Source organism: Corythoichthys intestinalis, chromosome 20 (assembly GCF_030265065.1).
Source record: "Corythoichthys intestinalis isolate RoL2023-P3 chromosome 20, ASM3026506v1, whole genome shotgun sequence".
Taxonomy (NCBI): domain Eukaryota; kingdom Metazoa; phylum Chordata; class Actinopteri; order Syngnathiformes; family Syngnathidae; genus Corythoichthys; species Corythoichthys intestinalis.
This window is the reverse complement of record NC_080414.1, coordinates 34,040,872-34,112,960: the sequence shown is the minus strand read 5'-3', so window position 1 is coordinate 34,112,960 and position 72,089 is coordinate 34,040,872. Positions and strand designations below refer to the sequence as shown.

At 38.7% G+C, this 72,089-nt stretch overlaps 1 protein-coding gene across 3 annotated transcripts; it reads right to left on the bottom strand.

Annotated features, from left to right (window-relative positions):
* Nucleotides 1-41,448: 41,448 nt before the first annotated feature.
* Nucleotides 41,449-71,124, bottom strand: rnpc3 (RNA-binding region (RNP1, RRM) containing 3). 3 transcript variants are annotated; one of them, XM_057824715.1, is made up of 16 exons: nt 71,017-71,124; nt 70,314-70,470; nt 70,089-70,136; nt 69,752-69,861; nt 69,544-69,633; nt 65,263-65,374; nt 64,664-64,732; nt 64,369-64,511; nt 58,773-58,898; nt 58,323-58,453; nt 48,889-49,071; nt 48,710-48,804; nt 48,481-48,539; nt 44,790-44,922; nt 43,473-43,550; nt 41,449-41,848 (listed from the first exon to the last, which is right to left on the bottom strand). In XM_057824715.1, the coding sequence occupies exons 2-15, from the start codon at nt 70,464-70,466 to the stop codon at nt 43,482-43,484; spliced, it is 1,521 nt and encodes a 506-aa protein (XP_057680698.1). In that variant the 5' UTR covers nt 70,467-70,470; nt 71,017-71,124; the 3' UTR covers nt 41,449-41,848; nt 43,473-43,481. The 3 variants fall into 3 exon arrangements, with proteins under 3 accessions (XP_057680698.1, XP_057680699.1, XP_057680700.1); XM_057824716.1 differs by lacking the exon at nt 71,017-71,124 and adding an exon at nt 70,843-71,000; XM_057824717.1 differs by having other exon boundaries at nt 41,584-41,597.
* Between the last annotated feature and the right edge of the window lie 965 nt (nt 71,125-72,089).

The following is a 72,089-nucleotide window of genomic DNA, read 5'->3' as shown; positions in this document are numbered from 1 at the left end:
GTCAGTGTTTCTAAATGCTAAAGAGTTGCACTTTTGAACTAATTCATTATTTTTTCAAGCATTTCATCTGTGTTTGTTCTATATGATAAAATGTCTGAGTGAGTGCTTGTCCGAGACTGGTGATTTCATACTTTTTGCTAAGGGTTGTATGATCGAAGGTTTTGAACAGGCGTGATACTGGTGTGTGGCCACAACGTACATATCTGATGTTGCTCACAGTGGTCCTCAGGTAATTTTGTGGGTCTGAAGAAACATTAGAGGGAACATTGCTTGCAATACCATGTCCCAATTTCACAGAAAAGGTTGCTAACAATGCTTCTAGATGAAAAGACAGGAACTAGTAGTGCTACGTGTGGTCTGACCTTGAGGGAGAGGGGGACAATTCTGTGGCCACTCAGGGAGAGCGATGGATGAGTTTAGAGAGAGAGAGAAAGATGACGTGTAGCACTGAAGCGGTTTCATACCTAGCCGCACATGGCGAGTGCCGCTGGGGCAGTCATCTGAAACTGACGTGACCCCTTTATGCAGACGAGAACCTACCCTTTGACACAAACAAGGGAACAGCAGTGTACATGTACATGTTTCTCAGTGGACAGGACAATAGGTAGAGGGCTATGAAAATTTAAGCAAAGGAATTCAACAGAAAGCAAAAAAAAATTCCACATGAGAGTGTCATTAGAAAACTAGAAAAAACACTGAATGCATGTTTATACAGTACAAATTAAACCAAACTACATTTTAGTTGCATTTTGAGTAAAATAGAAAACTTGAGCTATCTTACCAAGGCATGTCTTTTTTGTTTTGGTATTTTGTGCTACATAAACAGCCCAGTTTTACCTAAAGATCTTTCTTCCAGCTGTGAATTCTTTCTTTAACAGTCCCCATCAAAGGAGGGATTGTGGTAGAGACCTCAAGCGGCCTCAGAGAAGCGTCACAGTAAGCAGGGGTGTCAAAGACTTGTCACTGCTATGTGGTTGAGAAGTATGAAAAATACCCTCTCTGGGGACGAAGGTGGTGAAGAAAGAGTGTTTTTATATGTGTGTGTTGGCCTTGACTCACTGCAGCCTGTTGCATCAACCCTTGTCAATCCTCCAGACAATAGGTCTCCATCTACACAGCAGACAGTTTTCGCCTTCAAGGTTGATGGCTGTATTTTTCATCTTGACAAATCATGCCAGGAGGAGATCAGAATCGCTGCCTTCATAACTGAATGCTGACAGCTTCATTTTATTCACGCTAAAAGTTATATGGCGGATGATTATTTGATGGATTATTAGGAGGAGATGTTCTATTAAAAGCCTTCTTTTTACGTTCAGAGTAAGACAAAAGCAACTATCGGGCTACTGTACACTTTCTTTGGAACCCATCCCAGCTGACTTTGGGCAAGAGACCGGCAGGACTGGGGGGTGGAGTGGCTCGGGAGTCATTGAAAGACCGATCCACCTAATGGACGATGTTGAAAGTAATTCAGCCAGCAAAACAAGTACCCGTAACTATACCTTGATCATCATCAATCATATAGTAAACAATAACCTGAACCCTTAATTAGCCTAGAGTAAAATAATTGCAACAGTGTACATATGCAGAGATCAAGGCGGGGGTTGGGGGGAACATATCCCCCCTGGTGGCCGAAAATGTCATTGCATGTAATTGACTTTCCTATATAGGCATTTAAAATTCAGACTTTTCCGGTAAAATGTTGTCTACAAAAGTTGTAAAGCAATAAAACAAACAACAAAAACCAATGAAATGAACAAAAAAAAAAAAAAAAAAAAAGATTCTTTTAGTGCTGTCAAATATATCGCGTTTACGGGCGTAATTCATGTTTTTAATTAATCATGTTATAATTTTTGATGCATTTAACGCATGCGCGGAATGACCTGCTCATGCATTGCCTCAAACAAATTACATAACACCCTTTTTTGCGCACTGAGAGCTAAAAGGCAAAGAAAGTGAGTGGACACAGGTGTTCATTGGACCACGCCGTTTATTGGCAATTCCTTCACAGCAAACATAAGTATCATTTAGTGAAAGCACAACAAAAATACTATTAAATGATAGTCACAAAAAGAAAAGCACTTCAATCTGTATTAATGAGGCCCTATTCTCACACAGTTAAACAACAATGTAAAGAACAGGCATTCCCAGTCAAAATAGCTATGCAAAATATGCATAAAACATATTCAGACTTTGATCAAACTCTATTCAAACATTTTGTTTAACTAAACAAAGACACTGGATGGCAATATTTAGTCATTATATACAAACTATCAGAGGTCTCGTTCGTTGTGAAGCCAGCACTCAAATGGACGTGAATCATAATAGACCCAGTCTGAAGAAAAAAAAAAAGAAAAAAAAAAAGGCGCTACGGTGTCAAGGGACAAAACACACTCATTGGCTAGATTTGTAAGTAATTAAAAACACACTCATTTGCTAGATTTTTAAGTAATTTAAAACTCGCCATTGACACCTTGTGGTGTATTTTAATCACTACCTTCCGTAATTAAAGACACTGGGAAAGAACGGCAGGGAGCCCATGTGACGTCACCGCTCGGCGACATCAACAATTGCACGCTAATAGTTTATTTTTTGATTGAAAATTTTACAAATTTTATTGAAACGAAATCATTAAGAGGAGTTTTGATATAAAATTACTATAACTTGAACTAACATTTAAGTCTTTCAATCCGTGGAGCCTGGATCCCTTTAACAGAAAAAATGTTAATGATGTTAATGCCATCTTGTGGATAAGTTTGTTATAATAAACAAATACAGTACTTATGTACAGTATGTTGAATGTATATATCTGTCTTCTGTCTCATCTTTCCATTCCAACAGTAATTTACAGAAAAATATGGCATATTTTAGAGATGGTTTGAATTGCGATTAATAACGATTAATTAATTTTTAAGCAGTGATTAACTTGATTAAAAAAGTTAATCGTTTGACAGCCCTAATATTTTTATAATGGGTCAAATTATTTTTCGAACACATCATGTGACTAGCACCTTAGAGGCGGCCATTTGCTTTGCTTAGCCAAAACTACCTGATGACAGATTCTGGCTGGAATATTCAGTCAAAATGTGTATTTCTTCACTAGGTAAGACAGAAAAATGCACACACACACACACACACACAGCTGGGATGCTAGATTGTACGAGCATGGGCTAAGCTACTGTCCGTGCATATATTTTGTAAGTTAATTTTATTGCTGACTCTGCGTTTCGGGGTCATCAACATGTTTTACCACCCCTGCCACAAAAGTCAAAATCCGTCTATGACAGTGTAGTTATTTCAACAGGTCATTGATACAATAAACTATAAAGGCCATTTCACACTAGCGTCAGCCCAGTGTGAAGAGCGGTCTACGGCAAGCACAAAATGGAAGAAACCACATAGCCTGACGTAGACGCTGTCAGGCAGGGCCGTTCCTGACCAATTTGGTGCCCTAGGCAACATATTTAGTGGCACCCCCCCCCCTCCCTTTTTTTCGCCACATATATTTAAAAACTCACACTGAAAAAGCACATTGTCTCATTGTAATTTATTATATAAAAAATAGAACGAACAAGTGCAGAAATTAAAAGAAAAATGCTGTAATAACTATTCAAAAGCACCAATGAAAACACTTAAAAAAGAAATGCATTAAATAAATTACAATTGTTATTACAATATGATTAAACCCCAACCCCCCAAACCTATATAAAGACACACAGAACACTTTAAAATGCAACTTTTTTTTCACCTTGACTTATAACCTTACTCACCTTGTCTTCACTGATGCAAAAGCATCTATTGCACTTTCATATGACAGTTGTTTTCAGGGTCCCCCCAGGATTGATAAATCTAAATTCAAGAGTTTTAAGACCTTTTTTAATGCTATTTCAACTGAAAATTAATACTTTTCTCGCACCCATTATTTAGATCATATTGAATCATATTAAATAAATAAAGCACTGAACATCAAATTGAACCTCAATTTCTAAGTGTGTTTGACAAAAGAATGCACATATATTGAAAATACAATTAAAACACATTTAAAGTAACATTATAAAGTCTGTCAGATTTTTTTCCAAACACACACACGCACACAATAATTATGGACAAAAAGAGGAGGAGGACAGGACTCTTCAAAAACTTAGCGAGAAAGAACCCTGTCCCGGCCCGACGTAATAATTGACATTTTAATTTTGGTCCAGCCATCCTCTGTAACAGGCTAGCTGCTAGTGCACCTGCCAAGACTGACACGGATGCACCAAGGACCCAAATGCTCGATAGTTGTGTTCAAACAAAATGTTTATTCTCCAATTAGTAGAGTTCAAAAAATGTTAACAAAAATTCACAGCAACAGCTGGACATCAATCAACAAAAATTCACAGCAACAGCTGGACATCAATAACTGAGTTACTTCTTCAAGAAACAAAAGGCATGGGTTCAAAAACATGAATCGTGATCAAAAAAGGGCTTACACAAGGATGTGGCATAGGACGTGGCAGGATAGCAGACAAACCGACACTGGGCAAGGTTACAAGCAGGCTATTTATACAGAGGATCCCAGGTGGACAGAATCAACCTGATTGGCAAGCGCAGGAAGTAAAGCTAACTCAAATGAGGCACGCCACTACCAAAATAAAAGAAATCTGACATGATCCAACACAAAACATTAACAAGACTGCCGAGACGTGACAGTACCCCCCCTCCTAGGGGCGGCTCCAGACGACCCACGAGACCGCTGTGCCTCAAAGTCTTTGATAAGGTCCTTGTCCTCAACGAAACTCTCAGGAATCCAAGACCTCTCCTCCGGGCCGTACCCCTCCCAGTCAACCAGAAACTGTCGACCACGCCCACGTTTCCTCACATCCAGAAGCCGCCGGACCGTGTAGACAAGACCCCCATCCAGCAAGCGAGGTGGTGGCTTGACAGGTGGGACGAGGGAACTCTCCTTAACCGGCTTAATCCTGGAGACGTGGAAGGTGGGGTGAACCCGGAGGGACCTGGGAAGACTGAGTCGCACAGAGACTGGGTTAATTACTTTGGCAATCGGGTAAGGACCCACGAATCGAGGTGCCAACTTCCTGGAAGCCACCCGTAGGGGCAGGTCCTTGGCACACAACCAGACTCTTTGCCCAGCCTTGTAGTCTGGAGCGTGACACCGACGACGATCGGCTACCCTCTTCATTCGCGCCGCGCTGCGGGTGAGAACCTTACGTGTCGCAGCCCAGACCCGATGGCAGCGTCGAACGAGGGCATGAGCTGACGGAACCGCCACTGCCCTTTCCCCCTCTGGAAACAGAGGAGGCTGGTAGCCGTAAGCACACTGGAAGAGAGACAGTCCCGTTGCTGCGGTCGGAAGGGTGTTGTGGGCAAACTCCACCCAGGTAAGGCGAGTGCTCCACGAGGCAGGGTTCTGGGTTACGAGACACCGCAGGCTTGTCTCCAATTCTTGGTTGAGCCGTTCCGTCTGGCCATTGGACTGTGGGTGATATCCTGAAGAAAGGCTCGCAGAAGCATCAATGAGGGAGCAGAATTCTTTCCAGAAGCGTGAAATGAATTGTGGGCCACGGTCTGACACTATGTCCTTTGGGAACCCATGAATACGAAAAACATGATTCATCATGATCTCGGCCGTCTGTTTGGCCGATGGTAACTTGGGCAAAGCAATGAAATGTACCATTTTAGAGAAATGATCCACCACCGTCAGAACGGCAGTGTTACCTTGGGAAGACGGGAGTCCGGTAACGAAGTCCAGGGAGATATCTGACCAGGGTCTGGTGGGGATGGGAAGTGGATGCAGGAGTCCCCTAGGCGCTCTGGTGGAAGACTTGTTTCGACAACAAATAGTGCAGGCTGCCACATATTCCCCCACCTCTTTTTCCATGGATGGCCACCAGAATCTCTGTTTGATGACGTACATCGTGCGCTTCACCCCCGGATGACACATAAGTAGAGACGTGTGAGCCCAATGAATGACCTTCGACCTCACACTCTCAGGCACAAACAGACGATCCGACGGGCAGCCGCTGGGGGTAGGACACCCACTGTTGGCCTGCTTGACTATGGACTCGATCTGCCATGTAACGGCCCCAACCACACGATTCAACGGCAGGATGTGCTCAGGCTCTTTAGAATCGTCTGTAAGTGGAAACAGTCTAGACAAAGCATCAGGTTTAGCATTCTTGGAACCGGGTCGATAAGACAGTATGAAGTTGAATCTGTTAAAAAACAATGTCCACCTGGCCTGACGTGCACTCAGCCTCTTAGCTTTTCTAATGTACTCTAAGTTTTTGTGGTCAGTCCAAACAATGAATGGGTGTTCAGCGCCCTCTAACCAGTGTCTCCATTCTTCTAGAGCCGCTTTAACAGCAAGGAGCTCGCGGTCCCCAACGTCATAGTTGCGCTCAGCTGACGTGAATTTGCGTGACAAAAAGGCACATGGATGAAGCCTCTCTGTGCCGGCAGAGCGTTGAGACAGAATGGCCCCTAAACCCTCGTTGGATGCATCTACTTCGACAATGAACTGGCGCTGTGGATCTGGAACAGTGAGGATAGGAGCAGAGGTGAACAACCCCTTAAGCCCCTTAAACCTGCATATGAAATGCTGACAACACATCCCGATTGGTCACCATATCTCTTCTTGGGTTATTCTGAGGTCAAGCGCACCACATCGGAGCGTTATGAGAGGTTGGAAAGGCGAAGAGTGCACGCTGAAACTTCTGTTTGCTGTGCTCTTACAAACACGAGCCCAAGTGTTGTTGTGAAAAGTCAAAAAATATGAATACCAAAACATGACTCGAACAACTTCTTGACAAACTGTAACTGCTTGTTGTTTACTTCAGGTCTTCATAATAAACAGGTGTAATAATTACAAAGTCAGGTGACTTAATTTTGTTATTCTATTTGGAGTATGCATTGACAATTTTTGGACAGTGTTGTAGACAAGAATTGGGATTGATAAACTGCAATAGATTTCTTTCAAGTAATGCAATTTCTCCAATACGATATTTGAATTGACAGTTTAAAATCTTTAAATTAGTGCAAACAAGGCCCACCCTCTGACGGGGGCAGCAAATATTATATAATAAATTATAAGTAATACACAAATACAAGATTACAATAAACGTGTCTTTGTCAAAGCAGTTTAAAACACTTTTTACTGGCCTTGGGTAAATTGCCAGACAGAATAAATATGTGCTTTAAAGTTCTTACATTTCCATTTTAAGTATTGCAAGTACTAGTCTCCAACACAGTATTTGAACTGACAGTTTAAAATCCTTTTAGTACAAAAATGCCCACACTCTGGCAGGGGGCAGCAAATATAATAATACATAATACATTATAAAAAGCTATATACTATATAAATACAAGATCACAACAAAACCTGTATTTTTCAAAGCAGTTAAAAAACATCCAGTGGCCTTAGGTAAATAATGGTGTATAAATATGTACTTTACAGTTCTTGCATTTCTATTTTCGATATTGCAACTTTTCCAACACTATTTGGATTGACAGGGGTCCCCAACCTATTCCACAAAGGCCCACTGTGGGTGCAGGATTTCATTCCTACCAAACAAGATGACAACACTTTTCCCCCAATCTGGTGTTTTACAAGTGCAATCAGTTGACTGCAGTCAGGTGTGGCTTGTTTTAACAGAAGCCTCATTGGTTCAACTGTCTCGGCTGGAACAAAAACGAGGACCCAAAGTGGGCCTTGAGGACTGGGTTGGAGACCCCTGGTCTAAAGTCTACATTAGTGCAAATAAGAATATTATAAATTAAAAATAATAATAGAATATATAAATTCAACATTACAATGAAACGTGTCTTTGTCAAAGTGGTTAAAAAAAACAAAACACTTCACTGGCCTTAGTTAAATAGCCAGGCAGAATAAATATGTGCATTAAAGTTCTTGAATTTTCCCAAGTTAAAGCCCGCAGATTTTCGACAAGAAGGGCAGACCCAGATGGCGTCTGCTGCAGGGGCTTGTTTGAGTCCGACACAGGACAAATGGAACCACTCCATTGAACAAATTTTCTTTGTCAAATGATCCAAGAAGAGAGATGGTGACCAATAGGGATGTGTTGTCAGCAGGTTTACCTAGGAACACAACAGGTAGGTGAGTCGTAGTAGGCGAGCATTGCTACCGAGGCAGGTTTACACAACGGTGTAAAAAAACTAAAACGTATTGAAACCAAAAGTGGATAAATCGTTCAACTTACAAGAGTAGAGATGGCAGGAACACACTCTCATTCCAGCAGAAATATGATCATAAGAAATGCTTTTCCGACGAACCGCTGCAATCCAGCCATCCGTCGTACCTTCGTGATCCGATATTTGGTCTTCCATGCAGGAAAACGGTGAAAAGTGAGTCCATTTTTCCTAACCCCTTTTTTTTGTCGTAGGAGACGCTGTTGCACCCGGTAATGCAACAATAAGCACCCATATTTTCTTTCTAAAACACCGAAGGAGTTAGCTTAGCACTACCACACGTTACAATCCGCATTGAGTCTGTCGGACCGGAAGTGAATCATATTACCAGCATGGAGGCGCGTCCAAACAATGACGTAGTACGTCCCATTCCCTATCCAGCCATCCGTCGTACCTTCGTGATCCGATATTTGGTCTTCCATGCAGGAAAACGGTGAAAAGTGAGTCCATTTTTCCTAACCCCTTTTTTTTGTCGTAGGAGACGCTGTTGCACCCGGTAACGCAACAATAAGCACCCATATTTTCTTTCTAAAACACCGAAGGAGTTAGCTTAGCACTACCACACGTTACAATCCGCATTGAGTCTGCCGGACCGGAAGTGAATCATATTACCAGCATGGAGGCGCGTCCAAACAATGACGTAGTACGTCCCATTCCCTATTGCCACAACACGACAGCAAATGGCTTGTAGCATGAATGCAAACTGCCACAAAACGACAGCAAATAGCTCGTAGCACAACAGCAAACGGCTCACAGCACAGCAGCAAAATCACGCAACACAACGGCAAGAGGATGACCCGGAAGTTAAAAAAAAAAAAAAAAAAGGACGACACTTTATACACTTTATATGTGCTTTGTGACCATCTATACGGACCTCCATGAAGTTGCCCCCCCCCACATCTGACGCAAATTTATATAAAAATGATGTCAATCGTTTGTGCTGCAACGGTTTTGTTGATACAGTATTATGCTTTTATAGAAATATTAATTTCGAGTGGTAACGTTACTCGTAGCTTTTCCTCAGTTTAGCTCCCGCGGCTAATGGAGCGTACCAACTCTCTCAATAACAGAGGGGTGTCCTAATAACTAGCGCGAGCATAACACAAATTCGGGTCCATTTTGCAGTAAACTGGGGGGCTTGAGATATTGATTTCAAGTGATGACGTCCCTCTAAGCCCCCCAATTTACTGCAAAATAATACTGTGACTTTTCCTATTTCAAGGAGTAGGGGGCATTATAATAGCTGTGTAAAGAGTTTTACTAGTTTCAATTAGAAAGTGAATAGTATTTATTGTTGTCCGTGAACTACATTTCCACACAAACGCACATCGAGGAACCATTTAGCTTAGTAAGAATAGGTGTGGGAGTCCTTCTTTGAGCGTTCCAGAGTTCATGAAACGCATTCATCAAGGTTTCATCAGCCATAATTTGCATATATCCGGTACAGTAAAAATGCATAGTTTTGCATTTGTGTGTAGTCAGAGAGGTACGCAACTAATATTTACCAACCTTGGCCAGATTTTGTAAAGAATTGTGGATTTAAAGTACCACAAATATGAGAACTGTAACCTGATGAAGGTATACATGTAGGATCTTTAGTTAATTTTTTAAAATATTGGTGCAGCCAAAAAGGCATAGTTTTGAGTAATGGAGATGTCAGAGAGGTCTTCTAATAATAATCACCGACCTTGGCCATAATTTATTCAGATTTGTGGATTTACAGTGCCCCAAAAATGAGAGCCGTAACCTACCAACCGACAAAACGACCCATTGCTAACGGGAATCACATAATATTGTACTGATGTGACTGTGCAAATAATGCAAGTGTAGATGGAGTGGTATTAAGATAGGAAACTTTATTTCCTTATTAAATGATGACAATGTTGGCGATATATATTTTAGAGTGTATTTTCATGAGTTGGGAACATGCAAGCACACGAAAGTGAACTGCCTTGTCGCTCGGTCAGAAATTTCGGAATGCATTTACCGTAATGCTTGGATTACGCGGGTGCGCTAATATTAGGGTCCAGTCAATTGACCACTTTTTTGTGTGCCGTTCTCAGAAGAGGCTTCCTCCTGGGGTGACAGCCATGCACACCAATTTGATGTAGAGTGGGCATATGGTCTCAGCACTAACAGGCTGACCCCCCACCTCTTCAATTTCTGCAGAAATGCTGACAGCACTCCTGTAATGAGTCACAAGACATTTTGGAGGGAAAATCACAAGCAGTACTAAATTTGGACATTTAGGGATGTACATAGTTTCTGTGTGGTTTACTCACTTTTGTTGCCAGATATTAATGGCTATATTTTGAGTTATTTTGAGGGGGAAATATATGAACTCTATTATATGAGCTGCAAACAGACTACTTTTCATTGTGTCACAATGTTATTTTGTCAGTGTTATCCCATGAAAAAATATACTTAAATATCTGCAGAAATGTGAGGGGTGTACTCACTTTTGTGATACACTGTATGTCCCTGCCGTCCCTATGCAATCCTACACCCTTGCTCAAACAGCAGTTAGAGTTAAAGTTAAGTGTACTTAAATAGCATATTACAGTACATAGAGTTCCATTTGCTGTTTTGCATGCAAAGGTGGATAGTCGGCAAGTCTCTGCTGACTCAATGACGACAAACTTCCCAACGCTCACTTACATTAACATCACAAAAAGTGTTCACACGGATGTTCGAGGCTTGCAAGTTGCCAAGCGTCAGTGGAGTAGTTTAAAACAAGCAACCCATACTCCAGAGCAGGGGAAAATGTGTTCATGAGTGTAATGAATCTGACAGTCTGGTGGCAGGAGAACTATATTTGTCTGACTGAACTGTGCAAACATTGTGTGTTTTGTGGAGGAGGTACTTGATTCAATTTTGGTGAAGATCTCGACAAATTGAGAGTCACCTTTACTGTCATCTTGTAGCGGTGTCAAATCAGTGTTTGTGAGTTAACTAAAGAGTTAAGTAGGCCTGTCGTGATAACAAATTTTAGTGTGCGATAATTATTCTCATAAATTATTGCGATATGTGATATTATTGCGCCCCCCCCCCCATTTTTTTAAAAACCAATTTAGAATAACAGGGTGAGAATTCAGTATATATTAATAGATCAAGTACACCCATTTAAATATTTACTCTTAAATTCAAAAATACTTTTTAAGAAATCACAACTAAAAACAATAGACCATGCCTCTTAAGTAAAAAAATAACAATATTGATACCGCACAAAAACACAATAAATAAAATGTGTTTAAAAAAAAAAAAAAAATGCACTTCATAACTTTAGCATTTAGGAAAATGAAAACTTTTCTCGTCATAGCTTCTGCGATGGTGTTCCACAGGGATGCAACGATACAGTTAAGTCATGGTTCGGTACGATTTTTGATACGGGGGACACAATTTTCGATCCGATTCAGTACATTTAATGCTCTGTAAAAAAAGATAAAAATTACATTTTTTTGGGGGGTTGTTTTTTTTTTTTTTTTTTTTTTTTTGCTAACGAGCAAAAATTAAATTGCCATCATATAAACATGCATTTTAGTGCATAATAGTTATGTGCTTACTTCTTACTGATCTGAAAAACATTTGTAAATTACTGTTTGTAAAGTGAGACAGGGCACACTGTTGATTGCTACAGCACTATTAGCAGCTAGTTTTACTACATGAGCAAGACATCCTATTTGTGGTCCGAATCCATCTGTGTTGCGTACTGAATTAACAATATTTGCAACATTATCTATAGTCACTGGTATGGATTGATTTGGCCTTCTTAACTTCCATTCAGTCATGAGTCATGACCGTTTAGAATTCATCGATGTAGTACATGGACTTCGTGTCCCATAATCACTCTGGGCTCACGTAGCCAATGGCATGGGACATAGCACATCTAGTTTGCCATTTCATGGTATCTAGTGCAGTGCTTCTCAATTATTTTCTGTTACGCCCCCCCAAGGAAGAAGTAAATGTTTCGCGCCCCCCCAAAACTATGCCGCCACTGTAAATAGTATCATTTATTACTATTATAAGTACGCCTCTGCCTCACATTGTATCCTTTATTCTATAAGAAAAAAAAATAACAGATCAATTTATAAAGTATAACTTTATTAACATTGTTTTGTTTGTAACAGAAAAGACTTAACACGCATCAATTTGCCTGAATTAAAAAAAAAAAAAAAAAAGTCACATCCAACCTGTAAAAATACACTCAAAGTACATTTTTGACCATTTGATACTGAAAAATAAAATCAGTAAATACTAACAAATTCAAATTGATTAGAAACATTAACTCATGAGGACAATATGCCCAAAAATTTGACCGAAAAAAACAAAACTGAATAGAAGAAGAAGAAAAAAAGTGTCTTTGGACAGTTTTTATTTTCGCTGCTCCCAGTATCACCTCCAGTTTGCAATAATGTGGGGTTATATTGCACTGAGCATGCTAACAGTGCTCACTGGTTTACTGATATAACACTGACAAAGCGAATGATTGCAAAGATTGTTGGCAATATTCGGCACGTTTTCACTGAAAAACAACCAAGCAGCTTATCAATGAGATTGGGGTCTAATGTCTTTAAGTGGCGTCTTAATTGATTTGGCTTCCGGCTGTCCGCTATAATCATTTTTAGACACAGTAAACAGTGGTCTTTCCTCGTCTACCACTGTATTAAAAGTCAAAGTCAAAAGCCAAAAGCCAAACGGTCCGAAAAAAGCGCATTCTCGGCGGCCGAGGGAGAACCGTAGGTGAGGGCGGTCGTCGTGACGATCCCAAGCCGAAAGTGGCACTTTTCGGGCAGACACGTCAGAACCGGAGAAGACAGTGGGTCACTGCGTGAGACGGCTTTCGAAAACGGCGCAGTTCTCCAGCTCCTCATTCATGAGTCTCTTCCGTGTGCTCTTGCTTACTTCAAAAATACTGCACGCACTTTGAAAATGAGAGCGCCACTGCCACCCACTGAGTGGATGTGCAAGTACACTTTATTCTAGTATGGCAAAAAAAAAAAAAAATTAAAAAGCATGTTCCCCGAGGTCACACGCGCCACCCCTGGTATCGCTCTGCGCCCCCATGGGGGGGCGCGCCCCACTATTTGAGAAGTACTGATCTAGTGTGTGCGCGCATTAAGAAAGTTAGCAAGCACCGCTGAATCACGTCTGCTCATTACTACACATCACCAGCGTATGAATATCGACTTTCATAATAAAGACGAGTTTGAAGCAGCCGTTCGTTGTCAAAGCGAGGTTGTTCGTAGCAGCCAAGTCGGTAACAATGTTTTGGCGGACTTAGTTGTAAATATCCGGCGTTGTGCCGAAAAATAGCCGCCCCGCGTGAAATGTCACTCCTGATGGGAGCGCCCACATGTCAACAACACCGGCGCGCCATAGATGGCCCACAGTCATTCCGGAGGACTGACGCGGCCGGTATACGATGAACAATAGGATATAATGGGAACGATTGGCTCCGGCGCTAGTTTTTGCCGGACCTGGAACGAAGATGCATTTTGCGCAGTTGGTAACGAGGAATCCGAACTTTTAACAGCACGTCTGCCGCACGCGCGCACGCACGTGCACGCAAGGCGATAAATCGCAGCGGAAAAATTACCGCCTTCATTTTTATTTATCGCGCGATAAATGGAATTATTGCATATTGCGACAGGCTTAAAGTTAAGGCCGAATTATGCTTCCGCATCAGACCTGCGCCGTCAAGGAAGACTCGATTTATGACCCTGCGCTGTAGCCTCTCTGGCTCCTTCCTTTTTTTCTGACTTCGCATCGCGTCAACGCATGTGACGTGGTGGAAATGGACTATGATTGGTCCGCTCAGACTATTGTTTCCGGTTCAGCGCGAAATCACCGCCATTCTCAAATTATTTATGATAAATTATTTTTCCACACGCAAAAATGGACCAAGCCGACGAGAGTGTCAACAAAGAACAAGTACTACAACTTCTACAATGTCTCGTCAAGACATTGTGAAGATTGCCAAATGGCAAGCAATTCGTGGGAGGAGATTGCTGAAAATAAGGGGCTGGAGGTCAGCCATTGATTGAATAAAAAAAATGGAAGAACCACCGAGACAAGTACAGTATGTGTGTGTTCGGAATCGAATGGCTTTACGAAACGGTGACCCAGTCGACCAAAAACTGCCAGCTTTTTATAACTTTATGTCATATTTTTGGTTGGTGCACTTCATCATTTATTGTGCACATGAGTCTGTGACTTATTTACGTGTCACACTTCAAGTATATGAAGAATAAAGCACAGGTTTGGTGTCAAAAGAGTTGTATTAATGTTTAATTTTCAACAACAGACAGTTCACACATGATACATCGTCACTGATTGGGAGTACCTCGGTGCTTTTATGATATGTTAGCATCAAGGCTTCGAACACAGTTTGGGAAGTTCCATAGCCACCAAAAATCTGCCATGGCTTCCCACTGACTGGCTGTAGGACACGGCAAAGAAATCGGACCAGAGGGCTTTGCAGACCTCGGACAAAATGCTGGACGCAGTGCTCGATGCCAGTTTGAAGCTAGCTGCTACAGCTAGCTGGTTTCCACCCGAGGCTACAACTCTATGCGGCATCAAAAGCTGGACAGACCGCCTTGAAACGTCTTCTGCGTCGCCTGCGCCTCAAGATTTGTATGATCAACATTTATTCAATGTTGATGAGCTAAAGATCCACATTCAAGCGTTTCATCTTGCATTGTTTTTTTCTCCGTTAAACTAGACAAACTGAAGTCAACAAGCATGTCCCAAAACTGTACAAACATAACGCCATACCCCTCTAGTGGCTTAGAGGTTAATTACAGAGCAACGCGTTCCCTCACCGCAGAACTTTCGAATGCCAAATGACGGCGTGGTCGCTGCGCCGTCACCGCAACGCGGGAGCATAACTCAGGCTTTAGTAAGTCTCTAGACAGGCTTTATTGCAGTACCAACTACCTAACCAACAATGTTTTGTTTAAGGCAGGAGATCCTCACTGAATATCTCTATATATTGTATTCCACTAATTTTTTTCCTCTCATAATATATTTATAAATTGTCATTACATTTTATATATAGTCTTCACGGATGGGATGATTCAAATTGCCTTAAAACGAGTTTTCATTTTAAAAGTGTAATTTCATTTTAAGTCACCAAATATGGTTCCTTGTCCTAAAAAGCATGACCATTAATTAAATGTTCAAAGCTTTCACTGAAATTCAGCTAAACCACACAACAATGGAGCAGTGCAAAACCCAAGGTTCCTGATGAATGATAAAATGAATCATGCGGAGAGCCTCACTCAGCAAGTTCACTTTCTGAACCTTTTGTGGTAATCATTCTTGATATAGGATTAATATACAATTCAAATCACAGGCTCGGATGACTCATTTGTTATTAACTTTCTCACAGAATGTAAAAAATCTTTCTCGGGTCATTTGGATTCAGTGATTACTTTTGGCCTAGCAGGTGATTGCAAATTGTATTGGTATGTTTACTCACTTCATTGATTTCCTTGTTAATATTGAGGGTAGAACTCCCATGATATACTGGCCTCCTCACTCCATATCTTCTGTAAATCTTATTATTGATGGGGAAGGGTAAAAAGTGTATTATTGCTTTTTCTGAGTAGTCTTTTTTCATCAATATGATCAAGTTCTTTTCTAAATAAATAATGAGAACATACCCAGTCGAAATAACGAAAAACCCATCGGATCTAAAACAAAACAAATAAACACTAATTACTACAAATGTTTCTTATTCACAATTTACAAAGAATGTGCAAGATACAACAACACGAGGCCATGGGCAGGGGCCAAGTGTTGGCTTTCCCAATATCTTACTGCTTCCTAGAGAAAGAAATCCTTTAGTTCAGTGGTTTTACCACCGTCTTCATTCTGGGCTCACCACATCAGCAGATTTCGAAAGATGTGAATTGACTTTCAACAGAGTTAATACAGAAAAGTTTTCTAAGAGCACAATAAATTCCGTTACTCAATAGTACATAAAAAGATATTGTTAGTTTCTGGCATGTAAAAAATGTTAATGCAATCCACAAAATAACCTGCTTTATCAGAAATACAAGTTTGCACAAATCAGGCCCTACACTGCTGGCCAAAATTATTGGCACCCCTGCAATTCTGTCAGATAATGCTCAATTTCTCCCAGAAAATGATTGCAATTACAAATGCTTTGGTAGTAACATCTTCATTTATTTTGCTTGCAATGAAAAAACACACACACACAAAAAAATCATTATCATTTTACACAAAATTACTCCAAAAATGGGCTGGACAAAAGTATTACCTTACCCTTGGCCTAATACTTGGTAGCACAACAAAAAAGACAAAATAACTGCAAAGAACCGCTTCCAGTATCCTTCATTGAGTTTCTTACAATGCTCTGCTGGAATTTTAAACCATTTTTCTCTGGCCCACTGCTCCAGGTCTCTGATATTCCCATGGTGATGGCGTGCCTCAGTGGTGGAGTAGTTGTCCCCCAACCCAGAAGTTGTGGGTTCAATTCTCCACCCTGATGAACTCACCTAAGTATCCTTGAGCAAGATGCTGAACCCCGCATTGCTCCTCGTGCTGTCACCAGTGGGTAGATGGCAATGTAGCGCTATACAAGTATAACACCATATTTGAAGGGTGCCTTCTCCATACGGCAATTTTCAGATCTCTCCATAGGTGTTCTATGGGATTTAGGTCTAGACTCATTGGTGGCCACTATAGAAGTCTCCAGTGCTTTCTCTCAAACCATTTTCAAGTGCTTTTTGGGTCATTGTCCTGCTGGAAGCCCCTTGACCTCTAAGGGGGGCCCAGCTTTCTCACTCTGGGCCCTACATAATGCTTCAAAATTTGTTGGTAGTCTGCAGACTTCATAAAGCCATGCACACGGTCAAGCAGTCCAGTGCCGGAGGTAGCAAAGCAACCCCAAAATATCAGGGAACCTCCACCATGTTTGACTGAGGGACCGTGTTCTTTTCTTTGAAGGCCTGTTTTTTTTTTACCCCTAGTTTCTGTTATGATAGCTTCAAGGCTTGCCACAAGAGGGCATGCGGTGCTGGAATCACAAAAAGGTGACAAATTCGGGAACGCTATTATGTAGCTAGGAGTCAGGTTTTTGAAAGTGCCAAACTAGCTGAAATGAATTCTAACATATCACACAATACATTATGGACCATTTTACACTTTATTTAATAATTGCATACCTTGCAAGCCATAAACAGTCCAAAAATAGGGTGCAAATAGTAGTTCTCACACCGACTGCTGAGTCGGGTCCCAGTAAGGTGCTAGCTAATGATACTAGCTCATGGTAGATGGATAGCTGGGCCGAGTCTCACTTTAGAGGCGAAGGCCAGCTTGGCCATTTTAAAAGCACAACAGGGTCACTGTAACGTTTGGCATGCTGCTCAGAGTCTGTGCGTTAGTCACACAGAGTCACCCGGGGAATACTTTCTACCTCTACTGATCACTGGCCTGTACCTCCTGGCCCTGAGAAATCAACAGCCGGGATTTATGGATTTGTCTTAGATTGGCTGTCCCACATTTGTACCCCCATAAATACTTTTACAGCTTTGCTAATGCCACTGTGGGGAATAAACAAGGTTACTGTGGATGTGGGTGAGGATGAGGTTTTACAGGCACCTCAGACAAGTCACAAAACCCAAGCAGCAACTTGAATGGGTATGAACGTCTAATCTAAATTGCAGTGTGGCTTTTCAATGTAAAAGCGAATTTACAAGGCAAATCTACACAAATATTGGAAACACATTATTGCCTGAAAACAACCTAGAAAGGACAAGTATGTATGTTCAAGTGGGAAAAAAAAGAAAAGAACAGAAAGGGGAGAAGGTGGGCTAAATATGCCCGTCAGGTGATTAAGTAAAACTCTTACCTAAATTAAATGACCTTGATCTTACTATTGAAGACATTCAGGATACATTTTTGAAGCACATTACTTCCCCACAGCTTTAAATGCTACTCTTTCCGACAACTTCATTAAAATTGCAAGCTTTCAGCCAATTAAATATGCATAGTGAAGCCATCACTCTCTTCATAATGAATAAGTGCACCTTAGAATTGACACTTGCTCTCCAAGTGACTTTGACTCATAGGACTGAGGCTTGCGACGAGATAACGAAGCATAGAGTCAGTACATGGTCCTCCAAGTCTTGAAGAAAATTCAGTTAGAGACCAAACAAATATTAACCAGATATGTTGTTTACAACTTGTATTCATGTGTACAGACGTTCTACTGATCGTTCTGCTTGTCAAACTTGGCTCATTAATACCACTACAGCAATCTCTGTGAAGTTGACCCCCCATCAGACGCAAATTTATAGAAAAATTATGTCATTCGTTTGATCCGAAAATTTGTTCATTTGTGCTGCTATCGTTTTTGAGGTATTAACAATTCTTTTACAGGTCAATCTGAGGTCAACCAGCCCCTCATTTTGATTAAATAAGGCTAAAAATGGTCAATCATTTGTGCTACATTTGCGCTGGTTCCTGCCGTAAAGGATTTTGTTTGTGCTGCTATTGTTTCTGATATATTAATTTTGAGTGATGACGTGACTCACAGCCCCCAATTTAATGCAAAATGGACCCATAGGGGTGACATTCGTTTGTGCTATGTTTGCGCTAGTTGTTGGGACACCCCTGTTATTCAGAGAGTTGGTACGCTTCGTCAGCCGCGACAGAGGTGTTGCGATTGAAGTCATCGCTCAAAATTAATATCTCAAAAACGATAGCAGCACAAAAGAAAATTTTCACAGCACAAATGTAGCATAAACCATAGACTTCATAATGATATGTACAAGAAACACTCCACAGACAGTGCTCCACGCCTTCAAGTAGGGGGCCGTACCACACTCCACTTCAGTCGGTCGAAATCGGTTGCAGTTATTCTCAAACACATGCAGCGATCCAATGCCAGGTTTAGGTTGAAAAAGTACGAAAGCTGTACCACATACAAACAGGAAGGATTGTCTCAGGAGTGATTTGTTCGAGAATTCAAGGTAATTATTATAATTTTCGTACCATGCATGCGTTTTGAAACTTGAAAAAAATCAATAGGAAAAATGAACTGCTACGGTATGGCGTCATAATTCGCAATTATTTACATAAAATAAATGCTAACTGCCCAGTTCTCTGCTCTTTGAACAAAGAATTGAGACCATTTGACGTCCATACCTCTAAATAATTCAGGGATTTACACATTTATTCACAAGAATTTTCAACATAAAAAGCTCTTTGTGGTGTTAAGGCGGCGCCACGGTTGCTTAAAGACGAGCAGTACATTCGACATATTTACATAAAATAAATGCTAACTGCCCGTTTTTGTTTTTTTTTTACTTTTAACCAAGAATCGAGAATGTTTAAGTCCATATCTATAAAGAATTCAGGAAATTAAGCATTGATTCATAAGAATTTTCAACGTAAAAAGCTCTTTGTATGTGTTTCCACTCGGTCAGCTTTGACAGAGATAAGCCCCCTATTAATCGGCCTTGCGCCCAGTGTCCCGTCAATATACAGTGGGGCAAATAAGTATTTAGTCAACCACTAATTGTGCAAGTTCTCCCACTTGAAAATATTAGAGAGGCCTGTAATTGTCAACATGGTTAAACCTCAACCATGAGAGACAGAATGTGGACGAAAAAACAGAACATCACATTGTTTGATTTTTAAATAATTCATTTGCAAATCATGGTGGAAAATAAGCAGAAAAAAGTAAGTTCATATCATTTTCTATTCTTTAGAAATCAGCATTAGAAAATAGCTTAGTTTGAGCAATTTTCCTATTTCTGATGAAAAAACGAGAAAATTAACTTTTTGTATATGCATACATTTCAAACATAAGTTTGACTTTAACAAAGCTATTTTTTGCATTGGTTACATTCCAAACATCTGAATAATGTTTTCATTTTACAAAATACCATGAACAACCAGACAAATAGAGCTTTTGATAGCAAAGTAAATATTTATTCACACATGACCAGAGGAGAAAGTGGGCCAGAACGGTCAGGAACGCAGTTCCGGTCGAAGATTCAGGGCCAGAACGCAGTTCCGGCATAAGATTCAGGGCGGGACTGCTGTTCGGTATAATATTCAGGGCCGGAATGCTGTTCCGGTACACGGTGCTTTGATTCTGAAAATATGACAGCAACTGTCAAAACGCTATGTAAAAAAATAAATAAATCAATAAAATGCTAAGCTGCCACACATGCATTTCAGCTCCAAGAAGAAAACAATCTACCAACATCAGATTTACATACACAAGTGTTAACAACAAGTATGATAAAGTACTTGTGTAGCGTAATCCGTTTCCACCAATATTTATTATTGATTTTATTCCACGGACAGCACGGAGGTTTCCCCAGCTGCTGCACTTATCTGAGTCTGACTATGAGGAGTCACGTCAATGTGCGAATGCACGCAGCAAAGCAAAACGCCTGGACTCATTTATCTGTTCAATTGGCTGACATACTGACATGTGATCAGCAGAGATGCTTAGCTCTGATTGGTTCAAATGTACATGTTACAGCAAAAAAAAAAAAAAAAGCTTGTTGAATTGATGCGACAAAAAAAGGGAAATGCAACATAAAATGGATCAAATCTTTAAGAGTAACGGAAGAGTTGAGGCTTATGTATCATATTTACTTTTATTTGCTCTGATGGGGAGGTTCAGAACATCTTAGCTGTCAATGTGCACTTTGGGCTTATATTTGTTCATTTATGTTAGGCTATTTATCCATTTCCTTTTGATTTAAAAAAAAAAAAAAAAAGTCAATGTTTGCGCGATCTTCAAAATATATTCCATTTCACTCTGCGTAATATGTCATTTGTACTTTTTTCTGAATGTATGTTACGTATATCTTTATTATTAAAAAAAAAAAAGTCAATTTTTACTTTAACTTCAATTTTAATATATATCCTATGTTCTTAAGTAGTTAAAATGTTTTATTATTATTTTTTTTTTAAATTAGTATGAGGAAATGAGGGAAAATAAAAATTAGGAGACGGGGATTGGGGTTATTGCTGTTTTTGTTTTGCAAATCATTGAAAAAATACAATTTTCTTGTGAATCATATGTTCTTTAAATTACCAGCATCTGGGAAGAAAAGCAGAACAGCCCTTTCAAAGTATTCAGTGATCACCAACACATGGTTCTTGCACCATTTTAAAAGTATACACTTCATAATCTATTGACAGGGCGCGGGGCCAATTCATTGGGGGCCTATCTCCTTCAAAGCTGACCGAGTGGATACACAAAGAGCTTTTTCCGTTCAAAATTCTTGTGAATAAATTAGGGCTGTCAAAATTATCGCGTTAACGCGCGGTAATTAATTTTTTAAATTAATCACGTTAAAATATTTGACGCAATTAACGCACATGTCCCGCTCAGACAGTATTCTGCCTTTTGGTAAGTTTTACAGCAAGGTTTTTTGTGCTGTCTAACAGCGAACTCTTGTGGTCGCTTTGCGACATGGTTTATTGCTTTCTTGCCAGTTCAATATGGCTGCACGACGTCTCGGGCTGACGCCTACGTTGTAATGTTGTGCTTATATGATCCTTGGACAAGATTTGTCCGTAAGTATGGTTGTTGTAATTAATGTACATATTATGTTAGTAAGCGAAATGTTATATTTTTCGTATGAGACGCTTTTTGTTTATGTTTAGTGAACCTGTATAGCGTGCTAAGCTAACGTTGTTGCTAATGCAATGGTTGTGTACTTTTTTTTTGTAGTTTCACTACGGTCTAAAGAGGACAATGGTTTGAGGCCATTTTATTAATAAATCAGCTGAAAAAGGAAAAAGTCTGATTATTAAGGCGTCGTTCACTAGCTGTCTAGCTTTGGAAAAAGTAGACGCTTCGGAGTGAGGACAGCATAGACAGATTTAAATGACAGTAGAGTGAAATGCCCACTACAGTCCTTATGTACCGTATGTTAAATGTATATATCCATCTTGTGTCTTATCTTTCCATTCCAACAAATTATTTTACAGAATATATATATATAATTTACAGAAAAATATGGCATATTTTACAGATGGTTTGAATTGCGATTAATTGCGATTAATTACGATTAATTACGATTAATTAATTTTTAAGCTGTAATTATCTCGATTAAAAATTTTAATCGTTTGACAGCCCTAGAATAAATGCTTGTTTTATTATGTAAATATTGCGAACTTTGAGCATAGTCAATAAAGAAATTAGCGGCCGCCATATGTAAACAAATAGCTTTTCAGTTGAAAATTCTTCTGAATAAATGCGTAAGTCCCTGAATTCTTTAAAGATATGGACGTAAAATAGTCTCTGTTCTTGGTTAAAAAGCAAAAAAACCATGCAGGTTGCTTTATTTTTTATGTAAATATTGCGAACTATGAGGCAAGTCAGTAAGGAAATTAGCGGCCGCCATACGTAAACAAAAAGCTTTTTCTGTTGAAAATTCTTGTGAATAAATGCTTAAATCCCTGAATTCTTTATAGATATGGACGTAAAAGAGTCTCGATTCTTGGTTAAAAGCAGAAAAACCGTGCAGGTAGCATTTATTTTACGTAAATATTGCAAAGTATAATGCCAATGCTGTAGCGGCGAATTTCTCCCACTGATTTTTTTTACAATGTTTCAAAATGCATGCATGATACGAAAAATATAATAATTACCTTGAATCCTCGAACAATTCCTGAGACAATCCTTCCTGTTTGTGTTGTGCGATGGCTTGAGTGCGAGGCCTTAAAAAGACAGGAAAAAGTGCCGACCTGATCCAGAGGTACCTAATCTATCGATACCTTTTTCTCGTGTGCATTGCCTTACGCCACTGACAATGACATTCTCCTGTATCAACAAGCTATCCTTTACCACCATATGCCCTGTCTTGCATATATTTTATATCCTCTGGTTGTCTTTCGTCTCTCTACGACCGTTATAGGGGGTAATATATATTGCTGTTTTTGTGTAGCGATCGCAAATGCTACTTGGTGACAGCCAACAAACTTTATTTTTTTTTTTTATTAATAATAAATTTTAATTCTATTAATTTATTTACACTTCCCCCTTACTAAGGTTGTTTCTTTACAACAGAAAATGTAAAGCTGTTAAATCTAGAGCCTACCTGTAGGCATGAAAAGGCTTACTACAAAAAGACCAAGGCCAAACATGGCTAATTTATTTAAATATCCGTACTTTAGAAAAATAGGCCTACATGACTGTTGTGATATATCAATAAAAATTAAAAATTTTCAGGTCATTCATTGTCAGACAAAAGCAGCACGGCAAAACACAGAGCTAAAAAAAAAATGGCAAAAATATCAAAATGTCTTACCTCTTCGAGGCAGAATTGTCGATCTGTAGGAGCATGGCGACCTGACAAAATGTTTACAGCATATGAACGTGAGTGGCTTCACCTAGCTGGCGTTAAACTGGTCTTTTGGACGTTCGCACAAGTTGATCCATTGTTCACATTTTTTCCCCTATGAGTTTTTGGGTTTGGGAAACGTATGAAGAAAACATCCTTCATACATAGACGGTAGTAATGTCTAGAGTCGTTTGTACAAGTTCCATAGCAAATACAATTTTGAATGAAAATCTGTTTTTGAATGTGTTATAGACAGGGGTGCACATAAGTGGTCCGCATTCGCGCATGTGGACTGGACGTAGACAAACGCGCTGGCCCTCAACGGGTTCCATACGCTTTTGCGTACCGATGGCTGACCACTGTATTTGCGGCGGACACGAGAAAATAACTTCTCAAAATGTCGAAGAGGCAGGCCACACTGAGTAACTACTTCCGTGTTCCCCCACCCCCGTCAAAAGACAGACAGACAACAGAGACGTCACCGGAGCTACCGAAAAAAGGACTATTGCTGAAAAGTGGCTGCAGGAGGTACCGTGGCTAGAAGTAAATGATGCTCGCACGGAAATGCGGTACAAAATGTGCCGTGAGAATCCCAATGTCGCCGATAAGAGCAGCGCATTTTATGTAGGGTCAAAGAATTTCAGCCATCCAAACTTTGAAAAGCACGAAAAAACAAAGAGCATGTGGCAATTAAGCAAACTATCAATGTCAGACAGCACCGTCCTCGCCCTATGGACAAGTGGCGGAATAAAGGTAATGAAAACAGCGCCATGCACTGACAAACGTGTTTTTGCTCGCATTTTACAAAGCTAAACATGCACGTTCAATGAGGTCTTATGAGGAGGACATCCCACTTTTAAAAAGGCTTGGAGTTAATGTGGGAGCCGCATAATGCCCTTTATTTTGAATTGGTGCGTTTATGTTTATTTCTTTACATTTCACTTCAAAGTAATGGCAATTTTGTTGTGCCAGTTGATGTTAATCAGGCATTAATTGTTAATATAATTAATTAAAGTTAATTGGCTCTAAGTAAAGCTTGTCATAAATTTATCGCATTAGGCGGGTCGGCTCTCAAGCTCAATGAGGACCAAGTCACATCTCCAGGTCCTCCTCTGAGAACCTGGGCAAAAAAATTATGTGCACCCCTGGTTATAGAAATAACTGTGGCAAAACAGTTTTCTTTGCAATTCAGTAGTTTAAGAGGTTTGACCCCCCCCCCCACAAAAAAAAATGAAATAAATAAATAAATACAAATTCTGGTTCCGTGGCGACCTTCACTTCGGGGAGTTCCGGCAAGAAATTCTAGCCACTTTCACCCCTGCACATGACTACTGAGAGATGACGGCTTGTCGCCGAGATGACGCTGTTGTCGCAACGTCAGCCGTGTAAACTTTTCCCTCATCGTTGTTTGTCTCACAAAGATGGATTATTTTTGCGTTTCTATGGGGTCTGCTTGGCGAGCTGCTGCACTGGGGGTCTCACTCGTTTTGCGCGGTCGTCCAGCGCCTGGCCTCCCAGGCGTCCTCTCGTTGTATTGTTTGGTCGGAGCGCCACCTGGCATCATGCCGCCAGCGCTCCGACCATGCTGCCCGGCCGTTCACTGCTGTCTAATCGGGTTGCCTGGTCTTACAAAATGCGCTACTGCCCTCCAGTGGCCAGTTTTATTGCTTTAAAATGGGTTTGAAGCGTTGTTCTTTGTTTCTCAGATACAGCGGAAGCTACATATGCTTCTTATAAAAAAAATAAAAAAAATTAATGCAAAAGACGTATAAATATGTTTTTGGGACAGTAAAGCATTTAAAAACAGAACTTATTTATACGTTTCTGGGAGCAAATGAGTTAATGATACCTGGCATAAGCATTCATTAATGCCCGTGACAATGTAATTTCACAATTATTATGGTCTTATGACAGTCTTATACGCCACTGTCCAATTAAAGTGTTACCTATTAACCCAAATAAATCAACAAATAAGCCGTACTGGACTATCAACTGCAGGATTCAAAATTTAAAAACTAGCGGCTTATACAACCCCTAGCAAAAAGGAATGGAATCACCAGTCTCGGACGAGCACTCACTCAGACATTTTATTATGTAAAACAAACTCCGATAAAAAGCTTTAAAAATTATTGAATTAGTTCAAATGTGCAACTCCTTGGCATTCAGGAACACTAAAACAGGGGTGCCCATTTGCATTTGCTACCGGGCCGCACAGAAATAATAATTTAATAACGATGGCATTCTGGCTGAATTAACCCTGTGCCCCTGCTTAACACACCAATATCTCTGTCTACTCTAGATATAATACTATGGGATAGATTAAAAAATGGTCATAGAAATCCATTGATTGGACGGCTAGTAGTACATCTTGTTTGTGTATATAATATATCTATGTGCGCTTGTCCTCGATAATAACGTATTGCTAGGCCGTGGTTGCAGCACATTTGTTCTCGGAAATAATTAGCCCCCACACGAGCGAAGATGACTGAAAAACAGACGTTTTTCGAGATATTTTTACGGCGAAAAGGGCACCTGACGAGCCTAAAACCTCAAAGACCCACGAACTGCGAAGGAGTGGATTCCTGACCCGTTTGTGAATAAACCGAGTGATTTGAGCATGTCTGTGCAACAGGAAAATCAATTTGTAGAGATCGCAAATGACAGCGACCTTATTAAGCGTACATTTGAGACAACAACTCTGGATTCTGGAATAAAATAATTCTGGAATATCCTGACATCGCTACAAGAGCATTGAAAACCTTGCTATAATTTCCAACATCGTATCTTTGTGAAGCGGGCTTCTGTTTAACGACAACGCGAAGTTGTTAATGGTGAGAGCGGTGTGCAGTTGTGTGCAGCTTACATGGCAGGATGTATCTGAGGAGAACTTTTCTCCAAGTCCTTCCATGATCAAACGTAAGTTCATATTCCTTTCAAGAAAGTTTGTAGTGTTTACTTTGGAATCGCTGCATTTGCGCATTTTGCGGCTATGTTTAACGTTACGCGCATGCACAGAACCGCATCGTTGCAATTTTTGATGGGTTGTAAAATTTGTCAGAACACCGGTCCGAGAAAAAAAAGACCCAAATAACACCGGTCCGTGGTGCAAAAAAGGTTGGGGACCCCTGATCTAACCTCTTGAAGAAGGTAACGCTACACGCCAAAGATGTGGGCTGTTCACAGTCAGCTGGACCAAGTAAAAACATCATGGCAAGGTTGTTAAAGCTAAGCGTACTGGTAGACCGAGGAAGACATCCACACGTCATTACAAACAACTAAAGGCCATATGTCTTGAAAACAAGATGTACAAGAACACAAATGAAGAATAAATGGGAAGAAGCTGGAGACAAGGTATGGATCAGAACTGTGCAAAATCGCCTAAAGGAAATGGGATTTTCATACAGGAAAGCTAAAAGAAAACCATCATTGACACTTAAAAAGAAAAGAACAAGACTGCAATGGGATAAGGAGAGGCAATCATGGACTGTGAATGATTGGATGAAGGTTATTTTCAGTGATGAGTCAAGAATCTTCATTGGACAAGGGGACGATGGTGGAACTTTTGTCAGGTGCCGTTCCAGTGAGATTTACAAAGATGACTGCCTGAAGAAAACATCAAAATTCCCTCAGTCCTTGGTGATATGGGGCTGCATGTCAGGCAAAGGCACTGGGGAGATGGCTGTGGTTAAATCTTCAATAAATGCACAAGTTCACATTGAAATTTTTGACAGCTTTCTTATATCATTTCAATTGAAAATATGTTTGGGGATAATGAAATCACTTTCCAAGATGACAATGCATCATGCCAGAGCTAAAACTGTTAAAGCATTCCTTTGAGAAAGATTCATCCAGTCAATGTCATGGCCTGCAAATAGCCCAGATCTCAACCCTATTGAAAACCTGTGGTGGAAATTGAAAAAAAATGTTCCACAGCAAGGCTCTGACCTGCAAGGATGATCTGGCAACTGCAATCAAAGAGAGTTTGCACCAAATTGATGAAGAATACTGTTTTTCACTCATCAAGTCCATGCCTCAGAGACTGCAAGCTGTCATAAAAGCCAGAGGTGGTGCAACTAAATACTAGAGATGTGTTTTGATTGTTATTTCTTTGTTTGTTTCTTATGATTCCATATATTTTTCCTCAGAATGATCTCTGTAAAAGTAGCATTTACTGACCACCACAATGTTTTTTATTCATTTCTTTTAGTGTTTCTGAATGTTAAAAAGTTGCACTTTTGAATAGTTCATTATTTTTTCAAGCTTTTTATCTGAGTTTGTTCTACATAATAAAATGTCTGAGTTAGTGCTCGTCCGAGACTGGTGATTCCAAACTTAATGCTAGGGGTTGTAGTCCTGTTAATATCTCAAAAACAATAGCCGCACAAACAAAAGATGTTTTCAGCACAAATGAATGACATAATTTTTCATGGCGGTACTACAGCGTCCAATTAGTCTGAATAGTATGATCAGACATACTGTACTGTATATTGGCAAACAATACAATACAATTAGTCAAGACATACAATTTTTCCTTAGTATCCAAAAGAACTGAGATACTATAGGAAGTTGTTAAACAGAAGCAAAATGACTCGATTCAAATATTCTAATAATAAGCACACATATTCAGCAACAGAATGAAACAAAGCACACAGCATACATCTTCATCTGAGTCTACTTACAAAAGGTTAGCGTTTATCTTGCTCAAATCTTACCTGATAAATGCCTTACTAACTCAATAGTTCCACATCGGGGGTGCATATTTGTCATCGTTGGGATGACATGAAGAGTCGGCCACAGATGGGACCCCTGTCTCCCTCATGTAGGAGATATGGGCTGCAGGTCAGACCAGATGAGTGCATGTGATGGATGACCCCCATTGGCTTGGATCTTCACCAAAGAAATGTAATGTGCTAACATTTTTGTATGCTACAGAAAAGGTGCAGTGGAGTTGCTCTTTTCCTTCAAAATAAAGAGTAACACATTAATTGTAAGTTAACACTGACTTACTGCATATAAAGTAAGCCTTATTCTCTACTACAATCAAGGGCGTAGGTTTGCATAGGGACGGTAGGGACAAAACACTAGCAACTTTTCAGGATGCTCAAATTGTCCCCACCAACTTTTAAGCAACCTTATATGCATTATATAATTTGTTCAGTTATATAAGGCATTTAGATTGTCTTCCCATATGTTGTAACAATAGAATTGACCCTACCCATTATTAAGTGAATTATTTTCATTATTTTCAGACTGACATTTACCCCTTTTCACTTCCTAAATGAGCCAGTCCATGTTCTTTTCCTCAAACGCATGTTGGATTGGCTGCTGACTTGACCCCCCAACCCCCACGCACTCTCAAAATGAAGAATTACGTTACATGTCGACATGCCGCCTCCTCCGCCCGCTTCGAAGAGGAGGGATATTCCTGCAGTCGGCGTGATGTCACGATGACGTCATCTCACATAGCAACGTGTCGCCATTTTGAGAAGGGGGCACGCACCGGTAAACATCCCTGGACAAACGTCTGAAATTCGTATATTTCAGCTGTGTTTTGCGTCTTTTTTTCATAAAAACGTCTTAAACATGACTTATTATTAAATATCACGAGTCACTGCCGACAGACGCGAGGAGGCGATACAACTTAAAATTAGTGTGTATGGGTTTGCAAATCTGCCCATACAAAGTCGCAGCTGATAGCTGGATAACCAATCCAAAATAATGGCCTGCAGTGGAGTTCGGAAACATCTACAACTACCTCATAAAGTCACCCAGTAAATTGACCTTTATCAAGGGTACATAATCTGGGTGGTTCTCCATGTTGATCTTAGCACCTAGAAAAAAAAGTGACAATTTTTAATTGGAGACCACAACAATGACTTGCAATATACGTGGAATATGTACTTTGGGGAACTGAGAAAATTGGTAGTATATACGAAGTGATTATTTCTGACGTAACCGGTAATTCGCCTCCAAGCGTTATTTAGCCGTGAACCTTCGTAGTAGAACTAAATGGGGTGTCACGAGGAAAGAACGCAGTGCATGAGTCACGTCACAGCAAAATAATCAATTCCCACCAGATTGACCCATCAGAGCAGTTCACGGCAAAAGAAAAATAACACTTTGCGAGTTGTCGGTTACGGTAATAATAACTGCTGCCTAGTCTATTGAATGCTAGCAGCTAATTGGGGGAAAAAAAAAAAAAATCGATCAAAGTTTACTCACCGGTAATAAAATATCGGCTGCAAACGTAAATGTGCCTGGATTTAGGTTCCCACAGGCGAGAATGGGCCACGGAACCGTCTTCTTTTACTGTTCCTCAATTGATTGCTTTCAGCCATTTGCTTCTCCTTTTCTGCTCACGAGGAAGAATGAAGAACTGCAAATGCGGCTCCGAACTCTTCCTTGTCCTTTTAGTCTTTCCGACGGGAAAAAAAGACCGCAAATAAGACAAAAGTTCAACGCGTTTGTACTACAATGCACGACAGAGCAACTGCTTGTGACTAGTGTTTTGCCCCCTCCTCAATATGGCGACACTTTGTTGTAGCTGGTGACGTCGTTAATGCCCAGATGTCCGACTGGGAGGATTAGAAGTTTTTTTTTTTTCGGCCAGCAGCTACTGTAAGTAATGTGAAAGCCTTAGTAGGAAACTGTTTCAACAAAAATGTCCTCCTGTATATGTATTCTACTAAGGTTTACCCCCTTCTTCCCAGTTTTCATTTTTATTTTGCTTACGTGGTGTCAAAGCAGCCCAAAGGAGATTTCATTTTCTGTTGAGTTTGGCTGTGCTTGTAGACAAAAGCAGTAGTGTTTTTCCTGAAGGAAGGCTCCATTTTTATCTATTTTTGGTAGACATTTTTTAGTTGTATTAAGGCAAATGTTTATTTATTTATTTATTTTTTTTTTTTTGCATTCCTGGATAGTTAAGAGATGATTAACAATTTTGTATTTCTTTGTATGTTAATACACAAATTTGCTAATAAAAGTTCTTTAGTAGTTTTTGAAACAAAGGTTTGAATCGAACGGTGTATCACCTGAACCTATACTTATGCACTGCAAAAACCCATCTCCTCAAAATTAAAAAGAAAAAGTTAAATTCCCTTGTTTTCAGTATAAATCTCCGAGAAATGAGAAATTATCTGCCAGTGTTTCAAATAAATTTTACTCAGATTTCTTGAAACTAGAAAAATACCTAGCTGAAAATAAGCTTAACAGACTTATTTTAAGCAAAAAGCTTTTATATTTAATCTTAAAAAAAAAAAACTCGTGTGTCAAGAATGGATATTGTTCAAAACATTATTTGAAAGCATTTTTGGGGGGATTTAGGTGAAAAATGACTGATTTTTAGATTTTTGGGCTTAATAAGAACAAATGGTATTATTTACTAAAAGTAAGTGGAAGAATCTGACACATTAATCTGTTAACTAGCCTGTAAAACTCAAAACAAGATGAAGAAAATATTTCGACTAGATTTAAGAAAAAATATGTTATACTGTAAATTTTTAGTGTGAACGTTAATATATGTCAATACAGATTTATTTTGCATTAATCATTTAATTAGGTTCTTATAGGTGAAAAATGTAGCCCTGACCACCGATCACCCAGTCTGTTTGGTCAGATTAATGTCCCGTCCCCAGCAAAAAGTGTACATGAAGGTTGTGCTGTTATATCGTCCCTACCAACATTGAGACCAAACCTACGCCCATGACTACAATATATTATGCATTTGGTCCAAAACAACAAAAACTAGAAACTCCACAAAACACTGATATGTTTAACTCTGGAAATTTACCCAATGGGGCCCCAGTCATGCAGGGTTTTTTTTATGCAGAATTGATCCTGTCAGTAATTTGGTATCTTTCCTCGCGTATCCTCTTGGTTTTTACTATCTTGGGTGCTTTCATGCTAGTTTAGAAACACCCAAGAGAAAAGTTTTCACTTTTTACTGAGATATAAACATTGTGGTTTCCAGTGGTAAAGAACTCTGAACACAACTCTTAAATTGTAAATAGTCAACTTATTACATTTACAAGAGGATGTGGGTGGTAAAGGTAAGCGACATGACCTTGTTGCTTACAAGAAAGTGTTGACTGTAGCAGTCAAACTTCTGAAATAGCTGAATTTTACATTGCTTGCATATCTACAGCAATAACATATATATCCACGCACATTCACAGTGCTTTAACAAACACAGGCGCATTACTAAGGAGTTCAACACTTTATAACCAGAAGGTTAAGTTTAAAACTGCCATCTATGCACAGACAGACAAGTCAATGCTAGGTATCATCAAAAAAGAAATGTCATGATTCCCAAGGAAGCTCTTCTTTCAAAATTCAATTTCTCAAAATATTTGCAATGCAACGTTAAAACTCATTAAACCCCACGTAAAGGTGTTTTTAACACTTTGAAAAGCAAAGTGTTTGAATGATGTTCTTTAAATTACCAGCATCTGGGAAGAAAAGCAGAACAGCCCTTTCAAAGTATTCAGTGATCACCAACACATGGTTCTTGCACCATTTTAAAAGTATAGACTTCATAATCTATTGACGGGGTGCGGGGCCGATTCACTGGGGGCCTATCTCCGTCAAAACTGACCGAGTGGAAACACAAAAGAGCTTTTTCCGTTCACAATTCTTGTGAATAAATGCTTAAATGCCTGAATTCTTTATAGATAGGGAAGTAAAACAGTCTCAATTCTTGGTTAAAATCAAAAAAAAAAAAAAAAAAAAAAAAAAGGCGCAGATAGCATTTATTCTACATAAATATTGCGAACTTTGAGCCTAGTCAATAAAGAAATTAGCGACCGCCATATGTAAACAAATAGTTTTTCAGTTGAAAATTCTTCTGAATAAATGCATAGGTCCCTGAATTCTTTAAAGATATATACGCAAAATAGTCTCGGTTCTTGGTTAAAAAGCAAAAAAACCATGCAGGTAGCATTATTTTTTATGTAAATATTGCGAACTATGAGGCCAGTCAGTAAGGAAATTAGCGGCCGCAATACATAAACAAAGAGCTTTTTCTGTTGAAAATTCTTGTGAATCAATGCTTAAATCACTGAATTCTTTATAGATATGGACGTAAAAGAGTCTTGATTCTTGGTTCAAAGCAGAAAAAACGTGCAGGTAGCATTTATTTTACGCAAATATTGCAAAGTATAATGCCAATGCTGTAGCGGCGAATTTCTCCCACTGATTTTTTTCACAATGTTTCAAAATGCATGCATGATACGAAAAATATAATAATTACCTTGAATCCTCGAACAACTCCTGAGACAATCCTTCCTGTTTGTGTTGAGCGATGGCTTGAGTGCGAGGGCTTAAAAAGACGGGGAAAAGTGCCGACCTGATCCAGAGGTTCCTTATCTATCGATACCTTTTTCTCGTTTGCATTGCTTTACGCCACGGACAATGACATTCTCCTGTATCAACAAGCTATCCTTTAACACCATATGCCCTGTCTTGCATATATTTTATATCCTCTAGTTGTCTTTCGTCTCTCTACGACCGTTATAGGGGGTAATTTATATTGCTGTTTTTGTGTAGCGATTAGTGATGTGTCCTACTGTGCCGAGGCGCCGATGCGTGTGCCGAGTAAACCGGAAAAAAAATCTGCAAAGCGCGCATCGAGGCATGTGTTGATCACGCTTGTGGCCACGCCCGAAGCCTCGGAAGGCACGTTGCTATGTCCGAAGCCTCACGAAACGGGCTTCCTACGTCATCGCCAACACATGGTTTCGCGGGTGATTCGAAATAAACTGGCGCACCGAGACGACAATGAGCTGACAGGTGACACTGACACACACAACTCACATCTTCAAACCTCAATTCAATCGGATTCGTTTTGCAATGGACCCACCGTCCACAACGAAAAAGAAGAGAACATCCCCTGTCTGGGATCATTTTGAGCAGTTCTCTTATAAAAAGGTTCAAATTATAATAACCAGTGTGAATATATATTGTAAATTGTTGGGACAACACAGTGTATCCCTCGTTTTAATGTCTTTCTTCCACTTGCTGATTTTTCAAAAGGTGAAGTGTAAACTTTGTTCTAAAGAACTTTGGTATACCAAGAGAACACTTCATCTATGTTGAGGCATCGTACCCCGGCCTCATCCATCCCTTGCGAAAGACTATTTTCAAAAGAAATCCTATCTAAAAAAAGAAACCGTTTACAGCCCAAAACTTTGGAAATACCAGTTTTCCTCTATAAAAATGAATGAAAGGTGTGTCTTGTTCCTTGTTTATACTGTATGTCAATGTCTAAAATAAACCAATCATTCTTTCAAGTCGAGCCTAGATCTTGAGCTCGGGTCGGGCCCAAAATGTCAATCATTTACGTTCGGGTCGGACTTCTTCTCTCGCTAACTTTTTAAAAATATACTGTATATTTATTGTATATGGATTTTAAACTAAGGAATACTTGTTATAAAATGAATAAATTGTATAAAACAGAGAAAGGGCGCTGTCATGAGCCGCAGGAGAGCCATGCGGTGCATTGTTTGCGCACATGAACATTCTGGGGCTCTCCGCGAGTCTGCAACTCTGCATCCTTTCCTTTTCGAATTTCGATATGGATATGATATTAGTCAAACATCTTTATTATCATTTGTTTCGAGGGCCGCACCTCTTCGTGCAAAGGTGGACATCGTGAAGTTCGTGGTGTTCCTTAAAATGTTCTTATTTTGTTTGAGTTCCTTAAGGCAGGTTGTTCTTTTGTGTGTTCTTATCAGAGTCATTAAAATAATGTAATTTAAAAGTATTTTAGTTTATTTTTTGTATATGCTGCTGTTCTCTCCTTGTCAGAGAGGTGCGTCCATGAGAGCACAATATCCCACACAGAAATATATTTAACAAGCCTATCCAGCGTTATTTCGTTGTGTACATGCATTTATAATGATCAAAAAAGTATGTAGACTATTTAAACATTATGAAAAATTGCATTTTTTTCTGCCAACTCGAAGGAATTAAAATAAATGTCTGTTGCTGCATTTTGCCAAGGGAATGAAGCATGAACTATCCACCTGATTGAACAGACACACAAATATAAAAGATATAAATGTTTATTGAATATGCATTTTACAGTCTTGTTTAACTGGGAGAATTTGTTACAAAAGACAGGCTTGAATTTGTTATCATTATGCACATAGGCGTCGTCACAAATGTGATCACACAAAACACAACCATTGTCCAAGCAGTGCTCTGTCCAGGTCTGGCTGATGCATTGCATCCCCTCATTTCCTCCTTCTGGGTCCTCATAAATAAAAAAATAAAATTTCGGCTTTTTTTTCCGGCTCGGCCATGCAAGTTAAATTAATTGCTCGGGCTCGGGCTTTAATACACGCGGGTTGGGTCGGGTCGGGCTGGATTTTTTAGGCCCGATCTAGGCTCTACTTTCAAGTAACACACGCACATTCATTCACATCACAACTCCCTGCCCTTTTGACCCCATCAAATCCATGGTATAATTTTAATCACTCTGCCTGTCATGACCTTTATTTTCCACATGATGGCGCAATAGAACAAATGAAGCCTCATGATGCTTCGGCCCAGGAGCGAACCAGTTTGATGGAAACCCTCATTGCTTCATGATGCTTCAGTTTGCCATCACTGGTAGCGATCGCAAATGCTATTTGGTGACAGCCAACGAACTTTAATTTTTTTAAATTAATAATAAATCTTAATTCTATTAATTTATTTACACTTCCCCCTTACTAAGGTTGTTTCTTTACAACAGAAAATGTAAAGCTGTTAAATCTAGAGCCTACCTGTAGGCATGAAAAGACTTACTTAAAAAAGACCAAGGCCAAACATGGCTAATTTATTTAAATATCCGTACTTTAGAAAAATAGGCCTACATGACTGTTGTGATATATAAATAAAAATTAAATTTTTTCAGGTCATTCATTGTCAGACAAAAGCAGCACAGTAAAACGCCGAGCAAAAAAATTAGCAAAAATATCAAAATGGCTTACCTCTTCGAGGCAGGATTGTCGATCTGTAGGAGCATGGCGACCTGACAAAATGTTTACAGCATATGAAGGTGAGTGGCTTCACCTAGCTTGCGTTAAACTGGTCTTTTGGACGTTCGTACAAGTTGATCCATTGTTCACATTTTTTCCCCTTTGAGTTTTTGGGTTTGGGAAACGTATGAAGAAAACATCCTTCATACATGGACGGTAGTAATGACTAGAGTAGTTTGTACAAGTTCCATAGCAGCAGTGTTCACTCGGCATGTTTTTTTTTTTTTTTTTTTTTTTAAGCTAACCGGCAGAAAAAAACAGTACTTGCATTGGTTGTATGCGAGCGCCCTTCTATGTTGACCCCCTTCCGGTTTACGATGGCAACGTCACGCAGCCTTGCGGTCTAAAAATAGCATTCGTGCAGTGTGCTATTCAAACAGACTGGACGTCTATCACCGTCCATGGCAGCCAATGCCAGTCAACGAGTTAATTTGGGGGTATTTGACGTCATTTCCTGTTGATTACCGTATTTTTCGGACTATAGGTCGCACCTGAGTATAAGTCGTGCCAGCCATAAAATGCCCAACGAAGAGGAATAAAAACATATACTGGACTGTCTCAGAAAATTAGAATACACAATATTCTAATTTTTTGAGACAGTCCTGTGTATATATACAGGACTGTCTCAGGAAATTAGAATACACAATATTCTAATTTCCTGACTGTCTCAGTTAATTTGGGGGGTATTTGACGTCATTTCCTGTTGATTACCGTATTTTTCGGACTATAGGTCGCACCTGAGTATAAGTCGTGCCAGCCATAAAATGCCCAACGAAGAGGAATAAAAACATAACATCCTGTATATATACACAGGACTGTCTCAAAAAATTAGAATATTGTGTATTCTAATTTTCTGAGACAGTCCAGTATAACTCCCAACGGAGTATAAGTCACATTTTTGGGGGAAATTTACTTGATAAAATCCAACACATAGAACAGATATGCCATTTTAAAAGGCACTTTAAAATAAAAATACAATAGTGAACAACATGCTGACTAAGTGTACAGTATGATAATGTTACATGATGCATGAACAACAAAATGCGAATGTGGCCGGTATGTTAACGTAACATAGCTATTAAGAGTTATCTATTCAGAGTTATTCAGATAACTATAGTATAAAGAACATGCTAACAAGTTTACCAAACCATCAGTGTCACTCCAAAACATCAAAATAAAATGTGAAATGATATAATAATGTGTTAATAATTTCACATATAAGTCGCTCCAGAGTATAAGTCGCACCCCCACCCAAACTATGAAAAAAACTGTGACTTATAGTCCGAAAAATAAGGTAATTCCTTTTCCTTTTGAGGTATTTACGGGTCTTTTCCTGTTGATTTGGGGGTATTTACAGGTCACTTTCTGTTAATTTCGGTTTACTAAAAAGAAAATGACTCAAGAATATCATTCCAAATGAATAGGAAGTGACTCAAAATTAATAGAAAGTAACCTGTAAATGCCCTAAAACAAAAGACTGAAAGAATGCTCTAGTTTCAGTGCCAGTGACTGCGCTAGACGTCCAATAATGTCAAAATGAATCGGATGTCTAGAAGCCAGTGAGCTAACACCATTCTAATGGAAGATTTTGGTAGCAACCCTGGCATTAAACGCATCTTCTGGAAATTTAATACTAACTGTAATTTTCCATTAAATTTAAGACAATTTAAAGCTCTGCTGAAGGGCTTTTCGGATTTCGATGTAATTTTACATATATAAACTTTGCACGAGTTCGTGAAAAACAACCATGTCATTTTTAACACGTAACTGCGAGTATAATTTGCGTTTTTTTTTTTTTAGGTTTTGTCAACTCCGTTATTAGTCCCTTCCCAAACCTGGAAATGTGATGTTAATTCCTCAATGCAACAGAAGACTGTCCACAGCGAGCATAGCAGCAACAACGATATCAGTGATATTTCCACCAAAAGTAACCATTCAGGATCGCTCTTTCGTGACGCTTGCACATACTCAAAGCAAAAGGAAATCTATGCAGCACAAAAAATAAAATTCAACAGCAAAATAGCATCACTAAGACTACTGTCGGCGCCGCAGTGATATGTCAGTGCAACACTTCTATTGGTGTGTTAGATACAGCAACGCAACACTCCTGTTGGTGAGTTCGATACAGCAATGCAACGCTCGCATTGGTGGGTTACAATACCACGATTGTATATACAGTGGGGCAAATAAGTATTTAGTCAAACCACTAATTGTTATTTGCAAATCATGGTGGAAAATAAGTATTTGGTCAATACCAAAAGTTCATCTCGATACTTTGTTATGTACCCTTTGTTGGCAATAACGGAGGCCAAACATTTTCTGTAACTCTTCACAAGTTTTTCACACACTGTTGCTGGTATTTTGGCCCATTCCTCCATGCAGATCTCCTCTAGAGCAGTGATGTTTTGGGGTTGTCATTGGGCAACTTTCAACTCCCTCCACAGATTTTCTATGGGGTTGAGATCTGGAGACTGGGTAGGCCACTCCAGGACCTTGAAATGCTTCTTATGAAGCCACTCCTTTGTTGCCCTGGCTGTGTGTTTGGGATCATTGTCATGTTGAAAGACAGCAATGTCTCATCTTCAATGCCCTTGCTGATGGAAGGAGGTTTTCACTCAAAATCTCTCCAACATGGCCCCATTCATTCTTTCCTTTACAGTCCCTTTGCAGAAAAACAGCCCCAAAGCATGATGTTTCCACCCCCATGCTTCACAGTGGGTATGGTGTTCTTCGGATGCAATTCAGTATTCTTTCTCCTCCAAACACGAGAACCTGTGTTTCTACCAAAAAGTTCTATTTTGGTTTCAACTGACCATAATACATTCTCCTAGTCCTCTTCTGGATCATCCGAATGCTCTCTAGCGAACCGCAGACGGGCCTGGACGTGTACTTTCTTCAGCAGGGGGACACGTCTGGCAGTGCAGGATTTGAGTCCCTGGCGGCGCATTGTGTTACTGACAATGCCTTTGTTACTGTGGTCCCAGCTCTCTGTAGGGCATTCACTAGTTCCCCCTGTGTGGTTCTGGGATTTTTGCTCACCGTTCTTGTTATCATTTTGACCCCAAGGGGGGAGATCTTGCATGGAGCCCCAGATTGAGGGAGATTATCAGTGGTCTTGTATGTCTTCCGTTTCCTAATAATTGCTCCCACAGTTGATTTTTTTACATCAAATGTTTTACCTATTGCAGATCCAGTCTTCCCAGCCTGGTGCAGGTCTACAATTTTGTCTCTGGTGTCCTTCGACAGCTCTTTGGTCTTGGCCATAGTGGAGTTTGGAGTGTGACTGACTGAGATTGTGGACAGGTGTCTTTTATACCGATAATGAGTTAAAACAGGTGCCATTAATACAGGTAACGAGTGGAGCCTCGTTAGAAGAAGTTAGACCTCTTTGACAGCCAGACATCTTGCTTGTTTGTCGGTGATCAAATACCTATTTTCCACTCTAATTTGGAAATAAATTCTTTAAAAATCAAACAATGTGATTTTTTTTTTTTTTTTCCCACACATTCTTTCTCTCATGGTTGAGGTTTACCTATGTTGACGATTACAGGCCTCTCTCATCTTTTCAAGTAGGAGAACTTGCACAATTGGTGGTTGACTAAATACTTATTTGCCCCACTGTAGCTGTGAGGTGCGCAGAAGAATAAAGAGTGAGAAGTGAGCTAGATTTCTGTGCTGGTATACTGAAGCAGCATTCCACTGCTAATCTCTGCAAGCACTACAGTATTAATTAATTTTAGAATTTATAAAATCTAGTTACCGTAATTTTCTGACTATAAGCCGCTACTATTTTCCTTCATTTTGTATCCTGCTGCTTACGGTCCAGTGTGGCTTATTTTTTGATTTATTTGTGTGAGTAGGGAACACTTTATTTGACAGTGGCGTCATAAGACCGTCATAATTATGACATGACATAATCATGGGCAATACTGAATGCTTACGACAGATAAGCGATAAGTGTCCTCTGGCAAATTATGTCACTCACTCCATTCATGTCCAGCTTGTATCTTTCACATCCATTAAATTGTGAGATAATTTGCTGGATAACACCAAATACCATAACTAGCAATTAATGACAAAACTGGAACAGTAACTGAAGACATAATTAGCACAGAACATGAATTTTGATTGTTATCTACATCTGTAGCGTGGCAATGCATGCTAGGAGGCATGATGGACACCAAGTGTTGACAGCAGGTGGCAGCAGAGGTTTACAGTCTCCCACAAGGGAGCAGAGATGGCCAAATGGAGCTTCTGGAAGCAATGGTGTTTAATTCGGTTTTATGACAGTCATATGATGCCGCTGTCAAATTAAGTGTTACGGTTTAATATCTTTTGGTGTAAATATCCCATAACACAGTGAGGACAGTTGCGACTTTATAGTCCAGCGCGGTTTATGTATGAACAAATGCCGTTTTCGTGCCAAATTTGGAGGGTGGCCAGGTGTGTAGTCAGGTGTGCCTCATAGTGTGAAAATGTTGGTATTAGACCAACTTAATTGTTTTCTGTACCATTTTGCAAAGTAGCTCATTGAACAGCAGGTGTCTAGCCAATAATAAGATACAATTCACTTACGCTACACAGGCAAACAGAGCATTGATAGTGTTGTGCACATGGGTGCAGGTTAGCTAGCTAACAACAGTGCAGCGGAGTTAAAGAGACGCAAATGCTAACACCTTATCATGGCAAAAGGAACGGGCAGCGATACTACACTCATCAAGCCATAGTAAAAAAATAAAAAATAAGTGGTTCTTTTAAGATGGAATGACTGTCGGGTTTGTGCAAATAGAAGAACAAGCAGTGAAATTGAGTGAGATGTTTTTTTTGTTTTTTTTTAAACTTGTCCTGTATAGCTGCTTAGACACGGAGAAAATGATTCTTGAGTGTCCTTATTGTCTGAACAGTTTTAATGAGGGAGTTTGATATACTCCCATTGTGGTTGTTCATTATGTTTTTTTAATAACTCATGTTTTATTTATTAACTCACCCATGCAACAACTGGACCCTACCCAGGCCTAAGCAGGACTCTTCCTTTGGTTAAAGCAGGACTCTCAGATATAGCATAGTACAAATCTCATAAAGAACAAGATTTTTGTCTTTTTCATCTTAAATGGGCCAAATCAATTGTATTAAAAGTAAACTAATGAAAATTGCTGCTGTAATTTCATTATTTCAATAGCCATTTAGCTATGACCCAAAGTTTTGAACAGGCGTAATACTGGTGTGTGGTCACAGCGTACACGTCTGATGTTGCTCACAGTGGTCCTCAGGGAGCGTGTGTGTCTGCTCAGATACACAGAAAATTAGAGGGAACACTGCACGGCACCTTCTTTCAAAATTCAAGTTCTCAAAATACCGACAATAACACATTAAAACGAAGTTAAGCCCACGTAAAGGTGTTCCCAACTTTTTGAAAAGCAAAGTGTTTGTATGATATTGTTCTTTGCATCTGGGAAGAAGAACACAACAGCCCTTTCATAGACTTTCAGTGGTCACCAACAGCTAAAGTGGCATGGCACCTTATCACAAAGAGGGCAATCTCAAACTTTAATTCATCTTTGACTGACATGCACCCAGTACACTTCTACTATTACTTGCCCACAGAGGACGAAAAAAACAATTTGATTTCCAAATCCTCTGATATGACAGCTGCCGAGAGTGAAAGTTCACTCTCTGAGGTTTGCTTGCTGTAATAACAGGTAGGGCGAGGCAGGATTTTCAAGGTAAACTAAAGCGGCTGCAGCAATTTCCCACTGACTTCACTCTATTTGGTTTGTTCGTAGTGTTTTTCCCCTCCCTTTTTTCCGCAGTCTTTTTTCTTTTCTCCAAGCTACGGCTGCCAACATCTGACTGTCTTGATACTTTCCCAATCTTTGGATGTCTGGAGTTTCAGAAGGAAAATTACCAATATTGTGTTGATATGTGTCTGTGTGTCTGTGTAAAAAAAGAGACATGACCTCATTTTAATTAAAAAAAAACATATTTTATTAGTAAATAAAAGATGAAGACAACCTCGGATGATCACCTGAAATTCAGCCAGACAAGGTAGAAAACACTGTCAAAAACCATTTTAGCAACATCTTGTTTATAATACTCAATTCACTGAATTCAGATAGAGAAAACAATAGCACTCTGCCCTTGTAAATCTAGATCAATGTGCTTCAAAGGTCATATTCTATTGGTGACACAAATAGAACTGCCCTTTTTTTCTACAAAGGATATGTTCAAATAAGGATACAAATGGTTCTGCTGGCCCACAAATTCAAGCCTTGGCATCTTGAATGAATAAAGTATAAACAGAAATTGAAAAGAAAGCATCACAATTCAGAAGAATGGATCAAAAATGTACTTCGTGACATTTATGACAGCCTGTTTTTTGTTTTTTTCTTTTAATTTACTACTGGGTTGCATTCTTATTGTGGAGATGAAACCTGATTTTAACTTATGTTAGTTTGTCCCATTGTATATCACAAACCTACACTAACAATGTAATCAATAAAAATAAAGTCGTTTGCTGATGTATTCATTCTAGAGGTCGACCAATAACTGGACTTTTTTTCCAACATCTGCCAATTACCTAAAAAAAAAAAAAAAAAAAAAAAAAAAAAAAATTTAAATGGCCAATAGATAAAAAAACAATTTTGATCAGGCATCTGTGTGGACAACTGCGGTCGCCGCTGACTGACGGTCGGACCCCGAAAGGACCCTGCACCAGCTTGAAGGCAGGCTGCTACAGGAAGCTTGAGGGCTTTTTGGTTTTGTAAATATTATAAGATTTTCTTTTTTTATCTTCCCGGACAGAATATGCAATGTTGCTTACTGTTTACTGAGTGATCCTTACACTCTAAATAAAACTCATAGCATTAGTGTAGCATTCGCGTTAGCATGGCGAGCATCCTCTCTCACTTGTTTACATCTCGTTGTTATGTCTTGGTGGGTTTAATTTAATGATAATAATGTAAAGTGGTACCTCGAAATACGATCACTTCGACACATGATCTTTTCGACATCCGAGGTAAAATTTGAAATGCCATTTGTTTCTATACCCGACAACATGCTCGAAATACGATGATTTATGACAGCGCCACAGTTTCTGCCATTTGTAATAGTACCATCAGTATTTATTAAGGGTTTAGTGTAGGTTTTCAGACTGTGGAACAAATTAATGGAATTATAATGTATTCTTATGGGAACATCCTGCTCGACATATGACCATTTTGACTTACAAACAAGGTCCTGAAACGAATGAACTGCGTATGTAGACGTACCACTGTTCGGTTCTTGCTGAGTGTGTATAATCATAAAAAAAAAAAAGAAGTGATGTGTTCATTGATTTGGTAGCACTATACCGAATTAATCCTTTATAGTCACAGGTCATCATTGTAAATTTGAATTTTTTGAATTAATTTTTAAAATACTGCCTCTTATAATCTATGTTATTTAAAAGAAAAAGTATATAGGCATAGGCATTTGAAAATCCCATATCGGTCGACCTCTAATTCATACAATCACACAAATTAGTTCATTGCTTGACATTGGTAACTGTGAAACATGTCGATGCTATTGTAAATCAAGGATGAGATAGAATCACAAAATATATGTGTTATAATTTCCTCCACAAATATTATTATCTGAATTATAGTTACAATAAATATAAACAGTATATCACTACTCTGTAGCAGTCAACATATTCTGATAATTACATGCTTTGGCTGCCACTTTTGCCATAGTGGATCGCGAATAATTGAGGCGTATAGGACATTTAACGCAAGTCAACAAATTGAGGGAATAAGGTTAAAACTAAATGGGGGGGAAGCATCTTAAAACAATATTTTCATGAATACTTAACAGGAAAAAAAATAAATGTCTAAATTTAAGAGTTTTTAGGAAGAGTACTCACCTGTAAGTGTTATCGTTGCTTTGCTTTTTTCTTGGCATCGCTATTGTCTTGTTTTGGCCTGGCTGACCGAGCAAATTGCTGGAATTATCTGTTAAGGGCACTAACAATAAAAGGAACATTCATATTTAAACTCACATTATGTACCACTACTGATTTATGGTTAACATTCATGAATAATGTTTGTTAATCTCTTTGTGCCCTGCGATTGGTTAGTAACCAGTTCAGGATGTACCCCGCTTTCTGTCCATAGCTAACTGGCTACAGCACCCCAATGAGGACACCTCCGTGAGGTTTAACCCCCCCCCCCCCCCCCCAATCGAACACAAATTTATATAAAAATTATGTCAATAGTTTGTGCTCGTTTGTGCTGTAAAAAGTTTTCGTTTGTGCTGTTATCATTTGTGAGTTATTTCAATTCTTTTATAGGTCAATCTGAGGTCAACCAGCCCCACACTTTGATTAAAAATGGCTAAAAATAGTGCCATTCATTAATGCTATGTTTGTGCTGTAAAGAAAATTGGTTATGCTGCTATCATTTCATAGATATTGAGACATTAATTTCGAGTGATGACATCACTTGTAGCTTTCTGTATCCAACTCCCGCGGCTAATGGAGCGTTACCAAATCTCTCAAAAACAGAGGGGTGTCCCAACAGCTAGCGCAAACGTAGCACAAACCAATGGCAACCCTTCGGGTCCACCTTGCAGTAAATGAGGGGCTTGAGATTTTAATTTCGAGCAATGACGTGACATGAGCCCCCCCATTTACTGCAAAATGGACCCGAAGGGGTGCCATTTGTTTGTGCTAGTTGTTGGGAGACCCCTCTATTATTTAAAGAGTTGGTGCGCTCCATCAGCCGTGACAGAGAGGCTATGATTGACATCTTCACTCGAAATTAAGACCTCAATGGCGAATGGCACCATTGTAGTTTTGTTCCGCCGTAGATTAGGGGCTGTTGACGTCATCACTCAAACTCAATATCTCAACGATACCAGAACAAATGAAAATTTTTCCAGCACAAACGAAGCATAAATGATTGACACCATATTTAGCAATTTTTGATTAAAATGGGCTGGTTGACCTCGCATTGACCAAAAAAAGAATTGAAAATTTCTCAAAAAGGATAGCAGCACAAACAAAACTTTTTTTTACAGCACAAACAATCATAAAATGTAGCACAAACGACTGACATCATTTTTTTTTACAATTTGCATCTGATGGGGTGGGCAACTTCACGGAGGTCATGAAGACTAGAATTGTATAGATCAGAAATGAATAAATAAAGTTGATAAAGAAAGCATGTAACAAAAAGGATACAACCACGAGGGGTTTGTCAAAGAGAACATAGCCGTTGGTTTCCCGCAAGGCTTTTTCAGCACTCTGCTCACTGGAAAGTCCAACGAAAGCCTGCCCTTTCATCCGACCCTCCTTCATTAACACCACGTCAAACCTGGCGAAGGAACGGAAACCATGGGACCATTGTTAGCACTTTTAATTGCTGTACACACATCTGCGTCCTCTACTACAAAAAAAGCATGCATTAAAAAAAGCAACCTGGGAGGCCTGGGAAAAGGAGAAAAGTGTGGTTGGATCTTTAACTACAGATTTTTTTTTATGGCACTGCAGTAAGGCCTGAAAATATGGATGTTGGGAATGGAAAAGCTTTACATTTTCTTCTATTAAAAACAGCCTGCTGTATCGCAAACGATACTCATGAGAGCCCTCAGACTGAGATGGGATACCTTCAATTGCAAACAGAATGATGTTATTAAAATTGTGATCGCAGTTACTAGTATCGCATGTTTAAACCTCTCTATTTTTCCAAAATGTCTACATTGGATCACCTAACAGCATTAGACTCTTAAGTATTAGCACTATACCACACAGACAGTATTTTGTAATGTGTATTTTGTCTCGGAACATCACACTCTATTTAAGTTGTGACTTATTGTGAATACTTACTTACTGATGAAAATGACTTATAATGCTACGCAGTGCCATTTTCGTAAACAATGACGATAACGAAAATATTTCGGCGACGAACAATTTTTTCATGACGATGACGAGCTAAAAACGTGGCTTGGGAGAGGAGGACATAACAAGACGAATGTCAGTTGTCTGATGAGACAACTACGGACAAAAATGCGACATCGTTTCTGTCATATGTTCACAATGCGTGACATTTTCATATTGTACGTGAAGTCAACTGCTTGCATCGTGTCATTGTTTAGGTCGTGTCACTCATGTTAAGAAGTGCTGTGCCTCTCCCTCCTCACCGGAGTTTACTATGTGCCCCAAGCTAGGCTGTGCTTAGTCTTGCTTGTTTGGAAACATGCTAAGATTTGTTTTCTTATCTCATGGCAAGAGAGAATATGCAATCATAGACTACACCATCAGTTGACAAGACAACTCCAACAGACTTTGCGCCATGCCATCCCGCTGGGGGCCGGATTTAGGTGGAAATAGGACGAAGGTTTTACTTCATACAAGCAAGCAGGAGTGTCTCAACAGTGATTTGGTCAAGGATTCAAGGTAATTATTATATTTTTTGCACCATGCATGCACTTTGAAACAGTGTGAATACAATATGAAATGAATGGGAAAAAATTAGCTTGAAATATTTACGTAAAATTAATGGTAACTGCCAGGTTTTTTGCTTTTAACCAAGAGTCTTGTCTGTTTTACCATCATATCTATAGAAATTCCGCGATTTAAGCATTTATTTGGAAGAATTTTCAACTTAAAAAGCTCTTTGTTCCGTGACGGCTGCCATGTTGGATTAAACAATACAGTAACTTTGGCTTGAAATATTTACGTAAAATGAACAATAACTGTTCGTCTCTTGCTTTTAACCAATAATCTAGACTGTTTTACATTCATATCTATAGAAATTCTGTGATTTAAGCATTTATTTGCAAGAATTTTCTACTTAAAAAGCTCTTTGTTCCTTGACGGCCGCCACGTTGAATTTTGCATCTACACAATAGCAAAATTCAACCTAAATAAGTTGTCATTGTCCACATAAACAAAATGCTAATTTGCTTTTGTTGAGGACAATTAAGATGATTCTGAATGCTTTCCTCAAGTATTATGTTTCTGATGTGAAAACTTAGTGATTTATTAGCTGCTGAAAACTTGCAGTAAATTAAAAAAAAAAAAAAAGTTGCTATTTTGGGCAAAAACATATATTACAGTAGTAGTACAGGCTCTTGATCCAGAAAATAGAGGTGATTATCTCTGCATTTGGTGATTTTTGTGCATCTAGCGTAAAATTTGAGAATCTTATAGCCAAGTTTTTATATACTTGTATTAAAAAAATAATTAATCAGGATTTTATTAGGGAACGCCTTTGAATTTTTTGACCTTGCTTCTCATAGAGACTCATATATGCCCAAGGGAGCATGTATGTTTTAGGTCGCTAGCGGCTTTGGTTCTGAAAATATTTGAATTTCACATTTTTGCCCCCTACGCATCAGCCCCCAGTCCCGTGTCCTGTCAACTGATAGTGAAGTCTATGATGCAATGTTGCCTTAGCTTTTAGTGCTTTAAGCGTTAGCATAGCATTCGCGTTAGCATTAACTTCAGAATGGCACGCGTCCTCTTAAAACAGTGGCCACTCTAAAGCCGCGCTACTTGGCTTTTCTGGTCAGTAAGTCTGGAGGATGTTAACCGCTCAGACATTTTATTTTTTTAACATACAGTTCGATGATGAACTAGATGAACACGAAAACATTTTGAAATGACTAAAATATGACGAAGACTAAGACCAAGACAAAAATGTAAAGGGCTGCAAAAACAACACTGATGCTATGCAAACCAGACCAAAATGTGTGCAAGGTAAGGATGTCCCGATCGCATATTTTGCACCCGAGTCAGTCACTTGATTTTGAGAATCTGCTGATACCAAGTCCCAATCAGATATCGAAAAAAAGTTTTTTTTTTAAATATATATTTGAACAGAAGTTCCAAAAACATTTCAGTAATGTACTGTTTACAGTACTTCTTCTTCCACTTTTTCTGGGACTGTTGCGGAGTATTGACTACTAGGATTTTGGAACTCACTAACAACCCAGGAACACAGACTCTCTCCCCTTTTTCAATCCAGACTCAAAACCCACCTGTTCAGACTTGCTTATCCACAACAATGATCATTTTTTGTCTAATTTGTTTTCAAATACTTATTATTTTTTTTTTTTTGTTATCTAAAATTAATTTAATTGTTACTGTTTTTATTTTTGTTTAATATTTTAAATCTGTCCTAAATGTTCTATACTCTTAATTTCCCTTATTTATATTTTAAAGTTTTTTCACCTTATATCTGTCAATGTTTTTAATATGATTGTACGGTGACTTTGAGTGCCATAAAGGCGCCTTCAAACAAAATGTATTATTATTATTGTAATTATAAAACATTTATTTTTGTTTCTACTGGCAATGCCATTTTATTTTTGGATAATTTTGTTACATTTTAGCCCTTTAAAAATGTATACATTTAAAAAAGTAGTAATAATAAAACCCTATCCTTTTTACCTGATTCCGATCCTCTGAACAATGGCCCGATTTCCGATTAGGGGATCGGATCGGGGGGCATCCCTAGTGCAAAGTTGTATCGTTTTTTATTTATTTATCCTATTTTTTTTTTTATTTGGCCAGGATCAGAATGAGAGATCTTCAAGAGTGAACACAACCCAAAAGTGTAGCACTTATCTAACAAAAGCTCAGTCTGAGGTGCTAGATGGAATATTCATTTAAAAGTACTGCAGATGTACAAACAATTAAAAAAAAAAATCCCTCCTGATCTATGTGTCAGGTTGGATCCTTTTTTAATAAAGTAGCACAGTGAGCATACATTACCAGAATCTCTGGAGAGAAAATGACAAATTGCTTAAGTCAGAAATAGCTGATGAATAAGCGCTGGTGTAAATAAGAGATTGTTGCGAGACTTTTTGTTGAATCACTCCTTAAAACTGTACTAATTTGTCTCTGACAGGTAAAAAAGGACACTTACATGTTTCTTTCAACTTCTGATGAAGCATCAATGTATCTTCCATAGATGTACTTTAGGTCCTGGAAGACAAATAAAAAAACAAATAATACACCTAAGCTACTCTGATGTAGCAGAGATAATTATGGGATTGTTTTACTTTGACATTCAACAATGCCGCAATATGATGACTCAAGCAATAAACACCAAACAGGACAACCACAAGTGGGTCAAGTGCCAGAAAAGGACCTACTTTCTCTTCCACTTGTTTTGCGATATTCTTCACATATAGCCTGCAGGTCGGCTCACCTGGCTCGTAATTCTTAAACACAGACATCCTTTTTATCTCTGTTTCAGGAAGAAAAAAGTGATTTGGGGTCATATTTGAGTGGGTGTTCGAGGATATGTGTGTTTTGTCGTCTCTGTGTTTACCGTCTCTTGACAGACGTCCTTTCTCAAGCTCTTTTCTGGAGATGACATCAGAGGGGAGATCCTCCTCTTCATCACTGTGCTTCTCACATTGCTGAGATGACTGGATATTAGGGTAGATCTTTCCAAATCCTTCTGTGTTGTTGTTGAGGGTAACTTCTCGAGCATACATTTTTGAAGGATAAACTGGAAAAAAAACTCAAGTCATTATATTGATGCTGACTACTAGCTTGATTTTTTTTTTCTTTTTGCTTACCCTAACAAAATAAACGGAACCTCTCTAAAAACTGTAAACATAAAAATGGGAAAACTGGAAATCCTGGAGATGCCAATACAAAGTAGTGCTGCACAATAAATCGTTTGAACATCGCTATCGCAATGTAAGCATGTAAAATAGTCCCATCGCAGGACGTCCGTTTGGTTATTGTTTTAATGTAAACTTTTGTTTTTCTTCATTCAAAGCAGCAATTGTGTAGAGACATGGCTTTCTCGATCCCTTTTAATTTACACCAATCTTCATCATTTACAGATAAACCCCCATAGCCTGGATTAAACGGTATTATATGAATACTAGGGATGTCCCGATCGCATGTTTTTGCACTCGAGTCTGAGTCACTTGACTTTGAGAATCTGCCAATACCGAGTCCCAATCTAATACAGAGAAAAAGAAAAAAAAAAAAAAATGTTTGTTTTTGCTTTGACGCTCATGCTGCGCTGAGAACAACCTCTCACTGACACAATGAATGAGTTGCTACAGCACACTTCAGACTGTGTACCAAGCTGAATGATGATTAAGACATTTGGGCCTTTTATTATAGAGCTACCGAGGCATCTCTGGCCAAAGCTACAAACCTCAATCATCGTTAACTTTAAGTACCAAACGCTAGCTGCACTGATGACCAAGAAAAACAGTTTGGTTGCACTGCTTAGCAAGAGGGAGGGTGAGCGGCTGTACAAGCATGAAGCAGAAAAACATAAAACCTGATCCTTTTCACCCCATTCCGATCCCCTGAAAAATGGGGAAACATTGTTTGATCGCGTAATCGGCTCAATTTCCGATCACGCGATCAAACAAAGTTTTCCCAAATAGAGCTATTTAAGTCATCTGTTGAAAATTCCTCTAGTTTTAATATCGCAAACCCCCGAAAAAGTCATCAACGTCATTTTTTTTCCAATATCGTTCAGCCCTAATACAAAGTCAATTGTGAGTCACTGCGCTACCGCTAATGCAGTAATTCTCAAATAGTGGGGCCAGAGAGATGCTAGGGTGGCGCATGTGAGCTCGGGAAAGATACATTTTTGCCATACTAGAATAAAGTGTAATTGCACATTCACTCAGTGCGTAGCAGTGGCGCGCTAAGAGTGAGCAGTACAGATGTACCTCTACATAAGAAGTAAATTCGTTCCAGGACCTTGTTTGTGAGTCGAAATGGTCGTATGTCGAGCAGGATTTTCTCATAACAATACATTATAATTCCATTAATTCGTTCCACAGCTTGAAAACCTACACTAAATCCTTAATAAATACTGCTGGTACTATTACAAATGACAATTGCCCTTAGCAAAACAAACAAATTATAAATAAAAATTGGAATAATAATGTAATAATAATAATTCCTGTAATAATGTAACGAATCGGGTTCTAATGTGGCGGATGTGTTTTGCGTGCTGTACCTGAACGCACCACGTGGCTGACGTGACAGTGAGATGGGTGCGGTACAGATTTTACTTTCTGTTGTTGCACAAGTCCTGAAATAAATGATCAAATAACTGACGAAGCTGGCAATTTCTTCAGCAATGTTACCACGGTAATAATTGTCACTTTCACTTATACAGACTGGTGAATGGAGGTCGGAGGAGGACCATCAAGATCGTAGACATTCTACGGCCGTATTGTCAAGCCAGTTCACACGCGCACACCACGCTCTATTTTTCTATAATTTCCATCTTCATTTCCATGTCCTTTGTTTCACCACCTGATATTCCTGTGCAATTTATTGGAGTGGGTGTTAAACCAAGGCTTATTGGACCTTTTAATTTTTTTAATATGTTTGTGTGTCATTGTGCCATCTAGCTGCAGGGATTTGCATTATAATGCATGGGCACCTTTATTTCCAATACAAAAACTGCAACACACACTGTAGGTGAAATAGAGTGCCGTCTTTGTAGTAGCCTAGTAGTAGTACGTCAACTATCCAGCATGCATGCAAAAAAGCGAGCATGAAAATTTTGGACCGAAACAGCTGTTTTGGGATGGGAAACAACAAAATAAGATATTCAGCACCGCCTGCTGTGAGTGACTTCCAGTGCTCTCTAAAAAGAACATGAAGGCCAGACTGAAGTTTGCCAGAGTGGATGTAGACAAAGACCAGGACTTCTGGAATTATGTTCTTTGGACATATGAATGTAAAATTGAATTATTTGGACACCAGAACAGAGACATGTTTGGCGTAAACCCAATACAGCATACCAGGAAAATAACCTCATACCTACTGTGAACCATGGAGGTGGAAGTGTCATGGTTTGGGAATTCTATCATGTATCAGAGGGTGCTTGAGGAACATGTGAGATCATTATGGACCTTGCAACATGACAATGACCCAAAATATACCAGTAAATCCACCAAGAACTGCCTAAAAGGAAGAAATGGAGAGTCCTGGAATGGCAGAGTCAAAGCCCAGATCTTAATCCCATTGAGATGCTGTGGGATGACTTGAAATGGGCTGTACATGCAAGAAACCTCTCAAACACCTCACAGCTGAAAGTATTCTGTGTTGAGGAGTGGGGCAAACGTTCTTCAGACCGGTGTCTAAGACTGGGAGATGGCTACAAAAATCGTCTCTCAGAAGTTATTTCAGCCAAAGGGGGTAACACTAGCTATTACATGGTAGGGTGTCCTAACTTTTTCCTCAGTTAGAATCAGAGGTTGCGCTAGACTTTTTCGTTGTCTGTCATTTTGACTGACAGGGTCATAAAAATCCGGTCATAATCTATTTTTACCCGTCACTTAAATTTTTAAAATGATGATAATGACATTGTGGTGACCCTTTGTTTGGCATAATTCACCTTCCGTACTTGTGTGTCCATTTGGCCGAGCGCGTTACCGGCTACGACAGCCACGTGACAGAGACACTTAATTAAGAGCCGCGCGCGGTCCCCTCTCTATCCACTCGCTCTCGCTATATGATTGGCTGAAGAGTCGAAATGCTCTCCCGTGAAATCCCTGTTTAAAAATGTTCCCGTTGTTACTTCTTGCGTTCACTTATAAGTGCCCATTTAAAAATGAAAAGCGATGGATGATACTACACGCAGAGCATATTATTAACAAATGTTAAAGTTGTATAATCATATAGCGAGAATAAGGAACGTCACTGACAAGCGCAGGCCCCCGCGAGTGGATAGTGAGGGGTCTAGGATAGTGCGCCTACAGCTAACAAGACTCTTAACATTGCATACCGCTTCAACATATTCAATAGTATTTAGTTTTCCTTCATTTTAAATTAATATTCTGTCCGAACAAGCTTAACAGAGAATCCACACCGTGCCATCACACATCAAGCAGATGAATATGTAACTTTTTCTCCGCAGTGACAAAAACAGCTGACTGTGGCTGCAGTAGTTAGGTAGCCTACCATATGTAGCATATGGAACAATGAAATTAACAGTTCACCTGCTGTGGCCTGAACGTAGTCTCACACTTTCCTCCTGGTGCGCATGGACTTGAATTGCGTGCCCGCTTGTGCAGTCCCTGTTTTTTCACCTCTTTTATCAACACCATCGTCGTTTTGGGGCTTTTTGAAGAAACTTCGGACACTCAGTTGCCTTGACATTTTTCAGAGTAAGGCCAACGAGGTCATGCATCAAGAGAGACAATAGCTAATTAATAAGCTCACTCACCACCCTGTGGTCTGGGGTGTGAATTGCAACCGGTCAAAATGACGGATGGACTTCAGTTTTTTCCGTCACCGTTTTAAAAAATCAGTCAACGACGGAAAATATTCGGTTAACGCAACCCCTGGTTAGAATATGCATTTTTGTTGATATGTTTGGTTTAATGAGTAAAAAAATGTGGATTTTTGTTGTTTACCTGCAATTAAATACCTGTCTTTTCCAGAGATAAAGAAAAACAAGATCAGACATTGATATGTGAACATTTCTTAATAAAGAACTGAATATTAAATGGGGTGTCCAAATTTTTTCACATGGTCGTATACATACTATTGTAAGGATAAAGAATAGACCAGAAAGAAAGGGGTAGGAGAAAATGTTACTACACATTAAGTGTGAGTGAACTAGAGCAAAGCTTTTTTTCTCTCGATTATCTGCCACATTCCCCTTTTCATTTAAATGGCTTGTTTATCGGACAAAACTAGACTAATCCAAAAAGCCACCTGTCGTCGTTTATCTTGCCTCCACGCCTTTAGGAAATCTGCCGCGCTTGACTTTGAGATCTGTTTTACTTCTCTGGAGTTTGCTGGAGAGTCAAGTTGTAGCGAGAGATAAGGTGTCAAAACAACTACATAAGGAAAAATGGGAAAGTGCAGAGCCGACAAGTAACACAGACAGTACCACGCGCATTGCTTCCCCAAATGACATTTCCTCACACTGATAATGGCAACACCTTTTCAGTGCAAGCTGGCTGTTCCTGTGATACACAGTATTGCTGTTCTGACTTCCCACATAGATAGCACAAACATCAAAACACCTCTTGGTCTAATCTGATAAAATGACACAGTGGCTCAAGTAATCTAATCCAGATAGCAGATACTCAGCAAATTTCAAATTGTTAATTGAAAAAAAAAAAAGTTCCTACAAGAAATATTCACCAACCACACATATAGTCCAACTTGCATAATCCTATTAAATGTTTTTGGTTTTTTTTGGTTTTCTTAAACCTATCCTGTTCATCTGTTTGACACGGAGAATGGAAGTCTGAGTGTCCGGTTGGTCCGAACTGCTGGTGCACGATAATTATTGGTCCGATAATTATCGGTCCGATAATAGGAATTATGACGTCATCCAGATAAATCCAATAACATTATTAACCCTTGAGAGTCGAAGGACGCGCCGGCGCGTCCTCAGCGCACGTCGTCTTTGAAGCACCCTCGCGTTTTAATTACGTCACCCACATGCCGTTGGTTGGTCTCGTTTTAAAGTGCGGAAGTTGCGGTTTACTCTCGTTGTTATTTGAAGTCAATCAACCAACTAAAACGTGAGATATTGTCATTTAAGTTTTATAGTTTTATTGTCCTCACAAAAAAACATTAAAACGCTGCATGGATCATTTCTTTATGTCTATATTTCCATCATTTCTTGTCCTTTTTCAAAACGGAAGCTCCATGAAAAAAAACACAAATCAAACGAACCCTTTCGAAGTCACAGTGGAAGCACAAAATGCGTTTTTTTTTTTAATAAATATAACTGCCGCGCGAGGTTCCACCGAACGAGAGGGAGGAGTGAATCTGAAGCAGCGAGGGGGCGAGCGACGACTTTGTGTGACTTTGAGGATGAACGGAAAACTAAATTTAGCGCAAGCAATTGTGCTTTTTGATCAACTTGAGGAAGAGGGTGGTCCAAATTCGTCATCATCGTCTTCTTCGGAAGAGTCCTCGAGTGAAGATAGTGACGGATTTGAACACGTGGGTGACGCCATCGACGAGCAGAGGTAAGCCAACTCACTTTTTTTTTTTTTTTTTTTTTTTTTTTTTTTATGCTGTAAAAGTTTCTTTTGATATTGCAAGACAAAGTTAATTTTGATGCAATATAAGTGCGTGTTTGTGTATGTAATAATAAGATGTGCATATCAGATCAAAGTATAATTTGTGGTCTTCTTTCTATATGAAGATTAGGGATGTAGCACATATTCAGCTACGGTATTCTTTCTATTGTCATACATATAGATTTCCATTATTATTTATTGCTGTATATATTTTTATTTTATACTTTATTATTTTCATAAATACTGACTTTTGTTTCATGTACATTTATAGTGACAATGAAAGTAAAGTGAAATGAAAATGGAAGGGTGGAAAGAGGACCGACACCCCATGGAAGTGTGGGCTGTGATGTAGCCCTGTGTCTAATTCCAGGACGAAACTGCTTTTCGGAGTGGCATGCCTGAAAAAAATTTAACTTGTTTATTGTAAATATTTTTGAAAATACTTTTTTCCCCAATGTTATATATCTATATTTTTTTCCCACAATCAGTCTTCTCAATTTGTGTATATAAATGTGTGTTCAAGAAGCTTGATTGTGTGTACATAGTTTTCATCAGGTGATGGGCCGCAATACCTAAACTCATAAAGAGATGGCCTCTAAACACTTTTTGTGTTAGATGGTATATTTTTTCACTGTTCTTCACTGTTTGGTCTGCTGTATATAACCTGTTTTGACTAGAGCATGTATAAATGCAAAAAACGCCTATGGCTATACCTGTTGTTTATGTTGAATTGTCAAATAAAAGACTATTTATTCTAAATTTTTTTGGTTGAATGTTCATCCTAACATGTTGAATAAATATTACAAAGTTTCAAAACGGTTCGTTACGCATGTTTGGTTGTCAATTGGACATCAATATTAAAAATTTTGACAAAACGATTTTGGAATTTTTGGTCTTTTTGGGCCCAAAATTATGACTTATAATTGGTCAGTGAAGGAAACAACAGTTTGGACATGAAGTTCAAGGTGTCACAAAAAAAGGGACCAAACCAGGCCATCGTAAACAATTCTGTCTTTGAAATATAAAGGCAACTTCAAAGGCATGCAAAATCAGACAAAATAGGCCCAGACCTTAAAGGGTTAATAGGACCGATAATATGTACTGTGCTGGCTTTAAAGTTTACACAATAGTATGGGAAATTAGTTGACCATTTGCGGGGCATTGCTGCCACCTGCTGGTCAGAATAATTCACCGCATCTATTTTTTGTTACAGTAGTTTGGTTCATTCACTTCCACATTGCGGTGTCTAGCGGTAACATTGACAATTGTGAATGCTTTCTGTTACGTTTCTGCATCAGAAATATATGTAAGTATTTTATGTTTACTATAACATATGGATGTGCAATATGTGTTTACTTCTATGGTGAAGGGTCATATGTACAGAACTTCATAAGTTGTTGTGTTATAGAAGCCAGCCAATGCTTTAGTAGCTCAAGCTAGTGTGCTATGCTATATATACAGTATAATAGTTGTGTATATAAGTGTATTGTGCAGTTTGTTGTATATTGAGTATTGAATATGTGTATTTTTCTGTTGTACTTTCACAATTTTAAGACAAGAGTCTTCCCATAAAAGAAAGAAAAGACCAAGCCTTGTGGTTTATCAAAGTGCATTCACTCTTAGCTGGCTGTCGGGCAGTGCCGAAGTGAAATGCACTGTTTTGTTCATGTCATTATGAAAAATCTAGTGAGATCAAAGGCAAATCTATGTTGAATCCACCACTAGTTTTTTTAAACCTCCAGGTGTTCAAAAATTCAGATTATACATTTTAAAAATTATATATTTATTATCAGTTATCGATATCGGTATCGGCTTTGAGGAGCAGGAAGTTATCGATATCGGTATCGGTTTCAAAAAATGGATATCGTGCACCCCTAGTTTGAACAGTTTTAATGTTTCACATTCGAGTATGACACACTCCCATTGTAATCATTCAACATACATCGTTCATTAAGACAAAGCAGCAAACAGAAAGGAGTTGTGGGGGAACAGAACAAAGGAAGGAGAGACAGAAGAAAGACAAAAAACAACAAGAAATTAAACGCCTTCACTAACTATGAATATGTTGGTGCTATCGTCAGCTAAATGTATTTCCGGTTGACACCATGCGGAGGGCCTGTTAACCAGTGAAAGGGGAGGGGATCTAGAGGATAAGTGATTAGGAAGGGTGGAGTGTACGCAAATCAGCTCTGTGATCTAGAACCCAGTAATCGTGTGAATCCCTTGTGAAGGTGAGCATGTTGGCAACCTACTGTATGCCGCCCCATTGCTAATCCCGGCACTGAGGTCCCCCACCCAAGTGCGCCCAATCACATCCAGCCATTTGCCAATTTTTAACATAACTGCCTTTAAAATGATGATAATACTCACATAATTTGTTGACACAGAGAGGTATTTTATGAAATATGATTACTGACCAGTGTTATTTCTTCTACAATGTTGAAAATATAACGAACAATTTTTTCATGATGATAATATGTGTTTGTCTATGTTCCTTCGAAATTGTTGGAAACCTTTATTTTTGGATGAAAACTTTTGAATTTTACAGACAAAGACATTTTGAGTAACTGTCAATTAAAACTATGGGAATTTTGTATGAGATATCATCGACTAAAACTAGACGAACAATTTTTAAAATGACTAAAATACAGTGCTGCAACAATTAATCGACCTCTAATGGAAACAGTGAATATGACATAACTCATCAAACATGGCTGGATCCAGCTGCTCCCTGTTAAGACCAACATTAGGTTGTAAGTGTTTGTTTGAGCTTATAAGATTGTTCATTCACTCGTAATTTAGTTTAGAGGTATATTAGCGGACATTCGCCGTGCAAGATAACCAATTGTTCTTTTGTTGTACTTGGATTCTCATTTATTATTATTATTTTACACAGTTTGTGACTAAACTCAGGTATTTTAACTGATTTTTAAATGCATTTGTTGCTGTTGTAATATGAAAGTACAATTCTGCAGAGCTTGACAAAACACTCAGGAATTTTTTTAATTCACATTTAATGATCTTTTGAAAGTGCAATCTTAGCAAGCCTTTGTTTTACATCTCCTGAAGTTTATTCTGCAACACAGTAAATGTTCCAATTCCGATTACTTGATTATTCTTACTAACTATTGGGTAGATTAATCGATTACTTACAGTAAATAATCGATAGATGCATGCCTGGCTACAATATGTGCTCGTCTGTCTATTCTCATTCAAAATTATTGGAAACCTTCATTTTTGGATGGAAACTTTTGTATTCTACAGATGAAAACATTTTGAGTAACTGTCGACTAAAACTAGGCGAAATTTGTATGAGATTTCATCGACTAAAACTAGACGCATTTTGAAATGACTAAAACAAAAATTTAATGGGCTGCCAAAAACAACTGTTACGGACGAATACGTAAATGGCTGTAATTGTTATTTTTCATAATGAACACATGTAGCGTCAAACAAACACCTCTCCACGAAAAGCGAAATATTAAACATATTGTTGAATGAAAACTGCATTTAAAGCAGTATTACAATGATTCACAAGAGACAAATTTAATTATTGAGTACACCTTAATTAACTACGTCATAAAGTTATACTGTACTAGTAAGAGGAGTTATATCCGAGTTCAACATTAAAATCAAATGCTAAAAGTCAGTTTGTGACTGCTAAATTACAAAATGGCTATCCAAGATCTAAAAAGGAAAGTAGAAGCCTTACTCATACCTTCATCAGACTCTGTCCTATTCCCTTCCACCCTGGCTGCCACTTCTGGAACCGAAATGTGGAATTCTATTTTCTTCAGTCCAGTGTGGTTGGGTTGCTCAAACACGTCTGATGGCTGCATGACTGGAGCGCTGAAGACAGGAGAGAGACTTTACTGAGCAGACACCTTTTAAAAGAATTCACAGTAAAACCTGGCTCCAGTGCGTCATTGGGGGCCCTGGATTTTCTGGTCAACGATTCCCAGTCCATTCAGCCTGGAGGCATTGGGCATATAAAGTCGAACAGAGTTTGTGGTGTATTAAGGGAGCATGGGCGCGGGCAGTGCCTTCCTAAACCACCTAAACCAGCACTGTATTTGTAACAACCTTTAGAGGCTTTTTTTCCTCCAATTTTATTAGATAGTGATTCTGAATGTATGCGTGTGGACAAGCACGAATAGTTCCTTAGTACCTCTGAGAGTCTGTTTTGGGCGCATAGAGGAGATCCTTGATCTTGGGCTTCTTTCTTTTGGAAGATGTTTTAGGTCTCAGGGGTCTTTTGCATGCTTGGTTGACCAGACCCATCAGACGAACAATCCTGAAGGAAAGCCAGCATTGGGGAAAAGGACAAGCATTCAGTACCTGAAATATTTATTGCTGTGTGAAGTGTGAATTAACTGTGAATGTAAGTGAAATGTGTCAGTATGAATGATACATGTTGCGTGCTCACTGATGTGATTTTTGAGCGAGAGAAATCAATTACTATAAAGCAAAAAATTTGAAGAAGACAAGGAGTGTGCAGTTGTACATAGGGCTAGGTTTATACTGCAGGTCTGAATGCACAATTCCAATTTTTTGTCATATCTGTTTTTAGTGTGCCTGTTCGGACTGCCTTTGTCCATTGAGCCCATTCAAGTATTACGCATGTGCACTAATTTGCAGTCCGAGACGCACTCAGCAAACTTACCCATATGCGCAAAGCATAAAAAAAAATAACTACGCCCTGTGCGTGCATGGCACACACACCAACTTGCCCTGACTCAGCCATTTAAGCACTACAGAAATATTGCATATTTGGTGCACAGTAAGAAACCGAGCATTATCAGGCTTATCCTGTTCTTCATTGTACTTTTTTATGACAGTGGTCAAACCCAGATCCTGCGTAGTAAAAGCCAAGTTCACGCCCGTCGCTAACGCTGATGAACAGCTACATCGCTGCGTCTCTCATGCTGCTTTTGTTCTTTGCTGACGTAAGTGCGGCATGAATTTCAATTCGGGAGACTTGACAGTTCAGACCGCCGCGACGTTCTGGAAAAATGTGGCCCAGATCAGATTTAAACCATATACGAAACTCACCCAGATTGGATTTGAAATGGTCCACTTCTATGCGACTTGTCACGTTCTGACCATCAAGTTATACTCGAAAAAACACGAAAAAAATCGGATTCATACATTAGGACCTGCAGTATGAACCTAGTATAAGTGATCCTTCAACTACCACTGGTCGGTATTAGGGGTGGGAACCTCTTGGTACCTCCCGATACGATTTGCGATACAAACCTCACGATAAAGATGATCCCAAAATCTGGCGATACAACGATTATCGATACAGGAAGTGACCCGGGAATGCCCCGAAAATCGGAGCAATTGTGAATGAACGTTCATTCGCCCTTCCCAACCCTAATGGATTGGGCGTTGAGTAGATGAGTTCCAAAAAATCGATTATTACGTGCATCGCGATACGACACGTGACAGATTCGATTACGATTCATAAAGGCTCAAAAACGATGATTTTCCCTCATACCTTTATGACAGCCGCTCGTAGCGGACCAAAATTCAAGACGAGTCTGCCGCCCGGACACCTTTAACGGACGCACGCACATTATAATGGATGCTGCTTGTAACTGAGTGAGAGATTTACTCTTTTTCAAAAGACTGGAAAATAAATTTGTGTACGAGACAGGCAGCCACAGGTCGCGCTTCTGTGCGCACATTATTTTTTAGAGCGAGAGGGAAAGAGAGATAGTTCGTTGCGCCACGCCTTTCAGATGTCCAGCTGTAGTTTCAAGTCATGTCAATTGAAAAATGTCCTGAGTGTGTTGCTAAGACCCGTGTGCGTCTACAAGAGGTGAGTACACGAATCTTCTTTCGCCTTTATTTTTGTCGATTTTGAGGTGGTAATAGTTAGCGCCGAGCGCTAATTCGCTGACGTGTTTTTCATATGCAAAATGTGTAAAAGGATTAAGTACAGCAGTAACACTACAAACATGCGAAATAGTAAGAAATCTGTGAAATCAAAGTATATTGGTTAAAAGAAGGCTTATTTCTAAAGACACTTTACAGAAAATGTGGAATTCATTCCACGTGTAAATTTTAATGTATTGTTGAGTGAAATAAGTACTCCCTTTAAAATGGTTAATGTTTTTGCCCTTTCTTTTAAAAATAAATAAATAAAAAAGCAGCTTAAGGGCAGGTTTTTGTTGTACGGGCATGTTTCCATCGTTCTTGTTGAATCATTAGGAGATTTTAAATAAATAATGGACAAAAATTTGTTTGTCTATTATATTAATTAGTAATATACGACACATCGACAATCGTGATAACCGTGATCATCGCCAATACCGTGATCATCGTTCAAGAATTGAATCGTAGCCCCCTGAATCGTAATCGAATTGAATCGTGGGGTGCCTAGGATGGCACACCCCTAGCGTCGAGAGTGAACTGAGACACTATTGTGGTGGAAAATTTTGGTAGCAACTTGTTAGTTCCTTTTTTTTTTTTTTCTTTTCTTTTTTTACACTTTGACCCCCTTTTAAAACGGTATCTCGATTTTCGGCATGAGCACATCGATAACCTTTCGGGATGCAAAGTATCACGATATATCACCATGTCGATATTTTGTCACACCCTTATCAGTATTATAGCTTAATTAGGATTGTAAACTTGAGTGCATGGATTTTGGATTCTAATATTTTATCAAATGCTAATAACATGCAGCAGCATTAGAAGTTATGCCTCATGTTGTGGCCCACATTTGGAAAAAAAAAAAAAAAAAAAGATTGCAGACTTAGAAGTATGTCGCCGATTCTGTTTATAAGATATACGTATGTAAACAAAACTATAAATTAAATAAATTATAAAGACAGGTCTCCAAAGGTTTATCATCAAAGCAAAGTATCATGCCCACAATGTGAAGGCATGTGCCTACATTTTTGGATGACTTAATCAAATAGAGTAATTCGATTAGAAAAAAAAAAAGCTTGGAATTCAATTTTGCTGCATCGATTAATCATTTAACTAGAGTGGCGTTGCAATGCTTTGTTTTGAAAGTGTTGTGCAATATTTAGTTTCATTGATTTGGGAGGATACACTGCCCTCTTATGGCAACTGTGAATACGACATAGCTCTTGTCTGGCTGAAAAGCAGCTGCTCCCCGTTAAGAACAACATAAGGCTTAAGTAAATTTTTGTTTGAGCTAAATACTGTATGTTTGTTTATGCACTCGTAATTTAGTTAAGAGGTATATTTAGCATGTTTTGGCAGAAATACAGTATGTGTTTGAACAATTAAGAGAAATGTTAATTAAATAAATAAATACCGTATTGGCCCGAATATAAGACTGTGTTTTTTGCATTGAAATAAGACTGAAAAAGAGGGGGTCGTCTTATATTCACGGTCTAGACATTATTCCCATTCACGACGCTAGATGGCGCCAGATATCATTGAAGCGATGATCTGTCATGACAGATCTCAGCTACGCTCCCCATTCACGACGCTAGATGGCTCCAGATATCATTGAAGCGATGTTCTGTCATGACAGATCTCACCTACTCTCAAGTTTAACCAGTTTGCATTATTTTATTGCAATGTTTTTCCTTATTCAGATTTGTTTCAAGACTAGAGTTACAGTTAGACTTCACTTTGATGGTTGATGCAGTTATTGCAATTTTGTTGTTTTATCACAACAGATTGGTTTATTTACATTTCAAAAACCAGAAGCCATTTACGAATGTGATTGCCCTTTAGTTTACATATTTTAAATGTTAAGATATTAAGATTTGAATGAGGCAAAATAACGTGCTTTTTCTCTCAAATATATTTTTATAAACATTTCTTTCGGATGTACTGTAATTATTTTCTGTATAAAAATTAATTTGGTATTCAAAAAGTCTTTTTTTTCAAACTTGAGTCTTGAAAAAGAGGGGGTTGTCTTATAATCAGGGCCGTCTTATATTCGGGCCAATACGGTAAATAAATAAAACTAAAGTTGCACCGATACCGATACCAGTATCGACTGGGGGCTCCGATCCGGCCCGAATTGGTGGTATCGGTATCGACGAGTACCAACATTTAGGGCGCCGATACCATGTACTGGCATCATTTGAACGCAAATATACTGTCCTCCCCACGTGAGCTAACTTCCCAAATCATTACATCTGTAGGTCTTTGTCTCGAAATTACCACACGAAATTTACACCTTCGTCTTCAATATTACGGATGTACACTACAACGCATATCCGCGATGTTAGGCTGCTCATTTAACATGGTATTCACAAACGATTAGCATGCGTAAGCTAACGCTGTTGTTGATGGGATCAGAAAGGTTAAGACCGTGGGAGACTCCGCAAACTCATGGTTTCATGATGAACAATGAGTGGCAAATTAAGAGCGCCGTACTTCAAACTCGTCCTGTTTATGAAAGTCGATTGTAATATGCTGGTGTTGTGCAGTAATGAGCAGAAGTGACTTCTGTGGCCAGAAAACACTCAAGCGGCGCACCACGCACACTAGATATCATCAAATAGCAATCTAGATGTCCTATGTTAGATCCCATGCCAACTGTCGTGCACACACACTAGATATCATCAAATAGCAACCTAGATGTACTAAATTAGATCCCATTCCATTAGATGCGTGAGCCCAGAGCGACGCGTAGTCCAGACTACATTGATTAAATAGAAACTGCCATGACTGAATGGAAGTTAAGCAGGCCAAATCAACCCATACCAGTAACTATAGATAATGTTGCAAATATGTACTGTTAATTCAGTACATGTTACAGATGGACTCGGACCACAAATAGGATGTTTAAGTATAGCTGCTAAGAGAGCTGCAGCAATCAACAGTGTGACCCACTTTAAAAACAGTAAAAATTGTTCTCAGCACTTATATACAAAATTTTTCTTCAGATCAGTAAGAAGTAAGCACATAATTATTATGCACTAAAATGCTTGTTTATATGTTGGCACTGTTATTTTTGCTTGTTAGCAAAAAATATAATAATAATAATAATAACAGTTGTATTTTCAGTTTCAGAGCATTGAATATATTGAATTGTATCGAAAATCGTACCGAACCGTGACTTAACTGTATCGTTGCATCCGTTATACGCATATATATATATATATATATATACACATATGTGGATTTTTTTTTTTTTTTGCAAACAGAGTGGTATCGGAATGGTATCGGTATCGGCCGATACTGCACAGCCAGGTATCTGTATCAGTATCGGGCCCAAAAAATGGTATCGGTGCAACACTAAATAAAACCTTAGCATTTTAGCTAGCGGACTTTTGCTATGCAAGTTAGAGTAATTTGATTACCTAAATTTAGATATCAATCCGTCTAATTAGACATTTAAACTCAAAATGTTTGGTGTTAAATGTTTCATTGTTGAAATGTGTCTTTTGTGTTAAAGCGTTACAAAAAATCAATATGTGGAAATATTAAAAATCATTAAAATATTTTTTGTACTTAGATCCTCATTTATTGTTTTATACCATTTATGCTCGGGAGTTCTTTTTTTTTTTTTTTTTTAATGCATTTATTGCTCCTGTGAAAATGTGCAATTCTATGGAGTTTAAAGAAACACTGATCCTGGTCTGCTGCCAATGCATGCGCATGTCAAAATTACTGTTATTGTAAGGGTAAACGTCTTTGTTTTAAATCTCATGAAATTATTTTGTCAAGCATTTAATGTTTGTTATTACTCATTTAATCGAACTAATCAATCGATGGATTAATTGATTACTCAAATAATCAATAGCTGCAGCCTGACTTCTCACCTCTCCTTGTCTTCATCATCCCCACTCTCATACTCTGATTCCTCATCGGATGACATCACAATTTCTTCTGCTGGTATAGGTGGGAGATCAGGAGGCAAAGGGGGAGGCATAGGGATGGCTGGCGCAGTTGGAAGGGGGTCAAACTGAAAGAAACATTTTTTTAATGCCTTATCTAATATTCAACAGACTTCAGAAGACTTACAATGTTTACGTTAGTCGGAAATTTCTATACAAGTACAGTAATTGCTTACAAAACGACCAATTTCCATCTAAAAGCCTGACAAAACAAGCTCACCAAGGGTGGTCTAGGAGTAACCGGTCCAAATGGACACGGTAAATTCATCTTGTTCATCAGATGCAGAACCTGTTTAATTGAAGGAAAAAACCTTACAAAATACACAACGTGTGAATATAGAAACGCATAGTGCCACCTAACAGATTGCACAGGTTTTGTACTTTCCATTTTAAATTCGTGGATCAAGGAGAGATTGAGGTTAGCTGTATGAGTGAGGTAAGGAGGAGGCGCTGCCGCTGCTGCCGCTGCTGCCACCGCAACACAACAGCGCCTCCAAGACACTCAAGCTACAAACTGCAGCATTGAAAATCAAGGCAATCGGCTTCGAGGGAAATGGTAAATCCATAACTCATGCTTCCCACCTTTGGTTTATTATTACCACACACATATTAGAACTTAAAATGGAAAATGCTTGCTGGATGATGTTTAAAGGAGGTTGAATGCAACTCAAAAGACCTAATATTTTCATTTCATAATAGCTAGTCTCCCAAGGCTAAACATGAACATTTTTAAATTACAGCTTTTAGCAAAATGAAGTGTGCAAAAATGAGCATCTACATAAACAAGATTTGCAGGCTGAGAAAACAAATTCTACTCACTTGAACATAAAACTTTGGTACGCACAAGAGGGTATGCGTTATATTTGTCAGAACGCTATTGGAAGGAGGTGGGTACAAATACTTCAAAGTGGGATTTGAGTGATATTTCAACCTGTAATTGGTAGAGAGAACGGTAGGATAAATAATAATAAAATGTTTACAAAAGGAAAACAAAACTGTTTGCACCGTAATTTTCGGACTTTAAGCCACTACTTTTTCCCTTCATTTTGAGTCCTGTGGCTAATTTGTTGATATATTTGGTTTAATAGGTAACACTTTGAAAGCGATCATAATTATGACATGAGACTGTCATGGGCAGTGGCGTCGTTAGGGGTGTTTTAGGGGGGCTGAAGCCCCCCTAAAATATTTGGTGTTGTTTTATTTAAAAAAATATATATACAAAAATGCTGATATATTCACTATTAAGTTGCCAGAATATTAGTTTAAAACAATAATCATATAACCTTTCATTATTAACTTAAATATGATCATAAATCTGTCAATTCCCCTAACTTCATAGAGTAAGGTAGAGAGCCCTTTCAGTGTGTCGCTATCAAATCCATTCCACTTGTTCATATAGAGAACGCCCACATCTCTGAAAAAATCCACGTTTTCCCTGTGACCTAGCTAGCAGTCACTACTACCTTTTTATTTTTTCGGCAGTCTGTCTCTGCGATCTTCTTTCACCTTTGTTGTTTTGCGGTCAAAAGTTACATCCCAGTTCTAAAATAAGGCTGCTATTTAGCTGCTGCTTGCTAGTTAGTCTGAAGTGCATTATAAAGGTGTGTGCACTCTTGTTACCACTATCTTTGGGGTGACTTCCTTCTGGAGCATCAGCTGTGTTCCTCACTTTACGCAGATGAGTACAGGAGCTGAGCTCATTAACGTATGATTATCATTAGTGGATAGTCATAATGATATACTAATAATAATATTCACTCCACCCCCCTTATTGACCTGTAGCAGTCAGAGCAGAGGAGCAAAGAGGGTAGCAGAGGAGAGACCTCTACTTAAAAGGTGAGTAGAAAAATCATTGCCTATCAACATTGTTAGCTCGCTGCCTGATCCTTTTTAAATGAAAGGATGCAGCCCCACAGACAACATCACAGTGGCTGAAAGATGCATTACTCCATCTGAAACTCGAAAAAATCAGATATGTGATGAGCGGCTCAGAACAAAAATTTCATCAAGTTTGGGGGGTCTTTCTGAAATACGTTGATCATTCTTCAACAAATATAGAGGAATGAAAATTCCATTATATAAAGGCAGATTCAATATGTATTCTGTTTTATACTAATGGTCTTAAAATATTTATACTTTATCTACATGCCTTTGACAGGTTTTGTTTTTGTTTTTTTACTGGGAGGGAGAAAAAAAAGTGTCTTAAATGGATCTTTCTGTAATTCTTCCAAATCTGAATAAACACTTTCAAACACAAAAGGTGCGTAGGGAGAGAGAGTTCACTGCTACACTGAGGTTGGGTTGCTGAATCAATAATATTATGTAGTGTCGAGATTAAGATTATCTTTTGTGTTGTTCGATCCAGTGTGCCTCCGTCAGAGGTGAGTAAATGAAGCCAATTGTATTGTTTGTATTCTCTGTTGATGAGATGTTACACTTAGCACAGAATGCTAAGCTAGTTAGCGATTATGTCATAGTTATCTGTTAGTATTGTGTTTTGGACAAGCATACTAGCACTAGACTGTAAATTGTCATACGAGAGAGTGTGCTTTGAAATTGGATTGTACTTATGAACAACTGTTCAATAAAGAAAAACTGAAAATTTTGTTTAGTTTGTTTGAAGAAAATAAATGAGTCACTGACTCAATTTATATGAGCGCTTCGCCCACAAGAAAAAAATAAGCATCATTTTTATTTGAATGAACAGGATTTTTGTCTAAGGAATTTATGTTTTCTACCCAGAACCTTTATTAAAAACTTTAATATGTTTTATGTACTTAAAACAGTACAGTTGTAGACTACAGTTAGGTCAGGAAGCTGGAATAAAATATTTTTGAAAGAAATAGTCATGCATTTCGCCTTCATGGTTACATACGACATGTCTAAAACAACTTCAAGTTTAATTGTGAAGGTAATTGAAAAAAGTGACATTTATCTGATTAAGCGATTAATTAATCGTCTGATTAATCGATTACACAAATAATCGTTAGTTGCAGCCCTACTTATGACAGATCTCATTAAGTGTCATCCGGAAAATTTGGTCACTAACTCCATTTATGTCCAGCTCTGATCGTTGACATCCATTCAAAAGAGATAATTTGTCAGATGACACTAAATGACATCAGTCATAACCATTCATTAAAGCTCATTACAGTGTCATTTCATGATTATGACAGTCTTATGATGCCGCTGTAAAATAAAGTGTTACCGGTTAATATATTTTGGTGTACATATCCCATAATACAGTGAAAACAGCTGCGGCTTATAATCCGGTGGGATTTATCTGCGAACAAATGCCAAGTCCGAAAATTACGATAATTGAATGAGGAATGATCATGAATTCATGTAATTAAAATGAGTTCAGCCCAAAATGTTTAGCCCTTAAACAACAGTGAAAAAGAATTTGTGTCTTAAAGGGAACCACGGATAGAAAGACATGTAGTTCTACGCCACAGGCTGTCAATGGCGAGTTATAAATTATTTTGAGTTCAGGCCAATGAGTACGTTTTGTCCCTTGACCGACGCCATAGTTTTCTTTTTATTCCCCAGTACAAGTCCATTGTGCCTTATTACCTTATTCAATTGTGTGTTGAGAACCTAAGACACCTGATAATGGCTCACAGCATCATAGTTTGTATATTGTGACTAAATATTGCCATCCAGTGTATTTGTTGGGCTAAACGAGTTACTAAAATGTTTAAACTGAGTTTGACCTAAGTCTAAGTAAGTTTTATGTCTATTTTGCATGTCTATTTTGATTGTGAATTTGTGACCAGTTCTCTTTGCATTGTTGTTTAACTGTGTAAGATAGGGCCTCATTAATACAAATTGAAGCACTTTGCTTTTTGGAAACATTATTTTTTTGAGAGATATGACTATTATTTTTGTTGTATTTTTACTATGTGATACTTATGTTCAATTTTATGTTGTGAAGGAGGAGTTGCCGAAGCATATGCCCATAAAAGATGCGGTCCGAGCTACAAATCTGAACGCCTGTGTCCACTTGCATTTCTCTCTGCCTTACACCACATCACCCTAAATCTCAATGTGCAAAATATGGCATCATTATAATCTGTCACAAAATGATATGAATAGCCAGCAATCAAACAAAGTTTAACAAATTTACTCGTTATTTGTGTCGCTTATTGACCGGGAAGCAAGCTTCTGGAGCAACATCTGATTAATCTGATAAATCAGAGAAGACCGGCAGGATTATCAACAATCTGGACATCTGCTTTTACCTGACAAAAATAAGGTAAGACGTCATTAGACGCCATGAGACACCTGGGTAGAGGCAAACTGCATCAAAATTTTCATGTGCTGTTATGGACAGGCTATCAGAAAAATAAACTGCTGTGTTTCACTGTATACCCTAATCACATGGAAAGCACACGACAGCTCTGGATGCTATCTCCATAATAATACTGGAATAAGTTGGATCACATAATAGTTTACCGTGAAGATCTGCAAACAGTTTCTGACATCACTCTCCTGCTCTTCTAATTAGAGCAGGGGAGTGCTGTCACTAGCGAACTTGACACATGAACGCTACTCGACTCATCCCGTCTTTCCTTGTCATTTTGCTTTTGCCGTCCTTCTCATTAATGTTTCACTCGGGTTCAAATTGGAAGGGCAGAACCGATGACATCTTAATGTACTGTAGTTAAAGAGTGACACTGTGGAAGTACGGGAGCGTACCCATGCGACGTCACCAGCCTGCGACCTACTAGTTAAAACAATTTTACAAATTTTATTAAAATGAAAACATTAAGAGGGGTTTTACTATTAAATTGTAATAACTCGTACTAACATTTATCTTTTAATATATGTCTTTCTATCCGTGGTCCCCTTTAAGTCACATTACATATTGCTTTGATAAAGCTTATTTGGAACATTAAAACTACGGTGAAAATGTCAAATCACATAGGCCTGAAAATGGCAGGATGGCAGCTAAGCCTGCGTAAAATAAAAATGACTTTTAGTAGAAAAATACAGCACATTCCATCCATAAGAAAATACACTATTTGTCAAAACATTTACAAGTAATGCATTACGAAAGTTAGCAAAAGGCTACAAAATATGCATATATTCGATACTCACCCAAGACTTGGTGCGATGCTTGACTCTGAGAAAGCAACATTAGGCTGCTTACTTTCTAGTTTGATCCTTGCTTCTTTGTCAATTTTATTACTGCAGCGGGGAAAAACAGAAACAAATGCTTCATATATACAATGGAATACATGACAATACTACATAAATTCGTAGGCCATGCCTGGATAGAAAGTCTGTCTCATTTGCTGTTACCTACCCATCTGACACAGGTGGATCCTTTAATGCAGTGATGTTATCTTGTCCTTTTGCAAACTCCACAACAAGTCTTCGATTGAGAATCTCCAGCTGATGGAGCCGGCTAAGAGCCTAAAAGAGTTATTTCACAAGTAACTTTTTTCCAGAGACTAAATACTGTAAAAACATTGTAGTATTAAGTACCGCCACGGTACGGGCATCACGGTTCAGTGCACGCAATTTCTGAAAAAGTTACTCAAGTAAATTTAACGGAGTAAATGTAACGCATTACGACCACCTCTGGTAGTAGGCTATGTAATAAAACAAGCATCCATATGTTTTTCTGATAATGGGCTCACCTTTTCCGCAGCTTTTTCACTGCAAAACGTTGCAAATGCTGTGTGTTTCTGTAGATAAAAAAGACCAGCTGAGAGTTGTAGTTATCAAAACAATAGTTTATTCTTAAAAAAAAAAAAAAAAATTATCCAGTAACTACAATTTTTTTTTTTTTAATTTCTGGAAAGTGATATTGCATATTTCTAATGAAATGTGAGTTTGAAAAAAATAATAATTCAAAAACCTACCATACGACCAAAGTTTGAGAAAACTCTGACAGATTGGGCACCAAAATACTTGAGAAGGTCTTCCCTTTCATCCTCGCTCAGTTCCGCAGGTAAATGGCGGACCAACAGCGTCTTACTTCCACGTTTCTCGGTCGATTCCTCGGGCAGGTCCATCGCTCTGCGAGTCAGCAAACCGTTACTAAAAACGGTAATCAATAGTGTGATGTACTACAGTTTTTCTCAACTGCTTTAGAACGTTTTCAGATCAGAATTGAAAATTTCAAATCAGTTTGTGCTTTTCTCAAAACACGTTACACAAGTAGCAAAACAACAATGATTACCTGCAAAAGCATGTTTTTTTGTGCAAAATTCATAGTATTTCGCTCAAAATTAAATTGCTGTGTCAATAAACATGTCAGTGCTGTCAGAATGACAAGACCTTGTTTCATTGTGGGCAGACAAGACGGTCAAATTGCTTTGTCATGCTCTCAATATAAGAAATATTACTCTGGTAGTACTTTCAACAGCAGTGGAATATCAAGGATCTTACCAATAAAAAATACATTGTGAAGATGGGTCCCACATAGCAACACCAGACTTTGGCTAATGTAAAACCATAGTCACGAATAATTTCAGCTTTTTGACCAGCGTGTATCCACTATTTTGACATTCCGTTACAGGAAGATTATTTTATAAACAAACATAAACGGTATTATAGGCTCACCTTTAGTTTTGTTGTTGCACTAGCTAGCAGCAGCAGCATCCAGAGCATAAATATTATATTTATACAACACTAGATGCGTAATGAAAGCAATGAGACAATCAGAACAGCCGATATCGCTGAACGGCCATTTTGTATCAGTGTCACTCGCTAAAGCTATTAATTTCTCAATTTTCGATTGATTTCAAAAAACGTTTTGTTTTTTTTTTCCTTTAAGAAAAAGATGCATTAATTCAACCTCACACTGAAATACAATTTTAACTATCCATCCTGAATTAAAGCCATGTTAATATGGCTTATCATAAACTAAACTGTTTGAAAATCAATCAAGATTTCGCCGAGTTAAGAGTACAGTTTCGTGGAGAAAATCACATTCACTGCAGGAGAGCCTCTCGGAGATGCCTCTGATCTAAGATGTCCACAGGTTACTAACGCCGCAGACTCCATGTTTTGCATCTAGTTGTGATACTTATGATCCAAGTGCGTCCTTTGCCTTCTCTTCTTCTGTTGCAAACGTGATCGCGCAGCTGTAAGCGCACACCCCGTGTTCAAAAATGGAATTTTATCGTCAGTTTCCCTTTATTTCATAAGCAGAAAAGGCGTCTTTGTTGCTGCCATTGACATTTTCCCACTGCTTTATGGCATTTCTGCATGGTACGTTCATACATTTTCAAAATGGTCCTGTACTAAAATGAAATATTCAACAATTAATCACTTTAATGTTGCCTTTAGCCACAAGGTGTCAACCTCAACACATGAGAAGCAGTCATATCAGGGGCGATGTGTTCAATTGCGACAATTGAAAATAATGCATTCTATTTGCATAATAATCATAAAATGATAATAATAAATTCCTCACATGGAGACAGGAGTTAATGACCGTAAATCCCCATCATCGCCAACTTATGCAGTAACTTCAGTATACTGTGCATCAGTCTGATGTTGTTTTTTACATATATTTTTATTTATTATTATGAATTATTATTATTATTATTATTAGAAAATAATTAAATAAATTACCTTTCACCTACCTTGGGCAAAATTCAATTTATAAGTAGACCCACTAGTTATTGAGC

Bases quoted from the DNA above. Each gene is read 5' to 3' on its own strand.
- rnpc3 (XM_057824715.1), bottom strand. From the start codon at position 70,466: ATGGACCTGCCCGAGGAATCGACCGAGAAACGTGGAAGTAAGACGCTG. The intron at 69,862-70,088 runs GTGAGCCCATTA...TAACTCTTTTAG, and splicing joins GTGAAAAAGCTGCGGAAAAG to GCTCTTAGCCGGCTCCATCA. The intron at 64,733-65,262 runs GTGAGTAGAATT...TCAATTAAACAG, and splicing joins TACCAAAGTTTTATGTTCAA to GTTCTGCATCTGATGAACAA.